This window comes from Oncorhynchus gorbuscha, linkage group LG21, assembly GCF_021184085.1.
Source record: "Oncorhynchus gorbuscha isolate QuinsamMale2020 ecotype Even-year linkage group LG21, OgorEven_v1.0, whole genome shotgun sequence".
NCBI lineage: Eukaryota > Metazoa > Chordata > Actinopteri > Salmoniformes > Salmonidae > Oncorhynchus > Oncorhynchus gorbuscha.
In genome coordinates, this window is record NC_060193.1 from 47,917,348 (window position 1) to 47,989,436 (window position 72,089).

The following is a 72,089-nucleotide window of genomic DNA, read 5'->3' on the forward strand; positions in this document are numbered from 1 at the left end:
TATGACGGCTTTGTGGTACCATGGTGTTTATACTGGCGTACTATTGTTTGTACAGATGAACGTGGTACCTTCAGGCGTTTGTATATTGCTTCCAAGGATGAACCAGACCTGTGGTCTACAATATTTTTTCTGATGTCTTGGCTGATTTCTTTTGATTTTCCCATGATGTCAAAACAAAGAGTCACTGAGTTTGAAGGTAAGCCCTGAAATACATCCACAGGTTCACCTCCAATTGACTCAAATTATGTCAATTAGCCTATCAGAAGCTTCTCAAGCCATGACATCATTTTCTGGAATTTTCCAAGCTGTTTAAAGGCACAGTCAACTGGTGTATGTAAACTTCTGACCCACTGGAAATGTGATACAGTGAATATATGTGAAATAATCTGTCTGTAAACAATTGTTGTAAAAGTTACTTGTGTCACAAAGTAGATGTCCTAACTGACTTGCCAAAACCAGAGTTTGTTAACAAGAAATATGTGGAGTGGTTGAAAAACGAGTTTTAATGAATCCAACCTAAGTGTATGTAAACTTCCGACTTCAACTGTAGCTAGTTAATGTGAAAACATATGACAACATGTAATAGCAACATGTGATAACATGAATCTACACATGTGAAATAAATGTGACAACATGGGGATGCAATATTTCAATGTGATATCATGATGTAATACAGGTGAACACATGGTTTGAACAACTGACCTCAGGTTTCTCTTGTTTTCACATGAAAATTTCAGCTCAACTAAAAACTGCACATTGAACATTCCACATGTGAGGGTTATATATTTTTTTGGGGGGGGATTTTACCCCGTTTTCTCCCCAATTTCGTGGTATCAATTGTTTTTCGTAGCTACTATCTTGTCTCATCGCTACAACTCCGGTACGGGCTCGGGAGAGACAAAGGTTGAAAGTCATGCATCCTCCGATACACAACCCAACCAAGCCGCACTGCTTCTTAACACAGCGCACATCCTAACCCGGAAGCCAGCCGCACCAATGTGTCGGAGGAAATGTCACGGTTTTCATGTGGTGAAGGAGAGTCGGACCAAACTGCAGCGTGTATATTGCGATCCATGTTTAATCACACAACGTAACACAAATCCAAAACACAAACTCTACAAAACAATAAACGTAGTGAAAACCGAAACATCCTTAACTGGTGCAAACTAACACAGACTAAGGACATCAAGACACTCAGGACAATCACCCACAATACAACCAAAGAATATGGCTGCCTAAATATGGTTCCCAATCAGAGACAACGATAAACACCTGCCTCTGATTGAGAACAACTTCAGACAGCCATAGACTCTCCTAGAACACCCCACTAAGCTACACACCACATAGAAAAACCCATGTCACACCCTGGCCTGACCAAATACATGAAGAAAAACACAAAATACTTCGACCAGGGCGTGACAGAATCCCCCCCCCCCTAAGGTGCGGACTCCCGAACGCACCTCAAATCAATAGGGAGGGTCCGGGTGGGCGTCCGTCCATGGTGGCGGCTTCGGCGCGGGACGTGGACCCCACTCAGTCAATGTCTTAGTCCCCTCTCCTTGCGTCCCTAGATAGTCCACACTCGTCGCCAACCATGGCCTAGTATTCCTCACCCAGAACCCCACTAGACTGAGGAGCAGATCGGGACTGAGGTGAAACTCGGGACTGAGGGGAAGCTCGGGACTGAGGGGAAGCTCGGGACTGAGGGGAAGCTCGGGACTGAAAAGAAGCTCAGGAGTGAAAAGAAGCTCAGGACAGAGGGGCTCTGGCGCCTCTGGGCTGAGGGGCTCTGGCGCCTCTGGGCTGAGGGGCTCTGGTGCCCCTGGGCTGAGGGACTCCGGCAGCAGCGCCGGACAGGCGGGAGACTCCGGCAGCGGCGCCAGACAGGCAGGAGACTCCGGCAGCGGCGCCGGACAGGCGGGAGACTCCGGCAACACAGGAGAGGCGAGGCGCACTATAGGCCTGATGCGTGGTGCTGGCACTGGTGGTACTGGGCCGAGGATACGCACAGGAAGCCTGGTGTGGGGAGCTGCTACCGGAGGGCTGGGGTGTGGAGGTGGTACTGGATAGACCGGACCGTGCAGGCGCACTGGAGCTCTTGAGCACCGAGCCTGCCCAACCTTACCTGGTTGAATACTCTCGGTCGCCCTGCCAGTGCGGTGAGGTGGAATAGCCCGTACTGGGCTATGTAGGCGAACCGGAGACACCGAGCGCAAGGCTGGTGCCATGTAAGCCGGCCCAAGGAGACGCACTGGGGACCAGATGCGTAGAGCCGGCTTCATGGCATTTGGCTCGACGCTCAATCTAGCCCGGCCGATACGCGGAGCTGGAATATACCGCACCGGGCTATGCACCCGCACTGGGGACACCGTGCGCACCACTGCATAACACGGTGCCTGCCCGGTCTCTCTAGCCCCCCGGTAAGCACAGGGAGTTTGCGCAGGTCTCCTACCTGGCGTTGCCATACTCCCTGTAAGCCCCCCCCAATACATTTTTGGGGCTGATTCCCGGGCTTCCGTCCGCGCCGTCGTGCTTGCTTCGCCAAACTTATTCTCCTGTAACCTTCCGCGCACTGCTCCATCGAATACCAGGCGTGCTCCGGCACTCTCCCTGGGTCGACCGCCCACCTGTCTATCTCCTCCCAAGAAGTATAGTCCATACTGTACTCCTCTTTGGGCTGCTCCTGTTTCCTCTTCTCCTGCTGCACCTTTGGGCGGCTACACTCCCCTGGTTTAGCCCAGAGTCCTCTCCCGTCAAGGATTTCCTCCCATGTCCAGAAATCCTTAATGCGCAGCTCCTCTTTGGGCTGCTCCTGCCTGTTGACACGCTGCTTGGTCCGTTTACGGTGGGTGATTCTGTCACGGTTTTCATGTGGTGTAGGAGAGTCGGACCAAACTGCAGCGTGTATATTGCGATCCATGTTTAATCACACAACGTAACACGAATCCAAAACACAAACTCTACAAAACAATAAACGTAGGGAAAACCGAAACAGCCTTAACTGGTGCAAACTAACACAGACTAAGGACATCAAGACACTCAGGACAATCACCCACAATACAACCAAAGAATATGGCTGCCTAAATATGGTTCCCAATCAGAGACAACGATAAACACCTGCCTCTGATTGAGAACCACTTCAGACAGCCATAGACTCTCCTAGAACACCCCACTAAGCTACAATCCCACTAAGCTACACACCACATACAAAAACCCATGTCACACCCTGGCCTGACCAAATACATGAAGAAAAACACAAAATACTTCGACCAGGGCGTGACAGGAAACAACGTGCACCTGGCAACCTTGGTTAGCACGCACTGTACCCGGCCCACCACAGGAGTCACGGGTGCGCAATGAGACAAGGATATCCCTACCGGTCAACCCTCCCTAACCCGGACGACGCTAGCAGTACAGCGCCCTTAACCATTGCGCCACCCGGGAGGCCGAGGGTTAGATTTTCACGTGAAACATTTTTTACATGTGAAAGTACAAATTAAATGTGAAACTGTGAAACTGCACATTTCAAATGTGAATCTGCAATTCACATGTGAGGTAAAAACATGTTATTCTCCTTCTAAATGTAATACAGGTGAACACATGGTTTGAACAACTGACTTCAGGTTTCTCTTGTTTTCACGTGAAAATTTCAGCTCAACGTGAAAACTGCACATTTCACGTATGTTTTTGTAAGGGAAGTAGTGAAATGGTATGGGGGGGTTTAAGGTAAGTGGTGTGCTGTTCAGCTAAAATAGCATTAAGACATTTAATCAATATGATGACATTTAACATGATCACTTAGTGCTGACTTTACAATATGACCCCGACTGGGATTTGGGATATACTGATATTTCTCCTGCGCCACAAAGTCTTTAGCATTTTCAAAAGTCCTCTAAAGATTATTGACCTATAATACCTCTCTGCACTTAGCGAAAGCATGCCATCTGCACTGCTATCTTAGTTATCAGTTATTCATCTGACTATTCTCTCCTCATTGATTTCATTTACTTATTTCTATCAGGTTTGAAAGTAAGACCCAGGTGCAGACAATGTCGATGTAACAAAAGTTTATTCAATCGAACATGGGCAGGCAAAGGTACAGGGCGGCAGGCAGGCTCAGGGTCAGGTCAGGCAGAGGTCTGTAATCCAGAGTAGTGGGACAAAGGTACAGGACGGTAGACGGGCTCGGGGTCAGGTCAGGCAGAGGTCAGTAATCCAGAGTAGGTGGACAAAGGTACAGGACGGTAGACGGGCTCGGGGTCAGGTCAGGCAGAGGTCGGTAATCCAGAGTAGTGGGACAAAGTTACAGGACGGTAGACGGGCTCGGGGTCAGGTCAGGCAGAAAGGACGAAACTGGGAAAAATAGACAAGGCAAGAGCAAGGGGAAAACCACTGGTAGGTTTGATGAACAAAACGAACTGGCAACAGACAAACAGAGAACACAGGTATAAATACACAGGGGATAATGGGGAAGATGGGCGACACCTAGAGGTGGGTGGAGACAAGCACAAAGACAACAGATCAGGGTGTGACAATTTCAGCAATTCAAGGGTTCACTCTTAGTTGTCTAATGTTGGTGAGGAATATTATTCTGTTTCAATGTTACTCCTGAATCACTTTGATAAATATAATCATTTTTCTTGAGTGTATGTTTAACAAAGCTGAGATCTACTTTGAAGTTCAAAGTGTAGGAATACAGGTGAAATTAGTTGACACAGGCATGGTGGCATAGCAGGAAGATCGGAATGCCATGAACCAAGAGGTCACGAGTTCAAATCTCAGGACATGTTGAATAACAAAAAAAAAAAACATGCACAACGTAATCATGTGGGTCAAATGTGTAAGTTGAAATCACTGCGACTGCTTGATGCTCTGAGGACATCCTAACAACAAGGCACCATGTGAAATATTATCACGTGTGAAGTGTTCTCATTTCACATTTGAAAGGTTATGTGAAAATAAATTTTACATGTGGAATGAATTTTACATTTGCAAAACTTCATGTGATTTCCCACATGTGAAATCATGTGGTTTTTACATAAGGGTTTTTGACTCATCAATACTTATTGTGAACTTGAAACATATTTCATTCTTTCCCTATAGTATTTATAATGTTCTGTGATTGTGCTATATCTGCTGAAAGACTTAGAAGCGTCGTGGAAGTGTCATAGGCTCTGTGCTGCATTGCTCATCATTCTACAAAGATTATAGGGAAGCAGGGAACAGTAAACAGTCAACTTAATATTGTGTGGAAAAGAGAGGGAACATCAGTGTGAGAATCCATGTCCTTCATGTTCAAGTAAAGCAGAATCTCGGAGATAGAGTTGTGGTTGAACTCAATCCCCGGATGATCACCTATGAAAGGGCAGTATTTAAAAAAAAACTTTTATTGGGAATTTCCCGTTTTTCAGCCCCCAAATGAAAACGAACACATGAAACATGAAACACCTTTCTATGCAATTGTGTAGAACAAACTCTTACTTTTGGCTTTGTGTCATTTGTTTAAATAACTTATTTAATCAATTCAATAGGAATAGAATTAGTTTAGTGTTATTAATCATAATGACCACTGGTAGTTGAAGTTCCTGCTTACCCACCATAAAATAGGCTACCAGGGGCTTGTCCCCTTTGGACTTGTTTGCGTGATAGATCTCAGAAATGACTCACCTGTCAGGGAATGGGTGAGTTACACCAACACACAAGGGGAAGGCAACAATGCTTTTCTCTCTGCTTGGTAGGCGGTAGATTTTTTTATTGCGTCATTATGTTACGCTCTAGACGCCTTCGCGACAGATAAACGCAACCCATTGGCACTACTAAAGGAAAGCCAACCAAAATACGCGCGCTCAGTCTATGCGTTCTAATCAGAATGTGGTGGAGCTATGAGAAGAGAAGTACCATTGGATTGTATTCGTCTGTGCCATAGCTTTTGGAGAGAGACAAGTCAACTAAAGTAACCTTCTAATAATAATCTTATTATAATGCTTCGACTAGTTTTATTTTACGCAAGTGTTATATGGTGATGACCTGATTCCTGTTTGGATTAATCTGGATTGATCGGATATTAGTGGCTATTATTATTGATTTATCATTATTATTGATTTATCATTACTATTTCTATTTCCATTAAACATAATTTTTAACTCCAATTTGCAACATCATAATAGTAGTTCCAAGCGGAATGAGCCTGTTTTGCACCTTTTGAGGATACAAGGAGTCTGGATTCATGTTCAGAAAATGAAGTTTAAGTTTTTTACCGTGGGCTCCATACTACCACCCCTAGCCTACAACTCTGTCGGCAGTTGATATTGCCAATTGAAAACGTGATGCTGTTGCCTATTGTTGTTCACTGATGGTTGAAATATTATAATTGTATCTCCATGTGAAACATTCTCGAATGTGGATCACTGCAAACGATGTATACCGAGGTGGCTAATTTAAACTTCAGCTCTAATGGAAGCATCGAGGATCCACTGAGCTCTCTGGATCAAGAATGGAACGAGCCCCCGGCGAAAAGACTGTCTCGGACCGGACACCATGTGATGTCCGTCTTCCTTGGATCTATTATGGTTTTTGGTTTCATCAATAACCTGGTGGTATTGATCCTGTTTATTAAGTTCAAAACTCTGCGGACTCCTGTGAACATGCTTTTACTGAACATCAGCGTGAGTGACATGCTGGTGTGCCTCTGTGGCACCACGCTCAGCTTCGCATCCAGTCTACAGGCACGCTGGCTGTACGGGAAGCACGGGTGCTTGTGGTACGGCTTCGCCAACTCTTGTTTCGGTGAGCTAAGTAAGCTGTTACGTAACAAAATAGTCACCAAAGTAACTATATGTTTTTTTACAATTACACAATCAAAGCTTCGATGCCTCATCAATGTGTTTAAGGAAATCATGGTGCCAAAGAGTTGATTCACCTTATCAACCTGCTAATAATCAGAATCAGCTGCGTAAGGACGTTTACTCTCCAGGAACAGGGTTGGAGAGTCCTGAACTAGGGATTGTCTGTAGGTAATTTGTATCAGATAATGTTGCCGATGAAAGGTGCAGTGTGGGGTACAGAGATTAAATTATTGGAGCGAAGTGATGGACTTTAACTTTCAGATCTCCTGCGTGCCACAAGACCGTGTTGGCCCACAATTGTTCCTGATGTCACACATACAGCAGAATTGTCTTATGGATAGTGTTTTGTCAGCAGTTACATCAGTTTAATTGTGACTCCAGTCCTCTGACGTGTGAAGTTATTGCTTCTCTTCTCTCACTGCCATGTCAAACCGAGAAAGAGAGGGATTGAGACTTGATTTGCCCCTACAAAAAAAGTCCATTATTTAGAATCCAAATCAAATCAAATGCAATGTATAGGTTGTGCACACATATTTTGCAGACGTTAAGGTGCAGCGAAATGTTTATGTTTCTAGCTCTAACAGTGCAGTAATACCTAACAATACAATACATACACAAAAAATCTAACGAGCAATGTCCATGTCCGGAACATAAATATATATGTATATAATTGTGTGTGTGGACAGTATATGAGTAGAAAAGCAGTGTCCAGCAGTAGTTATATGACGAGCCTGGACTAGAATACAGTATAAATAAATATGATGTGAGACTCACTCACTGTAAATCAAATGGAGATGAAAGTTCAGCAGGAGGAGATGAACACACATTCAAAAGGTGCACTCAGGAGGGGAATTGAGGAGGGAGGGTGGGCTTTGAATATCATTATTGTCATTCAATATCATTGAATATCAAAAAGGACAAATGCATAAGGTTGCCCTGTTGCTTCAAATGCCATTTTGTTACTACTCCTAATTGCCCCAAGAGGTTTTTTTACCACAAAGCATTCCACAAAAGGCGCACACGTGAGGGGAATTGAGAAGTGAGTGCATGCCAGGATTTGAATATCATTATCATTTAATTATCATTGAATATTAAAAAAGGAGAATGCATAACCATGTCCTGTTTCTTAAAATGCCAATTTGTTACGTCTTCTAGCTACCCTGAGATTATATTATTCCATCCAGTGTTCTATAGCCTGCTATGTTGCTCTTTACCACAAAAATGTAGAACAAATTGTCTCAGCAATAAGTCTGCCAAAGCCTCTTTGCAGCTGGAGTCAAGAGTACGGCACTGAGACGACATGTGTGCCCATGCACACTAGGCTATTTCCGGAGACAGATTGTAGCTTTTGTGCCTTGATATCAGGAACTGGTGGCGAAAAGTTTGATTAAACGATTCAGAGACTAAAACGAATAAATCACCATTTAAGGAGAGTTCATTGATATACAATCCCAAAATCAGCGGCTCTTCTTGCAGGCTGTATATCCCTATGTCGGAGCATTGCGAAGTGTAGGTCGGGATTTTTGACCTGGTTACTTGTGCATTGAACAATACAGCAACTTTTCGGTACAACATAAAATCCTCTATGAAGTTTGCTTTTTTTTTTACAACGGGGGGGGGGGGGGGGTCAATAGAAAATAATGTTTGTTTTCCACAATTTGTCGGTGTGGTCAAGGTGAATTCCTTCAATATCGACTCGGAGTATCTCTGCCTTCTAGAATTTCTCTCAGCCCGGCCCATTTGTCTCTGGTTTGAGGGGCAAAACTAGAGCAATTCTCAGTGCTTGTGACATCACATGACCCGAGTGTTTTGAAAACGGGCTGCGGTGTGTTGGCAGAGCAGAGCACTGAGCCCAGAACCTGTTAGGCCATAGCCCTGCCTGGCTGTTGGCTTGCTAGGCTACCCTCTGCAGTTGTTAGGTAGAATACAAGATACGGAGAGTCTTCTGGGCCTTTGTGTGTTTACCAATCAGGTCATGGATTTTATTTCAGTCATATCAACTGTTGGAGTAATTGTGTCACAGGCAAGCTCTTATTTTCTGAGCTGATTATTTAACAAGCAGCTAATGAGCTCACAATTTCAAACAATGGGTTAACTGTTTATGACAACCGTTTATTATAGAACTACAAACTAGAAATGAACAGTTTATAAAATATTTATAAACCATTATAAATAACCCCAGGTGGGGAGGGTAGGCAACAACACATCCGCCACCCTGACTCTCAACATGGGGGCCCCTCGGGAGTTCATGCTTAGTCCCCTCCTGTACTCTCTGTTCACCCAAGACTGTGTGGCCACGCACAACTCCAACACCATTATTTGCAGTCAACACGATAGTGGTAGGCCTGATCACCCTGACGACAATGAGCCAGCCTATAGGGAGGAGGTCAGAGACCTGGCAGTGTGGTGCCGAGACCTGGCAGTGTGGTGCCAAGACTACAACCTCTCCCTCAACGTCAGCAAGACAAGGGAGCTGATTGTGGACTACAGGACTACAGGAATGGAGGGGAGAGTACACCCCCATTCACATCAACAGGGCTGTAGTGGAGTGCTTCATGTTCCTTGGTGTCCACATCACAAAGGACCTATCATGGTCCAAACACACCAACACAATCGTGAAGACCGTGAAGACGGTACGACAATGCCTCTGAAAAGATTTAGCATGGGTCTTCAGATCCTCAAAAGGTTCTACAGCTGCACCATTGAGAGCATCTTGACTGACTGAATCACTGCTTGGTATGGCAACTGTAACTGTGTTACAGAGGGTACATCACTGGGGCAGAGCTCCCTGCCATCCAGGTCCTCTATACCAGGTGGTGTCAAAGACTCCAGCCACCCATGTCATAGACTGGTTTCTCTGCTACCGCAAGGCAAGCGGTACTGGAGCGAAAAAAATGCTCAAAAGGCTCCTGAACAGCTTCTACCCCCAAGCCATAAGACAGTTAATCATATGGCTACCCAGACTATCTGCATTGACCCCCTTTTTCTTGCACTGGCTCTATGCACACATACCACACTGACATTCCAACACATGCATACACACACACACACACACACACACACACACACACACACACACACACACACACACACACACACACACACACACACACACACACACACACACACACACACACACACACACACACACACACACACACACACACACACACACACACACACACACACACACACACACACATGCATATTGATGCCTTGCACACACACTCACACATAGGCACACATTCACACTCGTTACATATGCTGCTGCTACTCTGTTTATTATCTATCCTGATTGCCTAGTCCCTTTTACCCCAACCTACATGTACATACTGTATTACCTCAGTCGCCTCAACTACCTTGTACCCCTGCACATTGACTCAGCACTCCTTGTATATAGCCTCGTTATTGTTATTTTATTGTGTGCAAATGTCATACGTTTCAACCCTCCAATGTTAGGAAAGGGCTGATAAGTAAGCATTTCACGGTAAAGTCTGCACTCGTAGAAAAACGGGTTCCAAAAAGGTTATTTGGCTGTCCCCATAGGAGAACTCTTTCTGGTTCCAGGTAGAACTCTCGTGGGTTCATGTAGAACCCTTTACACAGAAAAAGTGTGCAAAGGGTTCTACGTGGATCACAAAAAGGGTTCTACCTGGGACCAAAAAGGGTTCTTCAAAGGGCTCTCATACAAAGAACCAGTTTAGGGATAGCACCTTTTTCCTAAGAGTGTACAGCTGTTGTATTGGGTGCATGTGACAGATCAAATGTGATTTTGATTTGAATATGAGTATTTGAGAGGGTTTACACTACTGCAATATGGATTATACCAATGCTTCCCTCTATTGGAGCATAGTAGTGTTGATGTCAAACTGTTATGTTCATTTCAAAGGGTGCAGTACATGGTGTTCCAGAATCCAGAAACTCCAAACCATATTCTTTTTACACCCTGGCCTTTTAGTGGACAAAATGTACCCAATAGAGGTGTGGGTAGGTTTTCCAGAACAGCAGCCCATTCCACAATGACACAGTGAAGATGACAGACATTTTTCTCACCTACAAGTCCCTATACTCCTCCCCTGGTTAAAAATGTCCATCCAGCCTCCTCTCCGCTGGTTGTCACTATTGGTCCACCAAGGTGACCTCAACCTTTGAGATGGAGTCTGCAGGATGGCGTGTGAACTGTGAATGGCCACTGAAATACCAAGACATTTCTCCCTCTGTGAGTCACACCCCCCCGAGCACAAAGTCAGCCCCACCCACTCTCTCCATCCATTCCCTGTTTCTCAGTAGTGCTCAGGGCTTAGCTTAACTCCACCGCAGGTGGTGGGTGGTGGGATACCATAGAGATAAACTTACTAGAACCGGCATCCCCATTGAAGTCAATGTGCCATGATGGGTGGACCAGCGACCACAAAGTAAAGCAGGAAGAGTAACTATATTTCTATGTGCCATACTGTGCGCAGTTGAAACCCTCTGCAGAAGACGTGTACACAAATTGCACTGCAGTGGTCAGTAATATGCTGTTAGTTACGAGATCGATATAGATGTAGGAACTTTACTCTGAGCAAAGTGGACGCACCTTGCATAATCATATAATATAATGTTAAATCATTTAGACTTTTTGCCCCTACTACTGTTGAATAATTAACAGATGACCTGGGCCTCTGAAGCATCTTGGGTAGTTAAATTAAGAGAGGTTACCATGCAAAGTCACTTGGCAGATGGCGACGTAATAGGCTACAGCTGTTGAGTGGGGTCCTCATTCCGAGCCTCCCGGCCATCCGCTAACCAATCAGTCCCGAAAGTGGAGGTCTGAAGCAAAAACAGCTCCCGAACGTCTACGCTTCTCCAAAAATAGACTACAACCACAAACTTTTAGGTCTACTCTCCAAAAAACAGCCTCCAAACAGAAGGGATCCACACACCTCTGCACAACCATAAACATTTATCTTTATCTGGAATGGATCTTTTGTCCTGTGTTCAAGCGTGGCAGGGCCCAAATCTCTGTTTTCGACTGTAATCTGGAGGGGCGCTGATAGATATGATTAAAAATAGCTTTTAGGTTAGAACATGCTGTCCTGTGCTGTGAGGAGGACCTGGAATGTAGGAAGAACGCTCACAGAAATGAACTAACATGGGATGGAGATGGTGGGAGATTGGAAGATGAGATTACACATGTCATCATGGTTCAAAGCATGGTGTAATGGCTGCTTTAGATTTAAACCCAAAGTGACTGTATGTACAGTACATAGAATGACATACAAATGTAGAAGGCAGTATGGACTCTATGAAAAATGACTCTTTGGATCAACCCCCAAAAATGTTACAAGGAAATGAGTTAGGTTTCCTCAATTGAAAAAAAGTATATTTGTTGAAACCAAATATATGATTCAATGCCAACTGTTATATTTGATTATTTAAAAAACCTATATTTCAAGTTGCAACCTATTTCTTTCAAAACTCAACTTGGTTAAACCTAATAAATAACATAAATACTAACTAATATACAACACAATTTTACCAAGTCGATTTTTCACTTTGGAATTAACTATCGGATTGACTTCAATTGGGTTCCAAACAATTAAATCTATTTCCCGGTAGTCAAGATACTGTATTAAGTTGGTTCCATAACTCAAAACACTTTCTTTAAATAAGACTTATTTTAAGCAAATTGTGACCATTTCTTTAGTATCACAGTACATACACAGTTATCAGTTAAGGTTTAGTGCTGGCAGTAAACATATAATCATGAAAAACAAAATACAGAACACATTACCTGGAATGGAATTCACTCGCACGGGTGGCCAAAAATAACCAATTGAAAGACACGCCCCACAATAGGCCACACCCCCAATTATTATGTTAGGCTAACCGCCTCTACATTGCACCCACCGCTATGCAATGCAAATATCCATGAAGTGTTGAAAGCAATAAAAAAAATAACATCAATCTGTCAAATTTGGCTAGAGCTGGCCGCCCAGCCAAATTGAGCAATCGGGGAAGAAGGGCCTTGGTCAGGTAGGTGACCAAGAACCAGATGGTCACTCTGACAGAGCTCTAGAGTTCCTCTGTGGAGATGGGAGAACCTGAAGGACAACCATCTCTGCAGCACTCCACCAATCAGGCCTTTATGGTTGAGTGACCAGACTTTTTACAAAAGGCACCTAAAGACTCTCAGACCATATGAAACAACATTCTCTGAGCTGATGAAACCAAGAGTGAACTCTTTGGCCTGATGTCTGAGCGTCACGTCTGGAAGAAACCTGGCACCATCCCTACGGTGAAGCATGTTGGTGGCAGCATCATGCTGTGGGGATGATTTTCAGTGCAGGGACTGGGAGACGAGTCAGGATCGAGGCAAAGATAAATGGAGCAAAGTACAGAGAGATCCTTGATGAAAACCTGCTCCAGAGCACTCATGACCTCAGACTGGGGCGAAGGTTCACCTTCCAACAGGACAACGACCCTAAGCACACAGCTCTGAATGTCCTTGAGTGGCCCGGCCAGAGCCCGGACTTGAACCCGATCAAACATCTTTGGAGAGACCTGAAAATAGCTGTGCAGCAACGCTCCCCATCAAACCTGACAGAGCTTGAGGATCTGAGGATCTCCAGAGAGGAATGGGAGAAACTCCCCAAATACAGGTGTGCCAAGCTTGTAGCATCATACCCAAGAAGACTCGAGGCTGTAATCACTGCCAAAGGTTGGCCTAGTAACTGAAAGGTTGCTAGGTCGAATCACGAGCTGACAAAGGTAAAAATCTGTCTTTCTGCCCCTGAACAAGGCAGTTAACCCACTGTTCCTAGGGAATTCACTCGCACGGGTGGCCAAAAATTGTAAATAAGATTTTGTTCTTAACTGACTTGCCTAGTTAAATAAAAAAAATGTTAAAAAATAAGGTACTGTGTAAAGGGTCTGAATATTTATGTAGATGTGATATTTCAGTTTAATTTTTAAAAATACATTTGCCATTATGGGGTATTGTGTGTAGATTGATGAGGGAAAAACAACTATTTAATACATTTTAGAAGAAGACGTAAAGGGGTCTGAATACTTTCCGAAGGCACTTTGTGACTCCATACATCTAATTGAATTATATATTAACAATGTATGTAATGCCCACTGATATATGTATCACATACATTCTGTGTGAATTACTGGATGCATACTATAGCTTGGTAAGTTATCGGTATTGGTTCACTGTTTATTGTGGATCTATTTATAGAAAATAGTCATATTGAGATAGTTACATTCTGATACATGTGAGAAAATATAATTACTCTGTAAGGGCGACCCAGAGGTTGATGAGATACCAAATAAAACAACGAAAGGGCAAATTAATCGATGAAAACCTTGGGAAATTCATCATGTATCATTTGGCACAGAGGTTTCTCAAGAGGGGAAATGTTGCTTTATATACAATCAGGGACTCCTATGAGATTTCTAGATGGAATTCAATATTGAATATTGGCATATGAGAGACCTGGGCATGATAAACGGACCATGGTCTGAGTCTGACTGTCTCTCTAGTCTCTTGGTGGAGGGAAGAGGGTTAAAGGACATGGATGAACTCGGCCGCTTCCTCATCTGCACTGACAGGTCGGCTCCCCTAGGGGTCAACCAGAGGGAAGAGCCAATCACTGGCCTTGCTGCTGTAGCGTCTTTTCCGCCCTCCGGTCCTCGAAGGAGGGAGTGTGATTGTGTGCCTTGCACTGATTGAGTCAAAGAAATGTAACTGGGGAGCGGAGCCGAGTAGATTGAATATCCAATCTGTAATGACAGGCATGCAGCATGTGCCCACTGTTGCGAGCTACAGAGCTTAGCCAAGGCTGTTTCTGAATTTCACACCCCGTTTTCTCACCGCTCGATAAATTAGTGAACGTATGTTGAAAGATTACCAGTCGGGGCTCAGAGGTCCGTATTAAAACATCAGCCCCAGCGTCTTCCTACAGCAGCATTTTCATTTGCAGCGGCATTTATATAATAATAATAATAATATATTGTATTTGTGCCTTTCAAGATACCTAGGGACACTTACAGAGTAAAACATAAAATAGCCAAAATAAACATGACAAGACTTAGAGCCAAATGCATTACAACAAAGGCGCATGGTACTCCAAAAATAGCAAGATAATTAATACATGGGGGGGAAACAGCAACAACAGCAATAACAAAGTCAAGCTCATGAAGGCAGTTGAAATCGAGAGGCTACTTGAATGACCCCTGTAATACGATAGGTAGAAAAAATATATAAAAAGAGCTAGATGGTTTAAAACGCTATAGGCTGAATGCTAGTCTGAAATGGTTGTTTTTGAAGATTTGGATGGAGTCGGAATCGGGGAGTTCAGAGGTGAGAGAGTTCCAGAGAGGGAAGGCACGATCCCCCATGGAGTGTAGTCTGGTTAAGGGGGGGGGGGGGGGGGGGGTGACCCGTAAGCCTGAGTCAGAGGATGGAAGGCTGCGGATGGGGGTGTAGATGTGTAGCATGTCAGAGAGACAGGAGGGAGCCAAGCCAAGCGAGGATTTGTAAGGTGCACATTTTGAGCTTTCATCACATTCCAAGTGGGTCAGAAGTTTACATATACTCAATTAGTATCTGGTAGCATTGCCTTTAAATTGTTAAACTTGGGTCAAACATTTCAAGTAGCCTTCCACAAGCTTCCCACAATAGGTTGGGTGAATTTTGGCCCATTCCTCCTGACAGAGCTGGTGTAACTGAGTCAGGTTTATAGGCCTCCTTGCTCGCACACGCTTTTTCAGTTCTGCCCACAAATTTTCTATGGGATTGAGGTCAGGGCTTTGTGATGGCCACTCCAATACCTTGACTTTGTTGTCCTTAAGCCATTTTGCCATTTGGAAGTGTGCTTGGGGTCATTGTGTCATGTCTGCCCCCCGGTGCTCGAGGGCGCAAGGCTGCCCTGCATCACGCACTCCTATCATCCATTACGCACACCTGCCTTCCCTCGTCACACACATCAGCGATATTGGACTCACCTGGACTCACTCATCACCTGTTATTACCTCTCCTATATTTGTCAGTTCCCCAGCTCTGTTCCCCGCTTCTGCGTTGAGTGTTTTTGTTTGTGTTACTCGTTTGCTGACGCTGTTCCTGTCTCATTCCATGTCCGTTCTACATTAAATGTTTGACTCCCCGTACCTGCTTCGCCTCTCTAGCGTCATGTGACACATTGTCCATTTGGAAGACCCATTTGCGACCAAGCTTTCACTACCTGACTGTTGTCTTGAGATGTTGCTTCAATACATCCACATAATGTTCCTTGCTCATCATGCCATCTATTTTGTGAAGTGTCAGTTTTGGAGCAGTTCCTTGCTGAGCGGCCCTTCAGGTTATGTTGATATAGGACTTGTTTTACTGTGGATATAGATATCTTTGTGCCTTTTTCCTCCAGAATCTTCACAAGGTCCGTTGCTGTTGTTCTTGGATTGATTTGAACTTTTCGCACCAAAGTACATTCATCTCTAGGAGACTGAACGCGTCTCCTTCCTGAGCGGTATGACGGCTTCGTGGTACCATGGTGTTTATACTTGCATACTATTGTTTGTACAGATGAACGTGGAACCTTCAGGCATTTGGAAATTGCTCCCAAGGATGAACCAGACTCTTGGAGGTCTACAATTGTTTTCCGAGGTGTTGGCTGATTTCTTTTGATTTTCCCATGATGACAAGCAAAGAGGCACTGAGTTTGAAGGTAGGCCTTGAAATATATCCAAAGGTACACCTCCAATTGATTCAAATTATGTCAATTAGCCTATCAGAAGCTTCTAAAGCCATGGAATATTCCAAGTTGTTTAAAGGCACAGTCAACTTAGTGTATGTAAAGTTCTGACCCACTGGAATTGTGATCAGTGAATATAAGTGAAATAATATGTCTGTAAACAATTGTTGGAAAAATGACTTGCATCATGCACAGAGTAGATGTCCATGACTCCAACATAAGTGTATGTAAACTTCCGACTTCAACTGTAGTTAATGAATACTGGCTTCCCAGTTACCGCTCCAAAAACAAATGATAGAACCTAGATGAACTGTGTGGTTAAATCCTCCACAATATACAAGCAAAATGTATATTTCTATTCAATGATTTCAACTTTAAGACCTATACATTGACATAACATTACCATTATAATGTCCAATTGTCCAACACAATTATCAATTTTTCAAAATATATGACCATAAACCACACCATAGAAAAAATATTTAAAATATGATTCTATCACCTATAACTATATTTAAATCTTTTTTTCTATTACCTAGAAATATAATTAACTATTTTTTTCTATTACCTAGAATTATAAATAACTTTTTTTTCTTCTGTTACCTAGAATTATGATTGGCTATTTTTTTTCTATTAACATATAATAAATTCCATGAATATTAGTTGTTGCGCCTGGGGGTTGTGTGTGAAGAGCCTGAAGACAGAGAGAGTTAATTAAGATGGGTGGGCATGCTACTGCTTGTAGAGCTTAGTCAGTTTGGGCTGAATACTCTCCTCTTGGCTGGACAGGGTAACCGTGACAGGGGGTTTTGTTAATCATCTGTGTGTCTTCATTATACAGGGGGCTGGAGGATCATAGGGGGTTCCTGTTTGGGCTCTGTAAATAGTTGCCATTAGCATAAACAGGTTAAGTAACTGATGGAGAAAGCAAATGTTCACAGCGGGCAGAGCATCTGTGACATTTTCCATTGTGTGATTCACTGTAGAAAAAGCACTGGAGCATCTGAGTTGCCTTTTTACAGGTGTGTGGAAATAATTTGATTATATCATAGAAGAAAAGAAAGATCCACACACTGCTATAACCAGTATCACTTCAGTTGATCCATTGTGTGATTCGCTGGAATCGGTTCTGGGTAGGATGGAATACAGAACACAGTATACCACTAGCTACTGTGACAGATAATGGACCGATGTAATTGATGGCAGTGATAGGAGGATCAGTAGGGAATAAGAGGGATTTTGACACTTTAGTTGCTCAACTTTGGGATTAGATTAAGCCATCTGTACATGTTGCTAATACCCTGCAGGCATTTTGCATAGTGTCTTATTCCAAATGCATAATATGAACCACTTGATCAGCTGTCAATGAAATCATATCTGATAACGCAGTAATTACAGTGAAACATATGGAGTGATGCAGTGACTCATTTACAGCAAATGCATCATTTCAACACAGCACCTCATACCCCTATACACACATACCGCGGTCACACTCACACACACACACACGCAATTAACTTGCCATGATGGTGAGAAATATTATATGAAAGGAAAATGTATTTTCTCATCTATTTTCTCATTTCGTTGATATGTGATGTGAAAACAAGCCCTGTCAGGGGCCTTTACTGTAGACGCCCTGAGAGTCTCTCTCTCCCACTTGTGTGTGTCCACGTGCACTTTTTTGTCTGTGGGTGTGTGCATGGACCTGCATGCGTGTCTTCACTTCCCATAATAGACTTGTCAAGGAAGAGCGGTGGCTGGAGACCGGCTTTCTTTGTGGGAAAGATCACCTTGACTATTGATGCTATATGGTGTCTGGAGTGGCTCCTTGTATTACTCCCCCTATCTATTTGTTTCCAAGATTGAGATGTCCCTGTCTGTCCTGGGTTATGCATCAGGAACCTGTCCCTGGGCTAGACAGGAAGAGAAGGTCTTTCAGCAGGAACAAGCTCACTGAGCTGGGATACTACAAAAGACCTGATGATAACATCTTGTCTCACACACACACACACACACACACACACACACACACACACACACACACACACACACACACACACACACACACACACACACACACACACACACACACACACACACACACACACACACACACACACACACACACACACACACACACACACACACAAATCAAAAACACCCTGGGTGGCCTAGCTCTCGCTCTTCAATGAAATGACGTTAAACCAACGTGGAGTAGATGTTGAATGCGCCCAGTGGGAAAGAATTAGGTCCACATGAGATCCCTTAATTTAGGATGAGTGCTTGTTGGATCGATCTCTATGGGAGATCCCCCTTTCTGAGATGAAGCGATTTTTTAAAATGGACTTACCCGGTTCTCCCCTTGAGCACAGAAAACAGAAAGTGATCTGTAATTAAAGGTAGAAGAAAGAAAAGGCTGATTAAGTCTCTACCATTTCAGTCATTGGGAATTGCTATTTGCACAGTCATGTGAAATAGTCTTGAAGCATGTACTTGTAGCTTCAATATCCCTCGCACTTCACTAAGCTTGTTTCTGTGGTCTAATTCTTTCAGAGAATATGGATTCCCAAACTACAGTGCAGATAGACTACATACAGTGCATTCCGAAATTATTCAGACCTCTTGACTTTTTCCACATTGTGTTACGTTACAACCTTATTTTAAAATTGGATGGGTCACTCAAGGACATTCAAAGACTTGTCCTGAAGCCACTCCTACGTTGTCTTGGTGCTCAGTCTGAGGTCCTGAGCGCTCTGGAGCAGATTTTCATCAAGGATCTCTCTGTACTTTTCTCAGTGAATCTTTTCCTCAACCCTGACTAGTTCTCAGTCCTTGCCGCTGAAAAACAGCCGCACAGCATGATGCTGCCACCACTATGCTTCAACGTAAGGATGGTGCCAGGTTTCCTCCAGACGTGACGCTTGGCATTTAGGCCAAAGCTTTCAATCTTGGTTTCATCAGACCAGAGAATCTTGTTTCTCATGGTCTGAGAGTCTTCAGATGCCTTTAGGCAAACTCCAAGCAGGCTGTCATGTGCCTTTTACTGAGGAGTGGCTTCTGTCTGGACACTCTACCATAAAGTCCTGATTGGTAGAGTGCTGCAGAGATGGTTGCCCCTCTGGAAGGTTCTCCCATCTCGACAGAGAAACTCTGGAGCTCTGTCAGAGTGACAGAGCTCTGACAGTGACAGAGCTCTGACAGAGGGGTATTGTGTGTAGATTGAGGGAAAAACAACACACACACACATACACACTATACATACACATGGATTTAGTACTGTAGATTTGTGGTAGTGGTAGAGGAGGGGCCTGAGGGCACAGGGTGTGTTGTGAAATCTGTGAATGTATTGTAATGTTTTAAAATGGTATAAACTGCCTTAATTTAGCTGGAACCCAGGAAGAGTAGCAGCAGCTAATGGGGATCCATAATGAATACAAATACAAATACATACAGTACAAGCATCATATGATATTCCCCTTGAAGTGATAAGATATGTTTGGGGTTTTTAAGTGGCTAAATTAAAGTATTATCCGGTAAATCTTGCTATCTAGAACCTAAAACGGTCCTTCTGCTGTCCCCATAGGATAATCCTTTTTGATTCCAGGTAGAACCCTTTTGGGTTCCGTGTAAAAACCCTTTCCAAAGAGAGTTCTACACGGAACCCAAAAGAGTTCTACCTGGAACCAAAAAGGGTTCTACCTGGAACCAAAAAGGGTTATCCTATGGGGACAGCCAAAGAACCCGTTTGGAAACCTTTTATCTAAGAGTGTAGAAATCCGCTATAGAGGACCATATGCGTATGATTACTGGACTTATCACTCCTAGCTGATCACATACTACAGTGCACAACTTCTCACAGATCCCACTGGACTTAAGACTACTGAAGGCAGTTTGCTTTCAAAATGTAACTGAAACCTACAGTACTGTTTTCATATTTGCAGGGGCTGCAATATTCCTCTTCAATGCTGTAATGCACACAGTGATGTGTTCATGGAGCTACTTAAAATAGCCGTATAAAATAAGGAATTTCATATGTTCGCCCTTCAAAAGTGATCATTTACTTGGGTATTAAGGCTCAGTTTAGAAAAGCCAAACGGAACGCATGCAGTTGGTCTGTTTTAAGGGTAGCCTGCCAGTGCACCATAATCTGTCTCAGTGACTGTCTCGCAATAACCCATGGGTAATCACGGTCTACCACCATCCCTCTTGTTCTCTCTCTCGGTCTGTCTCTCTCTCGCTCTCTCTCTCGGTCTGTCTCTCTTTCTCTCCCTCCCTCCTCTCCCTACCTCCCTCTCTTTCTCTATCCATCTCTCAGGAATTGTGTCGCTAATCTCGCTGGCCTTCCTCTCCTATGACCGCTACAGCACCTTAACCGTGTACAACAAGCAAGCCCCGGACTACCGTAAGCCTCTGCTGGCCGTGGCGGGCTCCTGGCTCTACTCCCTGTTCTGGACAGTGCCCCCCCTGCTGGGCTGGAGTAGTTATGGCCTAGAGGGGGCCGGGACCAGCTGCTCGGTCACCTGGACATCCCAGACGCCCCAGTCTCACTCCTACATCATCTGCCTGTTCATCTTCTGTCTGGGGCTGCCTGTGCTGGTCATGGTCTACTGCTACGGGAGGCTGCTCTACGCTGTCAAACAGGTGGGCTGTCCCACCTGTCCACATGGGTTCAAATGAAAAATGGCTTGAAATCAAACACGCCGTGCCATGTTTAGCCTTCACATATTCTGTTTATTCGCTACTCTTCACGCAAACACTTCTTATTCTAAAAACTGTAATCATCTACCTGTGAAGAAGTGATCTGTAGAAGTGGTGTTTACAGTGCCTAAAACCAACATGGACGGCTACGTTTGCCAGTGCGCGTGTGTTTTCGTCAATATAACATCAATAGAAGTGAGTCTTGAACAGAGGAGATAGGAACCAGAGGAGATCAGCATGTTGGGTCAGGGTCTGAACCTGCTGATAAACCACTGATAATCAGAAAGAGTTGCAGCGTTAAAACGGTCAGTTATTGGGTAGAATGCTGAAGCCCTGCGTAGTGATATCTCGCTCTCTCAGTCAGCGTTATCTGGTGTGCCCCCCCCCCTCGTGTTTATAAGGGTAATAAGTAATAAGGTGTTTGACATACATACTGTATATATAGAGACGTAATATGCACTCAGTACTTCTCCTTCATATGGACTTCCTGTAGAAAGATGCCCTGTCTTAAGTGGCCTGTAGACTGAGATGCTTGGAAAGGAAGTTGGTGGTTACGGATTGGTAGGATTGAGAGTAGAGAGTAGGAGAGAGTGTGCGCAAAGAGAGACACTGAACACTACTTTTACATGATTAAGACTGTGTTCATTGGACAGATGGTGTTTTTTTAGTGGTTTTTTTAAACACTTGGTTCCCTTTCCTCCACTGCAATTAAGACTAATATCCTAGAAAGAAAACATCTTGTTACTAGATAATTAGGCAGTTGTTTTTTTTCTCAGCTGGGATGAATCTTAAGGCTACAGGTGTTTCAGAACACTCCGATCAGACAGGTCTGGCCTGGTAATGAGATTGTAAGTGTTTCGACTTGCGTGGCCCTATTGGAATACTTTTTGAAAAGCACTCTGCCTTCCTGGAAGATTAAGCAATAACTGATCTGACATGACAGGATAAGTAAAAGGTAGTGAACTGGAAACCCTACTTTACTCAACCTGTCCTGTCTTAAAGTCAATTAGGGAAGGAAGGGAAAGTCTTCATTATTAAAACAATTGAAACAGTGATTAGCCTATCACAAGGAAGGATGTTTTTTTTTTAAGTATTGGTGATAAGTATGACACCGATTAGCCTATGTTAAGGAGGGAAAGGAGGCATTTTTTATATATATAAAATACAAATGTAAACATTGATTAGCCTAAGCAGTGACGGAACGAAATGACATTTCTCTTAAGTATTGTGACAATACCTTGTATGTCCTTCTACATCCTCCTATGTGATTGGCCTCTCAGGACATGCATTTATGCACAACTTTATGTATGATCATTTCCTCCCAGGTGGGGCGGATCCGTAAGTCGGCAGCGCGGCGGAGAGAGTTCCACATCCTGTTCATGGTGATCACCACGGTGGTGTGTTACCTGCTGTGCTGGATGCCCTACGGCGTGATCGCCATGATGGCCACCTTTGGACACCCGGGCCTCATCACCCCCATCGTGACCGTGGTGCCCTCCATCATGGCTAAGAGTAGCACCGTCATCAACCCCCTCATCTATATACTCATGAACAAACAGGTGAGCAGAACCTAAACCAAAAATGTGTCCTCTACTCACCTCACCTCCTTCGTTACGTTGATGTGAAAGACGTGACCAGATGAAAGCCAGCCCAATGACGAGCTTCCAACATGATTTCTTACACTGGTCAAGTGTTTTTAATCAAAGGGAGGAGACGAGCAGGTAATACATTTTTAAGCAATTGAGATACAGCCCTTGCCACTTGAATTGTGGGATATGTAGTTAAACAGCTAGTTAGACAAGGGTCAAATCACAAGGCAAGTACAATATCTTTATTCACAACAGTTTAAGTAGAAAACAATGGAAAAGAAATACAAATTTTATACAAACTAACAAATTATGTTCAGTACAAACTGATTCTGGCTATAGAAAATTATCTGTAAAAACAACATGATTTTTGTTTAAAGATCCCAAAAGGTGTGAATATTATAGTGTTTACCCTCAACAGTAGATCAGCAAACACTTCTCAAAAAATAAATCATTCAAAAGAAAAATGACATTTCTATTGCATTCCATTGCCAATATAAACAAACAAGTGAGTCATCGTAAGGACATTCTGTCCATTTATATTATTCCAAGCTGAGGCCTCTGCTTTGCTTTTGTAGTGGTTATCTCCTAGAAGACGTAGTGTTAACTAACAGTAAACTTCACACAGGGAACATTTGGCACGTTATCAAGTCTATATCACCGTTGCCAAAAGCCTTAGACCGCTGCGCTCCCGAGTGGCGCAGCGGTCTAAGGCACTGCATCTCAGTGCAAGAGGCGTCACTACAGTCCCATAGAGCGGCGCACACCAGGCTTGGCCAGGGTAGGCCATCATTGTAAATAAGAATCTGTTCTTAACCGACTTGCCTAGTTAAATAAAGGTTTTTTTTTAAAAAAAAAATTAAAATAAATGTGCCTCAAACTATTCATAGCTACATTCATTGCATTACACTTGACCAGACTTCTACAGGCAAACAAACCACATTTACATTATATTTACAGTGTGGCTGTAGAATCATATCAAGGCCAGGAAAAGTAACTGCTATCAGTTTTACCATCTGGTCGTTGAGGTACAGTAACTTTAAATAGCGTACGTACAGAGGACAGGAGAACACTGATAAGAAAGTTTCAGTTCCTTACTCACATACGCACAGATCAGTGGTTAGGTTGACTGGTTCATGCAACAACAACAGAAAAGTGAAAAGTGGTTGTTTTCCCTCATAGACCTACATACACTACTATCCCTGAATTTCTCAAATGAGGTCTGCAATATTTTTTTTTTACCAAAAGGAACACAACATGCTTTTTGAACTGCTTAAATTCAAACCTACCCTCACAAGTAAACCCTTTACACTGCATGTTTTCAATTCTCTATTTCAATGTTTCTAAACATGACAATGCACCTCATTCGTTGAATCAGAAAAACATGCCTCTGACCGATGTTCAATATTTGAATCTATAGATCACTTTTCCACATTCATACCCAGACCTCTCTCATGTACAACATTGTGTCACAAGAACAATACCTTAAAAAAGATGACCCATCTCTCCAGTAGGAATACATCCCTGAAGGACTACTTCATTACACAATACAACAACATGATATCCACATTCCCTAAACGCCCCCCCCCTCCTCCTTTCAACAATTGACACTTTCCATTGTGACAAAGGCAGTTCTCGAGCACGCTCGCTTAGCCTCTACAGCCTAATATTGATTAGTAGTGGCAACACTCTCCTCCTCTTCACTTTCATCCTGATTTTCCAGACAGCAGTCCAGGTCAAAGGTCTAAAGCCAGATCATGGCCCACGGACGACAGTGCTGACTCAACTTAGCCTCTTCAGTCGCTTGATTAGTATCGGCACTCTCGGTCTCTTGATGGCCATAGGTCGTCAAAGGTCAGGGATCATGGCCCACAGTTGACCGCGCTGAACCCCGACAGCGTGACCTTGCCCTTGGTTTTGAGGTCGTGCTGGGAGGCGCTGTTCATCCTCTGGACCAGTAGCTTCTCAAAGAGCAAGGGGTGGTACGCCCCAAGGGTGCAGGCTGGGTCGTAGTGGTGCTCATAGTAGTGGCACAGGTCTGTCTGACGCAGAGAAGGGATGTACTCATAGACATGGACCTCCTCGCACAGCGACATCATCAGGACAATGCCTGTAATCAAAACAAAAAGGGCAAAGATGAATTCATTACAGCTCATACTGCAATCTAACGCAGGTTGAAGTATCAAAACAAACTCTGAACCAATTCTGAACCAAATATATTAATTTGGGGACAGGTCGAAAAGCATTAAACATTTATGGCAATTTAGCTAGCTAGCTTGTTGTTGCTAGCTAATTTGTCCTGGGATATAAACATTGAGTTGTTATTTTACCTGAAATGCACAAGGTCCTATACTCCACCAATTAATCCACACATAAAACAGTCAACCAAATCGTTTCTAGTCATCTCTCCTTCTTCCAGGCTTTTTCTTCTTTGGACTATATGGCAATTGGCATCTAACTTTCATAATAACTAACCTTCATAATAAGGTGTATTACCACAGCCGACCAACCGATCTCAGTTCATCTTTCAATCACCCACGTGGGTATAACCAATGAGGAGATGGCACGTGGGTATATGCTTCTAAAAGCCAATGAGGAGATGGGAGAGGCAGGACTTGCATCGCGTTCGGCGTCACAAATATAAGCAACTTCTATTTTAGTGCCTGCCAACGCAGATGCTCGTTAGCACACGCAAGCACTATGGGTGCAACGATTGAATAACGTGTAACTTTATTTTGCAACGCACACTCCCCCCTATCATACAACCCCCCCCCCCATCTCACACACACTCTCTCTTTCCCTTCCTTGCAGTTCTACAGGTGTTTCCTGATCCTGTTCCACTGCAAGCGGCCCAGTTCTGAGAACGGCGTCTCCTCCATGCCCTCCAAGACCACCGTCATCCAGCTCAACCGCCGGGGCCACAGTAACAACGTAGCCGTCACGCCCCAGCTCTCCACCGGCGCCAACCACCATAACCACAACCACACGGTGGAGTGCAGCACTAACAACCGTGAAGTCACCACCCCCGTCTCCGAACAGACCAGCCCAGACCCCAACCAAGAGATCACCTCCTGTGGACAGCCGCGTACCCCCCGAAGCCCCTCTCAACCCACCTCCCTTTTCCCCCACGTGACAAACGCTATCCAGTGATCCACTGTGTTATATGATAGTGTCACCACCGAGAACTCTAGAGGATACGGTGTTATCCCTGGCATTTGTCATGTGGTGTCACCCAAAAACTCCCCATAGTGATTTGTCATCATGAGAACACCTCAACAACAGACTACCCATAAAATGACCCATAAATGATCCATAAATGATCCATAAATGATCCATAAATGACGTTATGTCACCAGAGAACTCTTCTAAACACACAGTCAGTGATCTAATCCACAACGTTACCCAGACAGAGAACTATCAATATCTTCTACGAACAAAGTGATCTATTCCACATCATCACCCCAGAAACTACACTGTGCTCTATTATCTTATAGAACAGGGGACCCCAGCTGGCGGCCTGCGGGTGGATCTATTTGGCCCCCCAAGTTCATGGCAAATAGAAATAATAATATATATATTTTTTTGTGTTTTATTTTTGTCGTTGGATATGAGACTGTAAGAACATGAAATCAGCGCCAATTGATTTTAAGTTTTGAAATCTGTTTTGGAAATGATTCTGCTTTAGTAAACGTTATATCCGTTTGGGCTTCTTGCTGTCAATTGGCAGTAATTATGTTCTGGTCCCCCGGCGATCCGCGCATCGGCCCGCAGCTGAATCTAGTTGATGATCCATGTTATAGAAGGTGTGTCAACCGCCCCAACCCAGCTAGATGGTCAACTGTTACTTTGTCACTCAGTAAAGGTGTAGATATAAATTCATGTCAAGTCTTGCCGTGAGAAAACGCAAAAGTGTGGTGTTGTTTACTTAAAAACAAAGCGTGTATTTTTCCTCAACTTCCGTTATCATATTGTTACACGTGTTACGTCGATAGACACCAGAGTTGTATTAAGACTGCAGTGGCTTTAGTGTTGTCGTTGCCGTTACAGTACAAAAAAAGTATTTAGTCATAACTGTTACAGTGTGCTGTCATAACCGTGGCCATTTCCAATGACGTGCAATAACAGACAGTCCATCTATTCATTTGTTCTAAAGCAGCTATGAAGCCTATGTGAATGATGCCGGTGAAGCTGAATGCTTTGTACCTCATCCGTGACATCGAATCACCTCGGGCCTCATTTATTTGCTCAGTTTTTATTCTACATTTCAGCACACCATCAGTTCTTGAAACAAATAGGAAGAACAATCACAGTGTTTATACACATGTCGAAGGGTGTAAATCACACACAATCATGATCATTCCTACATCACACTAAGTTGCTAAATCAATCTATATCACTATATATTAAATCGCTATATAGCTGTGGATTCCAACTATCATATGTGCGTAAGAACATTTTTTATAAATGATGCACCTGGGTGATCTGTGTAAAAATGGCTAGTAATTACAACCCGAAACTGGTATTAAACGTATGGCAACAATGTGAAGGGATTTTCCATTTCACTGCAGGGTGGGGAGGGTAATAAACCGGAAACAGTTGGAGAACTGTAACAAACAGAAAGTGTTCATGTTTGCAACACTTGTCTTGCACTCTTGAAGCCATCATCCCATTGGGCAAAAGAGATCATGGCAATGTTCAATTGTCAGTTGACTGAAATGTTGATTACAGTTATGACAATGTGGAAACAGTGTTGATCCAACCAATATTTGCATGTCGGGATGACAGCCAGGGGTTGTACGAAAGCCACAACCTGTTAAAGTTACCATCTTTCTGTGTCTGTAGTGTTGAGTCATGCAGTATCTGGCTTTGCATGTTGACATGTTCCTCAATCTACAAGTCTAAAGCTCCCAGCAGGCAGTCAAACAGCCTGGCGCCCCATTGGTCTGCCGCATAGTGGCTGGCTGTAGCCATCATACGGCACTTGCTTGTCTTTATCAAGATGACAAACTGAACAGCACTGCCTCTCACTGCCTAATAAACTGTAACCCAAAAACAGTTAAATAAAATGGACTGCAACCCAAATGAAATCCTTCTGTGAGTCATGGTCTCGCCTCACTGAGTCCTGCTGCTGGCAGTGAGTGTGTGTTCTCTTTCTGTGTGTGTGTGTGGTGGTAGCGCAGTAACGTGCTTAGGACGACACAGCCCCCTCAAGCCCTCCTGCTGGGATTCCAGGAATTGCCACGGGGTCTATGTCGTAAGAGAACAAAACAAGAGGGGGAAAATCAACACAGGAATGAATGTTGTTCTTTCTGGACTCTCCTCTGTGCTTTTGGTCCATGTGTGAGAGGTAATATTTACGCAGGTTTAGAATGGTATAGATGCCTTTTGTTTTTTGCCTTGCCATAATCTTACCCCTAATATTCACATCATTTCTCATGTCTCACCGCTCTGCCCTTCCAAAACACCAACACGGGACACAATATGGGAAAGGGGGATTCCTGGTCAGTACAACTGATTGCCTTCAACTGAAATGTGTCTTTCACATTTAACCCAACCCCTCTGAATCTGAGAGGTGCGGGGGGCTGCTTTACATTGACATCTACGTCATCGGCGCCCGGGGAACAGTGGAGTAACTGCCTTGCTCAAGGGCAGAATGACAGATTTGTACCTTGTCAGCTCTGGGATTTGATCCAGCAACCTTTCGGTTACTGGCCCAACGCTCCTACCCACCAGGCTACATTGAAAATTAGTAATTGTTTTTAGAAAATCAATGATTGACATCCTGGATTGCCAATTGATATTGAGCACCTATGCCCTCTTGACTGTGTAACCTTGTAAATAGATGTTGAGGTTGAACACACGCGGAATAACAATTAAGCTCTTTGTTATAATTTTACCTTTGAGAAATTGCAGATCTCACTCACTAAAGCAAAAAAAACAAACATGCATCCTTCTGGCTGCCATTTACTTAAAGCCTGCTCGTCTCCTTGAACCAAGGATACCACCATATGTGTTCTGAACTAGGCCTGCAGTATGTGCTGCACCTCAATAGTTAATAAAGTTTTATGAATTCGATGCACGTTGGCCGAAGCGTGTTCCCGTCATAGGGAACAGGGTACCATTTCAGGCACAGCGGTCAAACCGATAAATGGATGGGTGGGTTGCCCGGGTGGATGATCAGAGGCGCTTTCCCACCTATGAACCCAGAGGACGGGGGGTTAGGCTGGATGTTCTCCTGGGTGTTCCCCTGGATCACGTCCCACAGCTGCCAGATGAACTTGGGGTGGAGGATGTAGAACGGTTGTGTGGGGTGGAGCCGCCGGCGCTCTTCATACGGGGTGAACAGGTCATAGTCTGGGTTCCTGTACCACTGAAGAGAAGAGGAGAGGACACTTCAGTCAGCACCAAGCATCTTTATTAACGCTGTCTGAAATAGAACGCTGCTACTCCGGGTCAATCATGACAGCATCTGCCGAGTGTCAGACTCACTGCTGCCGCCGCAGTGTTGACACGGTGTCTTTGTTCAAAATCAAACTACTCCGGGAGCACAGCAAGCCTGCTACGGATCAGTCTACCTGCTAATGTATTTCAAGAGCACCTAAAATGAGTATTAGTACTGTGCTTTTATTTGACTAAGGGAAAGAATGCATGTTAAAATGCTACAGCTATTGTGCCAATATTGTGATGCAGGTTTGCTTGAATTCATCACCACCATAATGACTGACTCACAACATCCCCACAGGAATCCCAACGCCCCAAGCTAAAATGTTGTACAAATTCATGGTCTTGTCATACACCACTGCTTACACAAGAGTCAGTTAAATCCATGATTCAGGGGACAAAGTCAGGATATTTCCCTTGAAAATATGACGAGAGACCAACCTTTTAAAGTCAAGGTTTGTTACACCAAATACTCGTTCCCCCGCACCCATAGCAGGTGTAATGGAGGTATTGATGAATGACTTCAGCAGATATTCTTAAATTAACTTTCTATTCTGGAAGGTCATTTCATTTTGCATTCCCTACAGTACAAGGGCACTAAATAGGGAATATGGTGCCAGAATTTGACAGAAGAAATCTGCTCAATAAATGTGGGGATGCTTTGACCGCAGAGTGAAAACATCAGCCTTTGTCCTGACACCCGGTAACATTAAGCTGCTAGGTGACAGATACCGTGTTAACTCTCTGGTTCTTCAAACAGTCGAGATAACATGAGGCAAAATTGAGTAAATTATGCCTTTTAAGCATCAGATAAAGAACAGCCATTTGTTTTAAATGTATTCTGGGCCTGGAGCAAATTTCTTGGTAAGAGTCCCAATGAATGTGTTCAACCATCCGTACAAATTGGGTGCATGTAGTACAGTAGGCTATACAAACACACACATGCTCTACTGCGAGCGCACAAACACACACACGCATGCATGTGCACACACAAACAAAAGCACACAAATACAAACAATGGCTTTCATTTTCAAAGTGGATGCCATTAGAATACCTTGATTAACATGCAGCCCTTGATCATTGGCCTTATGAATGTGTGTGTGTGTGTGTGTGTGTGTGTGTGTGTGTGTGTGTGTGTGTGTGTGTGTGTGTGTGTGTGTGTGTGTGTGTGTGTGTGTGTGTGTGTGTGTGTGTGTGTGTGTGTGTGTGTCCAATCTGTATTTTAATGAATTCCATGCCAATGTGTGTGGCAGTCAGCAGAGGTCATGTAAAACACATTATTACATTGTTCTCCATATAGCGTGCCTTCGGAAAAAAACAACTTTTTTCACATTTTGTTACGTTATAGCTTTATTCTAAAATGGATTAAATAAATCATTTTCCTCGGCAATCTACACACAATACCCCACAATGACAAGGTGAAAACAGTTTTTTATAAATTCTAGCAAATGTATTCAACTTTAAAAACAGAAATACCTTATTTACATAAGTATTCAGACCCTTTGCTATGAGACTTATGATGTTTCTATAACGTGATTGGAGTCCGCCTGAGGTAAATTCAATTGATTTGACATGATTTGTTAAGGCACACACCTGTCTCTATAAGGTCCCGTTGGTTGGTTAACTGACTGTTAGTTGCACTGGAGAAAAGACTCTGCTAGAATGTTAGCATGACCGCTACCAGGATCTCAGGAAGGGGCCTGTCTGAGCTACATACCAGAAACCTGAATCTAAACACACAGACACTTTCTGAATTATTCAGTAAAAACCTTAAGATGACTTTTATAAAATATGAGGCATTTTATTGTCCATTTAGAATGGAAATGAGTGCTTATCGTCTCTCTCACAAGACACACCACCAGAGGGGCTGGAATCAGTGGGTCGGCTACAGTGCTCCTGGAACAATTGTAGGGTGTTAAGTGCTTTGCTTAAGGCCACAACGGCGATGTTTGCTTACTCACTCTGCACCAGACTTTCCCTAAGATGAACCAGGAGATGATTAAGAAGTCATTAATGACACGCACACTACAGCGCGTGACTGACAGTGAGAGAGAAAGAGCAGAGAGACCTACCCTGGGCAGGTCCACGGAGTACGGCGCAGGATCCCAGGCCACCAGTGTCATACCCTTATACAAAGAGCTGGTGGTGAAGCGATGCCTGGGCCGGGCAAGTATCTGCAGGGAGACAAATGACTGATTGCTGTACTGCTCTCCAGCACCCCAGGCTAAATGTAATGAGGCAAGCAATACGAGTACATCTCACCTAGAGTCCACATGTACAGATCCCATACGCCAACTTGCCCTCTCCCAAATGATAGGTGTATCATCAATGATTGACTAGATAAGTGTGGTAGTGCTGGGATAGACTGTCTTAGTGATCTGACTAGCGGTTTCACTCGGCTCTAGATCAACTCAAATCATTTTCACAAGGCAGCGTGTCAGTGATTCCACTGTCAATCAATAGGTGGTCCCGAGTAGCAAAGAAAAATCACAGGAGGAGAAGCTTGCCACCTACCTGAGAGTTGATGATGCGGATGGTGGTCTTGTTGCCCACGTCATTCTCATAGCCCTCTGTAGGAGCAGCGTTGAAGCGAAGCACAGCCTCATGGGAATCTGAGTACAGGGTATGGACATAAGCTGTATGCATCACCCATGAAACAAGCACCATGAAAACGGCATGGTTTTATCTACAAGCATAAGTAATGTTGTTAGTGAATGTCTCGCTCGGGTGCAGTGGTATTTAAAGCTTTTCAGTGGGGACCACATTTTTGTCAGCCAGAATTTCTCGGGACTCCCCCAAGAATTTCACATTTCGATTTTTACATAAACAAATAACCTTCATTTCATTGCATTTTCATGTCTTATTAAAATGAAAAGAAATGAAATTGTATTTGTACAATTATCTCCTCAAAAACATTTGTCTCATTCAATAGTCTGTACTCTAATTTGTTTTATTTTATATGAATATATATAAAACACAGTACCAGTCAATAGTTTACACACACCTACTCATTCCAGGGGTTCTTTATTGTTACTATTTTCTACATTGTAGAATAATAGTGAAGACATCAAAACTATGAAATAACACATATGGAAACATGTAGTAACCAAAATAGTGTTAAACAAATCTAAATATATTTTATATTTCAGATTCTTAAAAGTAGCCATCCTTTGCTTTGATGACGGCTATGCACTCTCTTGGCAACTGTCCCGGGCAGATGGCAGACAGCGTGTTTGGCGTCGTGTGGGCGAGCGGTTTGCTGTCAACGTTGTGAACAGAGTACCCCATGGTGGAGGTGGGGTTATGGTATGGACGACGAACACAATTGCATTTTATCTATGGCAATTTTGAATGCACAGAAATACCGTGATGAGATCCTGAGGCCCATTGACGTGCCATTCATCCGCCGCCATACCCTCATGTTTCAGCATGATAATGCACGGTCCCGTGTCGAAAGGATCTGTACACAATTCCTGGAAGCTGAAAATGTCCCAGTTCTTCCATGGCCTGCATACTCACCAGACAGGTCCCTCAATGAGCATGTTTGGGATGCTCTGGACCAACTTGTACGACAGCGTGTTCCAGCCAATATCCAGCACAGCCATTGAAGAGGTGTGGGACAACATCCCACAGGCCACAATCAACAGCCTGATCAACTCTATGAGAAGGAGATGTGTTGTGCTGCATGAGGCAAATGGTGGTCACACCAGATACTAACTTGTTTTCTGATCCACACCCCTACATTCTTTTTTTTCCCAGGCATCTCTGATCAACAGATGAATATCTGTATTCCAAGTCATGTGAAATCCATAGATTAGGGCCTCATGAATTGATTTCAATTAACCGACTTCCTTATATGAACTGTAACTCAGTAAAACCTTTGAAATTGTGCATGTTTCGTTTATATTGTCTTTCAGTGTATATCTCGTCCAGGTAAACCATAATATTATGCTTATCATGACACTTATGAATCACTAACTTAACTCCAACACTAGAGAGCAGCAAACCCTTTTCTTTGGAGGTCTTATCTTACCGGCTGAAGTCTCATTTATAAAAAGGTGCCTGCATTACTGTCATGGCTCTTCCTCCTCATTTCAAGGACACGCAGGCTACTCATCACATCAAATGAACAAATCCATGAGGAGTGACAAGCCAATTTGATGGTATCAACACGAAAGGCTACTGAATGAATGCAAAGTAGAGTGGTCTAAAGATCCCGCAGAGTAAGTCAGCGTTCCCATTCACGCGCACTGAATGCCGGAGCGATTTCTATAGGCGTGAGGAACTTCCCAGCATCAGAGCTCTTCTGCACTGTAAGGGTAGAGGCCAGTTCAATTCTAAGGGTAAATCAAACCTACCAAAGCAATACACTTATGCAGTGATGAAGACTAGTCTGACAACCAGCCAATTAGTTGTAATAACTTGTATACCTGTAGAATCAGTCTGATTAGTAGTACTAACTTGTTCTTACTTAGGATTTTGAAGCGTGTGTGTAATATCGCAGTGAAGTAATAAGCATTTCACGGTAAAGTCTACACTTGTTTTCTTCGGCGCATGTGACAAATAAAGTTTGATTTGAAGTACAGAAAGTGTCTGTCTGTCCAGACATGTTCTTCCTTTGTCATAAATATTTTTTAAGGAAGTAGTTAAAGGGAGCCTCAGTTCCTGATAAGCTAGGTTAGTCTCAATGGAGCTAGAGTCAGGAGAGAGGGGGGGGGGGTGGCAAAGGGCCCCAACCCAACAACACTCCAAATGATGCCTTATCACTCTCTCTCTCTCACACACACACACACACACACACACACACACACACACACACACACACACACACACACACACACACACACACACACACACACACACACACACACACACACACACACACACACACACACACACACACACACACACACACGGAAGTTCTGTGTTCAGGTCGGGGCACGACACCACAAAGAACAGACTTAGTTCCTGCCCAGCAACAGAGAATCTGTTTATCTTAGACATATCAGGAAATGACTTTGCCCAGTTGGAAGGTATAAATATGTGATTGTGTGACTTGCATGTTGTTATGCAGTTGCAACATCCTGCTGGGTGTAATAAACTTAGTTTGAGCTTTACTTTCGTCGGGATTTGTACCATAACTTGGCAGCAGTGTCTTTATTTACATGGAGCTAACAGTTACGTTATAAATACTGCCGGTGTTTGGAAAAATGTGTAGCACCTGTCCTACAGCACTCACCAATTTCTCTCCCTAGGGAAGAGTTGAGGATAGCCCCGGCCGAGGTGACCACCGCACACGACTTGAACTTTGACCCTTGGCCCCAAAGCTGCTCCAGAGGTCGTGGGGGCACTAGCCTGTCCCAGGCCAGCCCAGAGAAGGGTTGCTCTGTCCCATCCAGTGTCCTCAACCTGGCCTGCTCCTTCAGTTCACAGAGTACCTCCCTCCCGCTCTGCCTACCCTTGCGCCGCCCCCTGTAGGCCACGTGATGCCTGTTGAGATTCAGGTAGTCCCTCATGGACTTCTGCAGGTGTGGAGCGAGCATCCCCGCTGAGGCAATGCCCCTTCGCAGCTGCTGGACCACTACCTTGGACTGGGATAAATAGTAGCCGTCTCTGCCCCGCTGCTCAGCCCTGGACATGCTCCCTTTCCTCCTCCTCCTTCTCAGTCTCTCCCTGCTTATCTTCTCTTCCCTTTCCTGATACACCCTCTCCTCCTGGTCGCTCACCTTTTTCCAGACCACCAAGTCACCATTCTGGCTCAGCTCCAGGGCCTCCTTTTTTCCCTGTTGGCTGTGGCTGGGATCCTGGTTGGTGGGTGAAGATGAGGATGTCACCTCAAGAGGAGAAGCCCTGATGCCCGATGGACTACCCTGGATGGAGGCCAGACGGCGGGTCTCGGTGTGGGTGAGCGAGGAGGGCGAGCGGAGATCCACATCCCGGGGGTCCAGGAAGTGGGAGAGCAGGGCCAGGAAGATGAGGAGCCAGGCCAGCATCACCACCAGAACCAGCTGCCTCCACTGCCTCATGGTTGGGGTCATGGTGGAGGACCTGGGAGTCATGGTGGGTGCAGCTGGGGTCCGGTCCCGTCAGCGACCCCTAGAAGCCGACCTGGCAGTGCTCAGGATGAGGCCTAAAGAGGTCAAACTTTATTAGAATAGCACATTTGCATAAAATAAAGTGGATGATCAACTTCAGTAGTACCGCACCAATTCATACAATACAATGTATCCATAAGTGTAAGCACTATAATAACTTAACCCATAAGGTCTAAGGACCCAGATTTCTACTAAGCTATATGGAATTATTTTAAGGTCATACTAAGGAACATTTAGCTATCTGATTTAGAATCCCTGTAAAAATATATATAAATAAAATGTATTTGATGAAACGTTGAATTTGCCCTTAACGCTATTAGCCCATAGACATGCATTAAATAACATATTCATACATGGCAAAACAGATAGTGAAAAAAGAACATCAAAAGGAAGTTAGGGCCCCTGAGTGGCGCAGCGGTCTAAGGCACTGCATCTCAGTGCAAGAGGTGTCACTACAGCCCTGGTTCAAATCCAGGCTGTAACACATCCAGCTGTGATTGGGAGTCCCATAGGGTGGCTCACAATTGGCCCAGCTTCGTCTGGGTTTGGCCATCATTGTAAATAAGTAAATCATTAAAGAAAGGTTCAATAAAAAATGTTTTGAAGTGTCTGTCCTATATCTTACTTAAAAAATATATATTTTTTAAATGTACCCATATTTAGCCCACTTTTTTTTGGCACTAAAGTACTTCCAAATAAAAAATGTTTGAACTGGTACCGGGCTACCTACAGACGAGTTTTGTGAGGCTTGTGGGTGTAGTGTGTTCGGACACTACAGACGTTTTCAAGAGAAGAGATGTCTCCTGGTCTGACAAACACTGTGGAGGCAGTGGATTGAGATGCAGCCCATGCAACAACAACAACAAAAACTACAGACATCTCTAGCTGAAATAGACAGATTGTGATAGTGATTTTTGTGTTATGCTAATTCGATTTCCACAGAGTCGTGGACAGAGAGATAAGAAACAGTACAAAAACCTCCCTTGTTGAAAATGTTTCCTTCCTGCCCTTCTTTCTCCGCTTTGAAGATCGAACGGAACTGGATTGTCTTTTACTTTTGAGACATGAAAGCCTTCCTCTCTCTCGGATGTATCCTGCCCTTGTCAGAACTTTCTATTTAAAATAGAAGGTGCTGATTCCTGCTTTACCAAGCAATAGGGAACATTTGAATAATAATCCACTCCGTCCTTCCATCTATCCTCGTATTCACTCTTTGATCCTGTGGAGGTTGACTGTAGTTTTGACAGCATTGTGGCCCTGAGTTGGTTGGGTTAGGTCATGTCTGTTTACATTCTCTATGGGCAGGGTCAGAGGAGGAGTTGGGGAGCTGTGCTGTAACTCTCCCACGTACCACAGTGAACACAAAGCAGAGAGAGAGAGAGAGTGAGAGAGAGAGTGAGAGAGAGAGTGTGAGAGAGAGAGAGAGAGTGAGAGAGAGTGAGAGAGAGAGAGAGAGCGAGAGAGCGAGAGAGAGAGAGAGAGAGAGAGCGAGAGAGAGAGAGCGAGAGAGCGAGAGAGAGAGCGAGAGAGCGAGAGAGAGAGCGAGAGAGCGAGCGAGAGAGCGAGAGAGAGCGAGAGAGAGAGAGAGAGAGAGAGAGAGAGCGAGAGAGAGAGAGCGACACAGACAGACAGACAGACAGACAGACAGACAGACAGACAGACAGACAGACAGACAGACAGACAGACAGACAGACAGACAGACAGACAGACAGACAGACAGACAGACAGACAGACAGACAGACAGACAGACAGACAGACAGACAGACAGACAGACAGACAGACAGACAGACAGACAGACAGACAGACAGACAGACAGACAGACAGACAGACAGACAGACAGTGTTTTTCACACAGTAGAAAATGCTTAATCATCATCATCCACAGTGGGACCGGTTTGTGAAGTGAAACCTGAGATAACGTGACGTGCATCGTTTAAGGTTATTTATGAGCAAAAACATAATTGGTGTGCCATTTTTTCCACAGAAAATATTGGTATATGTTCTTCTCCATTCACCACTGTGCCACGTTCGTTTGCAGCTGCAGCCAATTCTTACCACCCTGTCAACTAGTTTTCCCAATGGGGGGGAACATATTGGATGACCAAATGAACAAGAACAGTGGCAGTCATTATAGTAGCAGGTAAATGTAAACACAGGCTGTGGCACACAAATGCAGAATGCTAATCGTAGCTCTCACAACAGCACTCGCTAATTGTTGACGGTTCTCCAATTTGTAGTGGAATTGGCCCCTGGAGCCTTTTAAGACTAAATAGAGAGCCTTGATGTTTTCGAACAGCAGCGGTAGAGACTGAGCCATCACAGCTAAGTATTAAGCTATGAAAGATAGACAGACACAGAGAGTCAGAGTGTGAGAGAGAAAGAGAGAGTAGAAAGGGAGAGAGGAGAAAGAGAAAACGAGGAGAAAGAGGAGAGAGAAAGAGCGAGAGAGAAGGAGAAAAAATAGAGATACGGGTCTAAGTTAAGAGTAGATGTGAGTTCAAACATGTAGACTAGGTTAAGTATTGCCAGAACCTAGTGTCGTAATTATGGGGGTTTGACGAGTCAGAGGGCTGATTCCCCCTCAGAGCAAGAGCTTGCGCAGGGCAGGGCCCGGCAGGGAACCACCAAGCCCCAGCCTCTCTCTCAGGACTTTACCCACATCTTCAAAGGGTCTTCCCATCACCACCGGTGAGCCAATGCAGTGGAGCTAGTGTGAATGACACGGAAGGTTAAACTGAAATAATCTGCCTTGGGGCACAGAAAGGAAAAGGGAAACACTACTGAAAGGGAGGAAATAAAGGTAATGAATTGAAATTCCACTGGGTAACCCACTGGCAGTATTCTGAAGAGAGATGTGGGCCTCTTTTCTTTGTTCAGTTCAATACTGCTTAAGCTAGGTTACTTAAGATAGCCCTCCATTTCAAAAGCAGGATTTGAGTGGAATTAGTATGGCATGGAAGAAAAAAAAACACATTGGGCTTCCCAAACCTTGTTTTTTTTAAAGCAAAAAAACACCATGAATGAACTGACATCTCCACTGGCACTGACTATATATCCCCCACAACAAAACATTGTGGGAAGCTGGCTGGCCTAAACTGGTCCCTGCACCAATAACCCCCCCCCCCCCCCCCCCAATAAGGACACAGAGGTCACACGTCCGTCTCCAATCAGAAAGAGACAATCTTGCCCCAGAAGGAACACAATTGGTCCTCTGCTTTCTCTCCAACCAGATAGTCACAAATTGAAACGCGGAGAGCACGAGCGTCACTTGCCTGCCTAAACGCAGTGCTGTAGCAACACACCCTGAACACAGTGCTGCAACAACAATAACACAATGCTCCATCAAGCACACATTAGCTAAGTCAACACCAAGATCCTCTCCCCACAGATACACATACACCCATAACCTCTCCCCACAGATACACATACACCCAGAACCTCTCCCCACAGATACACATACACCCAGAACCTCACCACATAAAAACAATCCATCTAGATCCTAACGGTAATGTCAAGGTGTAGGCGAAAACAGAAACAGCATGGCTGAGATAGACAAGGGAAGCCAAACAACAGCTGTGGATGTTTCCTCTGTGCCTCTGAGATGACTGAGATGATTCATAAAACAAAATCTGAGAGAGGGGGAGATAGAAAGATGAAAAATATAGAGATAGGGCCTGGTTCCTGCCTTATATCCAATCATAGACATAGCAGGTATTATATTTCATAGTAGAAAATATAGACATCTTCAGCTCCAGTCTGGTTGGGAACCGAAGTGACCGCTGGCCCTCTTCACACACCAGCTGGTCTCACAATGGGCCACAGCCGGGGTTTGGCACATGGCCCCTGGCCTCTCCGGCAATGCCCACGCACACACAACCAGTAATGCAAACACACACTTGCGCAAACCTACACTCACACAAACTCACACTGGCACACAGTGAGAAACACACACACTCTCTCTCTCAAACACACACACACACACACACACACACACACACACACACACACACACACACACACACACACACACACACACACACACACACACACACACACACACACACACACACCCTGTAGAAGTCATTCCAGAGAGCCAGCAGCAGGAGGAGGTCTCTCCGTGGAGAGATGATATCCCCCCTGTCCTGTTTCTGCTGACAAAATGCCTTCCTCCATCTTCAATGACACGCCTCGCTAAGCTCCATCTATTCTGTTATCCTCTTCTCTCATGTGGTGATGGCCTGTTTAGAAAGCACTCCTGCATGGCCATTGTCATGGCACATAATGCATTCTGTATATGCAGAATTATAAACTGGTTGTGTCGAGCCCTGAGTGCTGATTAGCTGACAGACATGGTATATCAGACCGTATACACACGGGTATGACAAAACATTTCATTCTACTGCTCTAATTTAGTTGGTAACCATTTTATAATAACAATAAGGCACCTTGGGGGTTTGTGATATATGGCCAATATACCATGGCTAAGGGCTGTATCCAGGCACTCCGCGTTGCGTCATGCTTAAGAACAACCTTTAGCTGTGGTATATTGGCCATATGCCGAACCTCCTCAGGCCTTATTGTTATTATCTACTCAAAAGCTATTAATGTGGGAGGAAGGTAAATGTAGCTTTGCCTCCTGGCTAAACCACCATTGAGGGAGGCTCTCTCATTTTTTAAAATTTTTATTTAAGCTAGTTGAGAACAAGTTCTCATTTGCAACTGCGACCTGGCCAAGACAAAGCATAGCAGTTCGACACATACAACAACACAGAGTTACACGCGGAATGAACAAAACATACCATACTAATGGTATAGAACATACCAAACTAATAACCATGGCAGGAGGGGAATTCACAGTACACGTCACGTTATGTCCCCAGGCTAATCTACTCTACTGCCTCTCATCTCACGTCACATGTAGAAGAGAGAGACTCACATGACTGGAATAGAAAAATGTCAAGCGGTTCTTTTCAAGCAAATGGGAAAATGGAGAGGTGTTTTGTGTTGGCTTGCGATTCACTTATCGGTCCGTGTTTCTCCCTCGATAACACTACGACAGTGGAGACAGCAAACGCATTGTTCGTCACTGCAGCATGATAATAATTGTACTTAGTTACAAAGTACCTTTGATCATAATCCTCTCCACTTCCTGATTTCCGCAGATATCACACAATGCACGGACAGAAAATATACACGATAACATCTGTGCTCAGGAAGGACACAGCAAAGTTCTGTGTTTGATTGGACACTAAAGAAAAGTGAGTCACACATATATGGGCTCCTAGGGGATGTGTGGTGATCAGGTCTACCTCCTGTGACCCAGTCTTCATGCTATCTTATCCCAAAATGGATGTCAGCCTCAGGACTCTCATTGGCTCCAGAGCAAAAACCACCTCGTCCTGAGACAGAGAGGCTGGCTGACTCAGCTCCAGTGTGTGGTTGTAGTGGCAACGTATTAAAATTCACAAACATCCTGAGGGCCTCCTACATCTCCCTACGGATTCAAAATAAAAGTCTGGGGTCGACTGTGGGAATAGAAATGATCCCAGAGTGAATGAAAGAAAATGCCTTATTACTCTTCCATCTTGTCATTCTTTGAGGCGAGTCAGTGATCCTATCCCAAAAGCAAAATTGTGACAAAGGCATTATGTCTCTTCTTGTGTGGACCAGTTTAATCTAGCCTACAAACTCACCAAGCAGTTTCGTTTCCAGTTTTGCATTAAAAGAGAGCAGCAAGACATCAGCTCTCTCTACTCTAGTGGCTTTAGGGAGAGAAACCCTGTTAAGTGTAGCCTAAGCCTTGTAACTGAGTCTGGTGTGACTGAATGAAATTATATCTCATAACAACTACTGTAGCAGGCCTGCAAGCTGGCACCAGAAGTGACTCACACAGCAGGGGCCAGGGGGTTCAAGCTATTTTTTAAATAGTACATCAGATATAGGGGCAATTCCTCGGTAACAGAATGACGCTAAGACTCTAAAAGTACGACAAACAAAAAACATTGATTGCCAAGTTATACAAAAAACATAACTCAATGCACTACCTACTTGTGGCTCCCGAATGGTGCAGCGGTCTAAGCCACTGCATGAGGTGTCACTGCAGTCCCTGGTTCGAATCCAGGCTGTATCACATCCAGACGTGATTGGAAGTCCCATAGGGCAGCACACAATTGGCCCAGCATCGGTCGGGCTAAGCCGTCATTGTAAATAAGAATTTGTTCTTAACTGACTTGCCTAGTTAAATAAAGTTTTTTTTTAAAGCAGTGAGTATTATATTTATTGCGATCTAAAGTTTTTGGAGTTTGCACTTACTCGGGTGGTAAACTAGCCCTAAAAAATGGCTACGATATTAGTGCACATAAAGATGCAGGACAATTCATCTATATTGAACAAAAAACTCAATCAGAAAAAACTGGAGCCTTATTTTAACAATCAAAAATAACAATAGCCTAATTATTCACCCAAAATGCATCATAATCACTGGATTAGGTTGCACATTCAAATCACAACATGAAAATATGAAGAAATACCATCTTGAATAGCATCCCAGGATTCTCTTACACTGAATGAAGCACTGAATTACTTTAGAAGTTGATAGAAAAAAATATATATATATATTATTGTGTGACGCAGCAATTGTTTTTGGGGTGAGACCAAATCATGGACTGTGCAACCAACTGAATATCCTAGTGTCACCAGTGCCAGCAGGGGAAATATTACTCTGGAGCCATCTGTAATCTGTTACTTCCCAACCCTGGCTACTGTACAGTACTTTCCTTTACTGTACTGTCCTTGATTGGTTTAGATTTGGACTGGCCACATTTTCAACTACATTTCAACATCCATGGACGTCCATTGTCGGGCAGTGTTCCGTGGGTGAAGGGGCTGGTTACAGTAAATGAAAAGAGAGGGGGCTCATAGGGAGGTGCCAGTAATAGCTGAGAGAGGTGACATTAACTGGAGAGAGGGAGAGAGAGAAGAGAGACAGGGAGAGAGAGAGGGAGGGGTGGCCAGACTGTTTTCACACTCTTGGTTTGACCACCACGTGACAGAAGGAGAATGTAAACAGTTATGAGCTGAATATATGCCAGTAGCAGGGAGGACAGTAGCAGGTGACCCAACTGTGGTTTGTGACTACTATAAATACCCATTGCAGGCCATTCAGTTTCAAGACATTCTGTTAGGGGCGGCAGGGTAGCCTAGTGGTTAGAGCGTTGGGACTAGTAACCGGAAGGTTGCAAGTTCAAACCCCCCAAACCCTCCACTGTTCCTAGGCTGTCATTGAAAATAAGAATTTGTTCTTAACTGACTTGCCTAGGTAAATAAAAGTAAGAGGTTTTTTTTGTAATTCTGTCAGTTACTGATTTGGTAACAGAACAACGTGTTTGAATCACTTAATAAATCATAAACCAAATTGATATCAGTAAAACACTACAGCTAATTTGTAGGTCTACCTCTACTTGTTAATTCCGTGAGCTTTCATTCTCCTCTGTCCTCATTAGGGAAAGAAATGGTAAAATATCTTAAAGATATGTGGGTTTTTGGTAACAGAATGACAAGACACTAGGCAATATTTCTTAAACTTATAATAATAATTCCAAAATAATTCCTATAAATGTTGATATTAGTTGGCAGGGACCTTTACTTCAACATTATTGTTATTGTGTTTTGATGCATTTCTAATACTTTCTGCTAGATGTTTTCTAAGACCCCTTTTCCATCTGTTTGACTAGAACCATTTTTTTTAGATATGCCTTAATTTCTCAAAATACAGCCTCTAGGAACCTCACATTTTAGTGCTCATGGGGCTTTTTACATGGAAATGCCATCTGGAACAAACCATGGAGCTTTCAAACAGCCCCAGAAATGAATTAATGCTGTATCTTTCAGCATTACGCAGGAAGTTTGTCTTTCAACATGTCTGTGAAGGTGTTTATTTAACTATCTAAACTGGATGGTTTGAGCCCTGACTGCTGATTGGCTGAATGCTGATTGGCTGTTCTTATGCAAGCCCTTAGCCGTGGTTTATTGGCAATGTGGTGCCTAAGCCTTATTGCTTAGGCACCACATTGCGAGACAAGGTGTTCTTTACCTGCATGTCAAGTTCTCGCCAAATCCCAAAATTGCCACTACTGCGATACGCACTTGCGTAGATCTGAGACAATAGGAAAATAATAAGTAGTTTATAATGTCTGAAACGTAAAACAATAGTCAAATTATGAAAAGATGAGTCAAAATAGTCCAATGTGTGTATGATTCTTTGTGCTGTATGATGTAGCCAAGTTGTGACTTTTGAGAGACATTACTGATTAAAATGTATTACTTTCTAAGTCTGTACCCAAACAATTTGAGCTTCTACTTCTAAAAATTCACCTTTCCAGAAACAAGTCTCTCACTGTTGCCGCTTGCTACAGACCTCCCTCTGCCCCCAGCTGTGCCCTCGATACTATATGTGAACTGATTGCCCCCCATCTATCTTCTGAGCTCGTGCTACTAGGTGACCTAAACTGGGACATGCTTAACACCCCGGCCATCCTACAAACTAAGCTTGATGCCCGCAATCTCACACAAATTATAGATGAACCTACCAGATACAACCCCAAATCAGTAAACACGGGCACCCTCATAGATGTCATCCTAACTAATTCGCCCTCCAAATACACCTCTGCTGTTTTCAATCAAGATCTCAGCGATCACTGCCTCATTGCCTGCATCCGTAATGGGTGTGAGACCAAACGACCACCCCTCATCACTGTCAAACGCTTCCTGAAACACTTCTGCGAGCAGACCTTTCTAATCGACCTGGCTGGGGTATCCTGGAATGACATTGACCTCATCCCGTCAGTAGATGATGCCTGGCTATTCTTTAAAAGTGCCTTCCTCAACATCTTAAATAAGCATGCCCCTCTCAAAAAAAATTGAACTAGGAATAGATATAGTCCTTGGTTCACGCCAGACCTAACTGCCCTTGACCAGCACAAAAACATCCTGTGGCGTTCTGCATTAGCATCGAATAGCCCCCCGTGATATGCAACTTTTCAGGGAAGTTAGGAACCAATATACACAGGCAGTTAGAAAAGCTAAGGCAAGCTTTTTCAAACAGAAATTTGATTCCTGTAGTACTAACTCTGGACACTGTAAAGTCCATGGAGAATACGAGCACCTCCTCCCAGCTGCCCACTGCTCTGAGGCTAGGAAACATTGTCACCACTGATAAATCCACTATAATTGAGAATTTCAATAAGCATTTCTCTACAGCTGGCCATGCTTTCCACATGGCTACCCCTACCCCGGTCAACTGCCCGGCACCCTCCACAGCAACCCACCAAAGCCCCCACCATTTCTCCTTCACCCAAATTCAGATAGCTTCTCCGCTATGCAATCTGGTTTCAGAGCTGGTCCTGGGTGCACCTCAGCCACGCTCAAGGTTCTAAACAACATCATAACCGCCATCGATAAGAGACATTACTGTGCAGCCGTATTCATCGACCTGGCCAAGGCTTTCGACACAGTCAATCACAACATTCTTATTGGCAGACTCGACAGCCTTGGTTTTTCAAATGATTGCCTCGCCTGGTTTACCAACTACTTCTCTGATAGAGTTCTGTGTCAAATCGGACGGCCTGCTCTCTGGACCTCTAACAGTTTCTATGGGTGTGCCACAGGGTTCAATTCTCGGGCCGAGTCTCTTTTCATTATACATCAATGATGTTGCTCTTGCTGCTGGTGATTCTCTGATCCACCCCTACGCAGACGACACCATTCTGTATACTTCTGGTCCCTCCTTGGACACTGTGTTAACTAACCTCCAGACGAGCTTCAATGCCATACAACTCTCCTTCCGTGGCCTCCAACTGCTTTTAAACGCAAGTAAAACTAAATGCATGCTCTTCAATCGATCGCTGCCCGCACCTGCTCGCCCGTCCAGCATCACTACTCTGGACGGCTCTGACTTAGAATACATGAACAACTACAAATACCTGGGTGTCTGGTTAGACTGTAAACTCTCCTTCCAGACTCACATTAAGCATCTCAAATCCAAAATTAAATCTAGAATCGGCTTCCTATATCGCAACAAAGCATCCTTCACTCATGCTGCCAAACATACCCTCGTAAAACTGACCCTCCTACCGATCCTCGACTTCGGTGATGTCATCTATAAAATAGCCTCCAACACTCTACTCAACAAACTGGATGCAGTCTATCACAGTGCCATCCGTTTTGTCACCAAAGCCCCATACACTACCCACCATTGCGACCTGCACGCTCTCGTTGGTTGGCCCTCGCTTCATACTCGGCGCCAAACCCACTGGCTATAGGTTATCTACAAGTCTCTGCTAGGTAAAGCCCCGCCTTATCTCAGCTCACTGGTCACCATAGCAGCACCCACTCGTAGCACGTACTCCAGCAGGTATATCTCACTGGTCACCCCCAAAGCCAATTCCTCCTTTGGTCGTCTTTCCTTCCAGTTCTCTGCTGCCCATGACTGGAACGAATTGCAAAAATCTCTGAAGCTGGAGACTCACATCTCCCTCACTAGCTTTAAGCACCAGCTGTCAGAGCAGTTTACAGATCACTGCACCTGTACTTAGCCTATCTGTAAACAGCCCATCTACCTACCTCATCCCCATACTCGTATTTATTCATTTATTTTTGCTCCTTTGCACCCCAGTATCTCTACCTGCACATTCATCTTCTGCCGATCTACCATTCCAGTGTTTAATTGCTATATTGTAATTATTCGTCACCATGGCCTATTTATTTCCTTAACTTACCTCATTTGCACTCACTGTATATATACTTTTTGTTTTCTTTTGTTCTACTGTATTATTGACTGTATGTTTTGTTTATTCCATGTGTAACTCTGTGTTGTTGTGTCGAATTGCTACGCTTTATCTTGGCCAGGTCGAAGTTGTAAATGAGAACTTGTTGTCAACTAGCCTACCTGGTTAAATAAAGGTGAAATAAATAAAAAATAAATTAAATACAAGCCTTCACATGGCAGCTCGTGTTGATCCTCTCAACACTCAATAGGTGTGCTGTGGGATCAGTTCACTGCAGGAATTATGACTGTGTACTGTTACAAAATATTGATACATATTCCAATTAGACAACAATATAATATCACTGGCGTTTGCATTTCGATGGGAACCCATATTTTTGTGGTAGATGAAATAGGCACACATTACGTTTTGCCAATGTTGTTATGATGTGAGCAACTTTGTAATTCACGCTATATTTCGGATGGAAGCCAGGGACATTCTGCATGCCCCCTTTTCCATGGCACAGGTCGAAACCCTTTGTGATCTCTATGTAAGCGTCCCTCTCATCAAATCCCTCTGTTTGAAATACCCTTGGCATCATTGATTGCTCTGTCTGATACAAAGATGATAAAATGCCTTACCTGAGCTAGTCAAACCCTATTCATTCCGGCGAACATCGACATCTCTTCAGGCTTAGATCTGAAATGCAAAGTCGAAACGGAATGCATGCTGTCGCGCCATCTTCAAAGAAAGAGGCAAGTTGCAATCGAATGCTGCTCGACAACACACTATAGGATGTGTAATGTGGCGTTGTGGTTCTTTCAATTGAGGTATAAAAGAACCGTCCTTTCTCGATCTTTTTTTGTGGGGGGGGGGCTAGGGTGGGCGGGGCATAAGTGAATGATGTGGAACTGAACTGCAAATTAAGGAAACAAAGTTGCTATTTTACTTCTGTGTAGACTATATTTACACCATGCCTAGCCGATCTAATCTTGCAGACAGATCAGAATAATAGTCTAAAGCTTCCACATCAAATATAGCTCTACACAATACAGCCTAACTGTCAGCTGATCTTCTCATGTTCAATTGCCTTGCATAGCCTCAGCTCTATGGAAAAGGAACACAAAGTAGCGCAGATGCACGAAATGAGATACTAAAAAGAAACAACCCAGGATTTCTACAATACTGCAGTGCATAAATGTAGGCTACTAAAAAAATACAAATCCCCCTGGGTTTTATACTGCCTCTATTAGCGGTGCTTGCTGAAATCAAGAACGACTAACCTACTAAAATTAAAACAAAATGACTTCTTATTAATCGCCTTATGCTGGAACTTGTAGTGACAACCGTAAAAGCTACCAACTTTAAAACGTGCAGGCTGACTGTCTTCTGGTTTCTTGAAAAAATATGTTGATACTGTTATACTTTTCATACTACAATCATATTGGAATTAATCCCGATGCATTTCAAGGACCAGAAACTTGAATAAAAAAATATCAGGTTTTCGTCTGTATAAGCTACAAACACCAAACCAACTTTAAAACGTGCAGACTGACTCAGAGTAGATTGCTTGTCAAAAGAGATTTGATACTGTTTATTATTTTTAACTATAGCCATTTAAAATGTGCATTAAGGCTCCATAAACTCCAATGGGTCATTCCTGGATTCGCCACTGCTCTAGAATTGTTTAAAAGCGTCTGCTAAATGGCATATATTATTATATTATTATTAAAATACAAACATGGAACCAATGTTAAAATGTGGAAGCCGACTTTTGCTTGTCAGAAGATTGTTGATCATATTTATACTTTTTAACTAAAAGCATATCACATTTGCATACAAGATCCATGGGCTATTATAGTAGATTTGAGCATTTGCCACTGCACTTTACCATTTTGCACCATTTTACCTACAAACACCAAACCAAATTTGAAATGTGCATACTTTCTCATCGTAGATTGCTTCAGTACAGTAATTTGCTCCAATTTGTACTTTTAAAACCATGAAGCTTTCTGTACCCACATTTATTTCAATAGTGTAACGCAGACTCAAACATTCTAAATTGAAATCACTGGTGCAGAACATTTTGTGATTTTTAAAACACATTCTGTGGCTTTTGATGCTATAGTACTCACTCTAGCCTGCCTACTATACTAACCCACTGTGATACTCCACACCTACAAACCACCCCAACAATAGCTCACTAAACTAACCCATAGCCTAGCCTATGACAACCTTTTTACTATCATTACTGTCGTTACTACTACCTACTACTGCGTTAGTACTCCCTACTACTACACAGGAGGTTGGCGGCACCTTAATTGGGGAGGACGGGCTTGTGGTAACGGCTGGAGTGGAATGGTATCAAATACATTAAACACGTGGTTTCTATGGTTTCCATGTGTTTGATGCCATACCATTCGCTCCGATCCAGACATTATTATGGGCCGTTCTCCCCTCAGCAACCTCCACTTTACTACTACTATTTTACAAATGATTCAAGAGTAGCAAGCGTAGCACATGGGGATGGGTGAAACTTACTCCGCAGACCTAAGTGTCCGGCTTGCGTCGCCTCATTAGCTACGGTAGCTTCTGAGGTGTTGCGACCGGCTAAGACGCTTGAGGGAGGAACGGTCACGTATGCTAGCAAGGCAGAGGTCCCCAGTTCGCGCCCGGTACGGGCCGAATCGGGAGGAAGTGGTACTCGCTTAGCAAGCAGTGTGCCGTCCTTTACACAAGCACACACGTTCTTTTGGAAATATATACTGAACAAAAATATAAGCTCAACATGCAACAATTTCAATGATTTTACTGAATTAAAGTTCATATCAGGAAATTAGTCAATTGAAATAAATACATTAGGCCCTAATCTATGGATTTCACATGACTGGGCAGGGGCTCAGCCATAGGCCGACCCACTTGGGAGTCAGGTCCACCCACTGGTGAGCCAGGCCCAGCCAATCAGAATATGCTTTATTACAGACATAAATACTCCTCAGTTTCATCAGCTGTCCTGGTGGCTTGTCTCAGACGATCCCGTAGGCAAAGAAGCCGTATGAGAGGTCCCGGGTTGGCATGGTTACATGTGGTCTATGGTTGTGATGCTGGTTGGACGGACTGCCAAATTTTCTAAAACGACGTTGGAGGCGGCTTATGGTAGAGAAAGGAACATTCAATTCTCTGGCAACAGCTCTGATGGACATTGCTGCAGTCAGCATGCAATTTGCACACTCTCTCAAAACTTGAGACATCTGTGGCATTGTGTTCTGTGACAAAACTGCTAATTTTAGAGTGGCCTTTTATTTTCCCCAGCACAAGGTGCACCTGTGTAATTATCATGCTGTTTAATCAGCTTCTTGATATGCCACACCTGTCAGGTGGATGGATTATCTTGGCAAAGAAGAAATGCTCACTAACAGGGATGTAAACAACATTTGAGCAAAAATGGCTTTTTGTGCATATGGAACATTTCTGGAATCTTTGATTTCAGCTCATGAAACATGCGACCAAAACTTTACATGTTGCATTTATATATTGGTTCAGTATATTTTTCTAGTTGCCTTTGCCAAAACACACCATCCTGCTGCCGATAATCTGCAACTGAATTCAAAGGCTGTTACAACCCTCCCAAAACAGCCTCCTATCAAGGGCTTGGCAGTGGAGTAGGAAGATGAAAACCAGTTCTAACCAGTGGACTGTGAATCTGAGTCTCTTACTCAAATTCCTTCCTCTCTCCCCAGCCCTGTGGGTCATGGGTTCGTAAGAAGCTGCTGAGCCCTGTATGAAAATGAGACGAGGAGAAGGCTTTGTGGGATAGGGATGGTGTTATATGCTTTCTTTCCCGTCAGTCAAAATACCAGCACTGACAACCCTTGGTTGATGGTTCTGGATCAGCATGTGAACAGGTGTTATATACTCTTTTTTTCACACTGCATGCTGTATGGTTCGATTCAGAAGAATATGATCTAATATCTGCCAGACTTCCTAACAATGTTGTGGGATGACATAACTAGCTGTTGCTGCCTTGGGGGAGCTAGGGGACATTTCATGTGCTAGTACAGTCCCCAGACAGAACCCCAATGGTTTGTTTAGTTCAAACCCCTATGTGCCAAATCAAATTGTATTTGTCACTTGCGCCGAAGACAACAGATGAAATGGTATGTGCCGTGAAATGCTTATATAGAGTTAAGAGTTAAGAAATAGAGTTAAGAAAATATTTATAAACTAAAGTAAAAAAATGTAAATAAACTAAAGTAAAAAATAGTATAGAAAGTAACACGATAAAATTTCATAACAATAATGAGGTTATATACATGGGGTACCAGTACGGAGTCAATGTGCGGGGCACAGGTTAGTCGAGGTAATTTATACATGTAGGTAGGGGTGAGGTGACTATGCATAGATAATAAACAGTGAGTAGCAGCAGTGTAAAAACAAAGGGGTGTGAATGTAAATAGTCCTGGTGGCCATTTGATTAACTGTTCAGCAGTCTTATGGCTTGGAGGTAGAAGCTGTTTAAGGAGCCTTTTGGTCCTAGACTTGGCGCTCCGTTACCACTTGCTGTGCGGTAGCAGAGAGAACAGTCTATAACTTGGGTGATTGGAGTCTTTGACAATTTTTGGGCCTTCCACACGGGCCCAGTGCCAGCGAGAACTACGTTGTTTCCACGACAACTTTGGTAATGAGTGGGTGTGGGTGTGTGTGTCCATTGGCCTAATGTGCTGGTTTCCTTGCCTGGAATTTGAATGAGATTGCTGTAGAGTAATTAGCTAAAATCTTACCCTCAAGGCTGGGTGCTAGGCACTCTGCTGCTCTTCTCCTCTGAAATATCACATTTGGTTTCATCCGCTAAGAAGCCGTTACTATAACCCTTATGGAAAAAACCACATGAAGTTCACACTTTTTCATGTGATCTTACCTGAAGTTGAAGTGACAACGTGTAAAGCAACGTGATAACACGAAACTACACGTGAAAACATGGCCGCTTGGGTAGTGTTCCAAAAACACGTTTTCTTATAATATACTGTAACAGATGCCATTTTACACATGGGTGGCCCCAGGAATCAAACCCACTCTACCAACGCTCCACAACACTCTACCGAGTCATACAAGACCAAATTAAGTTTATTGTGAAATCATGTGATTTTCCACATGTGAAATCATGTGGTTTTTCTGTAAGGAGAGTGTCCTTTTCAAAGACTGCATACAGGAATGGAATCTTAATTAGATCATGTTTTCAATGTTGAACAGTGACACAGCATTCGTTGGTAGCACACGATTGCATTTCTGAGTGCGCGCGTGCATGAATGGCGGGGGCCATTACATATCCTGTATTAGATAAGTGGCATCACGTTTTTTCAACGCTTGTGTGCATGAAAGAAATAACATCAAAACAACATGGCGTCTACGTGTTTAGCCCCAGCGGGAACATCAACGTGCATTCCTTTTTAGAGATGTGTGTTCGTGACGCTATTATTGTTTGGACTGTCCAGATATACTGTATATCGCATGCTTAGTACAGTATATCCTCTTTCCCCTTCCGAACAAGCCTCATGACGCGATAGTAGCGTGATTGTTTTTGGCAGACTTAAAAAGTGTCTCATAAATATGAGAGGAGTTGGAGAAGGATGCATTTATATTGAATGAAGCTTGAGGAGAATAACATGTAGGCCTACAGTTCCAGATGACTCTGCGTGATATGGAGTCCCACTTCCACAGTGATCATTAAATAGGTATGGAGGTGGTATTTTGTTGTGCAACAATGATATAAATGAAAACCTTCATGTATTGGTATCATGGAGATATGAATGTGTCTTAGTTGAATTACATTTTTCTAGCCTAGGCATCACACAGCAGCCATCTAATGCATCCGTAGGCTCAAATAAACAGAATAGCCACAGCATCACCGTGAGGTAGGCCGTTGTGGTTGGTGTTCCAGCAGGCAGTCAAGGATATTACATTTTCTGCCAAGGTGATTTCATTTTTTTGCAAAGTGGGGAATACATATGCACTTAAAGTTCAGAGAAGAATATTTACAAAACTAAAACGAGACATTTCCTAAATAAAATATTGTTGCTTCCAAGTCTTGAAGTATGTATGGCTGATGTGGTGTAAAGTACTTAAGTAAAAATACTTTTAAGGGGTATCTATACTTTACTTTACTATTTGTATTTTTGACAACTTTTAATTTTACTCAACTACATTCCTAAAGAAAATTATTTACTTTTTACTCCTTACATTTTCCCTGACACCCAAAAGTACTTGTTACATTGCTTAGCAGGTGTCACGTTCTGACCTTAGTTCCTTTGTTTGTCTTTCGTTTTAGTATGGTCAGGGCGTGAGTTGGGTGGGTTGTCTATGTTAGTTTGTCTATGAATTTCTATTTCTGTGTTTGGCCTGGAATGGTTCTCAATCAGAGGCAGCTGTCAATTGTTGTCCCTGATTGAGAACCATATTTAGGTAGCCTGTTTTCCATTGTGTTTTGTGGGTGGTTGTTTTCAGTCTTTGTGTGTTTACACCAGACAGAACTGTTCCTGTTGTTTTGTTATTCAGTGTTCAGTTTTCATTAAATAAGATGAACACTTACCACGCTGTGCTTTGGTCCTCACCTTCTTCCCACGACACCCGTTACAGCAGGACAGGAAAATTGTCTAATTCACACACTTATCAAGAGAAAATCCCCGGTCATCACTACTACCTCTGATCTGGCAGACTCAATAAACACAAATGCTTCATTTGTGAATTTTGTCTGAGTGTTGAACTGTGCCCCTGGCTATCCATAAATTTAAAAAACAAGAACATTGTGATGTCTGGTTTGCTTAAAATAAAATATTTATACTTTTACTTTTGATACTTGAGTACATTTAAAACCAAATACTTTTAGACTTTTACTCATGTAGTATTTTACTGGGTGACTAACTTTTACTTGAGTAATTTTCTTTTAAGGTATCTTTTACTTTTACTCAAGTATGAAAATTGGGTACTTTTTCCACTACTGAATGGTTGTTAAATAGTAGTAGTAGTGGTAGTGGTAGTGACAGCAGTAGTAATGGTAGTAGTAGTAATGATAGTAGTAGTAATGGCAGCAGTAGTAATGGTAGTAGTAGTAATGGTAGTAGAAGTAATGGCAGCAGTAGTAACGGTAGTAGTAGTAATGGCAGCAGTAGTAATGGTAGTAGTAGTAATGGCAGCAGTAGTAATGGTAGTAGTAGTAATGGCAGCAGTAGTAATGGTAGTAGTAGTAATGGCAGCAATAGTAATGGTAGTAGTAGTAATGGCAGCAGTAATAATGGTAGTAGTAGTAATGGCAGCAGTAATAATGGTAGTAGTAGTAATGACAGCAGTAATAATGGTAGTAGTAGTAATGGCAGCAGTAGTAATGGTAGTAGTAGTAATGGCAGCAGTAATAATGGTAGTAGTAGTAATGGCAGCAGTAGTAATGGTAGTAGTAGTAGTAATGGCAGCAGTAATAATGGTAGTAGTAGTAATGGTAGTAGTAGTAATGGCAGCAGTAATAATGGTAGTAGTAGTAATGGTAGTAGTAGTAATGGCAGCAGTAATAATGGTAGTAGTAGTAATGTCAGCAGTAATAATGGTAGTAGTAGTAGTAATGGCAGCAGTAGTAACGGTAGTAGTAGTAATGGCAGCAGTAGTAATGGTAGTAGTAGTAATGGCAGCAGTAGTAATGGTAGTAGTAGTAATGGCAGCAGTAGTAACGGTAGTAATTGGGATGTCAAAGGATATGGGTTAGTTAAAGTGAGTTATTTTGTGGTTTGTAAGTGTGGGGCTATTATAGTAGGATATAGTGGTCTAGTATTGTGGGCTAGATTATTTTTGTAGGATATAGTGGGCTAGTGTAACAACGTTCGTCTGTTGTAAGAAGAGAGTCAGACCGAAATGCAGCGTGTAGGTTACTCATGACTTTAATGAATGAAAGCGGTACATGAAATAACTGAAATACGAAAACAACAAACGAAACGTGAAACTAATTACAGCCTATCTGGTGACTACAACACAGAGACAGGAACAAACACCCACAAAATACAAAGTGAAAGTCAGGCTGTCTAAATACGGTTCTCAATCAGAGACAACGACAAGCACCTGACTCTGATTGAGAATCGCCTCAGGCAGCCAAGCCTAACTAGACACACCCCTAATCAGCCGCAATCCCAAATAATACAAACCCTAATACGAATACAACATATAAACCCATGTCACACCCTGGCCTGCCCAAACATATAACAAAAACACAAAATGCAATGACCAAGGCGTGACAGAACCCCCCCCCCTAAGGTGCGGACTCCCGGACGCACCTCAAGAGCATAGGGAGGGTCCGGGTGGTGGGCGTCTGTCCATGGTGGCGGTTCTGGCTCGGGACGTGGACCCCACTCCATTAATGTCCTAGTTCCTCCCCTTCGCGTCCTGGGATCATCCACCTTCTCCGCCGACCATGGCCTAATAGTCCTCACCCAGATCCCCACATAACTGAGGGGCAGCTCGGGACAGAGGGGCAGCTCGGGACAGAGGGGCATCTCAGGACAGAGGGGCATCTCGGGACAGAGGGGCAGCCCGGGACAGAGGGGCAGCCCGGGACTGAGGGGCAGCCCGGGACCGAAGCAGCCCGGGACTGAGGGGAAGCTCGGTACTGAGAGGAAGCCCAGTACTGAGAGGAAGCCCAGTACTGAGAGGAAGCTCAGGCAGGTAGTAGGCTCCGGTAAATCCTGGCTGGCTGGTGGAACTGGATGATTCAGGTTGTCTGGCCGATCTAGAAGATCATGGCTGACTGGCACTTCTGGCGGATCTTGGCAGACTGGCACTTCTGGCGGATCCTGGCAGACTGGCGACGCTGGGCAGGCTGGCGGCGCTGGGCAGACTGGCGGTGCTGGGCAGACTGGGAGCACTGGGCAGACTGGGAGCACTAGCGGAGCTGGGCAGACTGGCGGCGCTGGCGGCGCCGGGCAGACTGGGAGCACTGGCCGCGCTGGGCAGACTGGGAGCACTGGCCGCGCTGGGCCGACTGGGAGCACTGGCCGCGCTGGGCAGACTGGGAGCACTGGGCAGACTGGGAGCACTGGCGGCGCTGGGCAGACTGGGAGCACTGGCCGCGCTGGGCCGACTGGGAGCACTGGCGGCGCTGGGCAGACTGGAGTCTCCGACAGCACAGGAGAGGAGAAAGGCTCTGGCTGTGCTAAACAGGCGGGAGACTCCGACAGCGCAGGAGAGGAGAAAAGCGCTGGCTGCGCTGAACAGGCGAGGCGCACTGGAGGCCTGGTGCGTGGTGCTGGAACTGGTGGTCCTGGATCTAGGACACGCACAGGAAGCCTGGTGCGGGGAGCTGCTACCGGAGGACTGGTGTGTGGAGGTGGCACAGGATGGGCTAGACCGTGAAGGCGTACTGGAGATCTTGAGAGCAGTGTAGGCACAGGACGTGCAAGGCTAGGGATGTGCACAGGAGGCCTGGTGCGTGAGGCTGGCACCAACTTCACCAGCCGACTAACACACACCTCAGGTTGAGTATAGAGCGCTAACTCAGGTGCTATCAAATCCCGACACGATCCGTCGGACGAATATTATATCTATAGCACCAAGCTAGCAACTCCCTCATTACTCTCCACTCCACTTTCCCCATTAACTCCTTCACAGTCTCTGCTTCGCTCACCTCTAACACTGGCTCTGGTTCTGGTCTCCTCCTTGGCTCCTCACGATGAACAAGGAGAGTTGGCTCAGGTCTATCTCCTGACTCAGCCATACTCTCCCTAAGCCCCCCCCCAATAATTTTTTGGGGTGACTTTCGGTTTTCGCTCTGCGCCGCCGTGCTTTCCTTTTCGACTCAATTCGTCTATAGCCCTCTTCGCATTGCTGTAGGGAATCCCAGGCGGGCTCCTGCACTCTCTCCGGGTCGGCCGCCCACCTGTCGATTTCTTCCCACGTCGTATAATCCATGCCTCTACCGTCCATAACGTCCTCCTTTCGCTCCTGAAACTGTCGCTGTCGTAGCCAGTTTACACACTGCTTGGTCCATTTTTGGTGGGTGTTTCTGTAATGACGTTTGTCTGTTGTAAGAAGAGAGTCAGACCGAAATGCAGCGTGTAGGTTACTCATGACTTTAATGAATGAAAGCGGTACATGAAATAACTGAAATACGAAAACAACAAACAAAACGTGAAACTAATTACAGCCTATCTGGTGACTACAACACAGAGACAGGAACAAACACCCACAAAATACAAAGCGAAAGTCAGGCTGTCTAAATACGGTTCTCAATCAGAGACAACGACAAGCACCTGACTCTGATTGAGAATCGCCTCAGGCAGCCAAGCCTAACTAGACACACCCCTAATCAGCCGCAATCCCAAATAATACAAACCCCAATACGAATACAACATATAAACCCATGTCACACCCTGGCCTACCCAAACATATAACAAAAACACAAAATGCAATGACCAAGGCGTGACAGCTAGTATAGTAGGATAGATTATTATAGTATGATATAGTGGGCTAGTATAGTAGGCTAGAGTATTATGGTAGGATATAGTGAGCTAGTACAGTAGGCTAGATTATTATAGTAGGATATAGTGGTCTAGTATAGTAGGCTAGATTATTTTTGTAGGATATAGTGGGCTAGTATAGTAGGCTAGATTATTATAGTAGGATATAGTGGGCTAGTATAGTAGGCTAGAGTATTATGGTAGGATATAGTGAGCTAGTATAGTAGGCTAGATTATTATAGTAGGATATAGTGGTCTAGTATAGTAGACTAGATTATTTTTGTAGGATATAGTGGGCTAGTATAGTAGGCTAGATTATGTCCTTGTGCTATGACCTTAGTGCGGCTTTTGATACCATCGATCACCACATTCTTTTGGAGAGATTGGAAACCCAAATTGATCTACACGGACCAGTTCTGGCCTGGTTTAGAGCATATCTGTCAGAAAGATATCAGTTTGTCTCTGTGGATTGTTTGTCCTCTGACAAATCAACTGTAAATTTTGGTGTTCCTCAAGGTTATGTTTTAGCACCACTATTGTTTTCACTATATATTTTACCTCTTGGTGATGTCATTCGAAAACATAATGTTAACTTTCACAGCTATGCAGATGACACACAGCTGTACATTTCAATGAAACATGGTGAAGCCCCAAAATTGCTCTCCCTGGAAGCCTGTGTTTCAGACATAAGGAAGTGGATGGCTGCAAATGTTCTACTTTTAAACTTGGACAAAACAGAGATGCTTGTTCTAGGTCTCAAGAATCAAAGAGATCTTCTGTTGAATCTGACAATTAATCTTGATAGTTGTACAGTCGTCTCAAATAAAACTGTGAAGGACCTCTGCGTTACTCTGGACCCTGATCTCTATTTTGACAAACATATCAAGACTGTTTCAAGGACAGCTTTTTTCCATCTACGTAACATTGCAAAAATCTGAAGCTTTCTGTCCAAAAATGATGCAGAAAAATGTATCCATGTTTTTGTCACATAGCAATGACACCAGTCCTGCTCCATTTAATAACACAATCTAGACATGGTTTGTGTAACGGCGTTCATCTGTTGAAAGAGAGTCGGACCAAAATGAGGCGTGGTGGTTATTCATGTTCTTTAATGAAAAATGAATGATACCTGAAATAACTTAATATACATAATAACAAACGAAACGAGAAAACCTATACAGCCTATCTTGTGAAAACAAACACAAAGACAGGAACAATCACCCACAAACACACAGTGAAACCCAGGCTACCTAAATATGGTTCCCGATCAGAGACAACGAGAATCACCTGACTCTGATTGAGAACCGCCTCAGGCAGCCATAGACTATGCTAGACAACCCTACTCAACCACAATCCCAATACCTACTAAACCCCAATACAAAAACACACCAAAATTAACCCATGTCACACCCTGGCCTGACCAAATAAAGAAAGAAAACACAAAATACTAAGACCAAGGCGTGACAGAACCCCCCCCCCCCCCCAAGGTGCGGACTCCCGGCCACACACCTAAACCCATAGGGGAGGGTCTGGGTGGGCGTCTGTCCACAGTGGCGGCTCCGGCCTGGGACGTGGACCCCACTTCAACCAAGTCTTAGTCCCCCTGTACCGCGTCCTTTGATTGGCGACCCTCGCTGCTGACCTAGGCCTAATAACCCTCACCAAGGACCCCGCTGGACTGAGGGGCAGCTCGGGACTGAGGTGGAAGCTCGGGACTGAGGGGAAGCTCGGGACTGAGGGGAAGCTCGGGACTGAGGGGAAGCTCGGGACTGAGGGGAAGCTCAGCACTGAGAGGAAGCTCAGCACTGAGAGGAAGCTCAGGCAGGTAGTTGGCTCCGGCAGATCCTGGCTGGCTGGCGGGTCTGGAAGACTCTGGTTGACTGGCAGATCTGGAAGAGTCTGGTTGACTGGCAGATCTGGAAGAGTCTGGTTGACTGGCATATCTGGAAGAGTCTGGCTGACTGGCATATCTGGAAGAGTCTGGCTGACTGGCAGATCTGGAAGTTCATGGCTGATTGGCGGATCCTGGCTGACTGGCGGATCCTGGCTGACTGGCAGATCTAGCTGCTCTGGCTGCTCCATGCAGAATGGCAGCTCTGTGCAGACTGGCAGCTCTGGCTGCTCCATGCAAACTGGCAGCTCTGGATGCTCCATGCAGACTGACAGCTCAGGCTGCTCCATGTAGACTAGCAGCTCTATGCAGACTGGCAGCTCTGGCTGCTCCCTGCAGGCTGGCAGCTCAGGCTGCTCCATGCAGGCTGGCAGCTCAGGCTGCTCCATGCAGGCTGGCAGCTCTGGCTGCGCTGAACAGGCAGGAGACTTCAGCAGCGCTGTAGAGGAGGAAGGCTCTGGCAGCGCTGAACATGCGGGAGACTCCGGCAGCGCAGGAGAGGAGGAAAGCTCTGGCTGCGCTAAACAGACGGGAGACTCCGGCAGCACAGGAGAGGAGGAAAGCGCTGGCTGCGCTGAACAGGCGGGAGGCTCCGACAGCACTGGAGAGGAGAAAGGCTCTGGCTGCGCTGAACAAGCGAGGCGCACTGAAGGCCTGGTGCGTGGTGCTGGAACTGGTGGTACTGGACCGAGGACACGCACAGGAAGCCTGGTGCGGGGAGCTGCCACCGGAGGACTGGTGTGTAGAGGTGGCACTGGATAGACCGGACCGTGCAGGCGCACTGGAGCTCTTGAGCACCGAGCCTGCCCAACCTTGCCTGGCTCGATGCCCACTCTAGCCCGGCCAATACGAAGAGCTGGTATGTACCGCACCGGGCTATGCACCCGCACTGGAGACACCGTGCGCTCCATAGCATAACACAGTGCCTGCCCGGTCTCTTTAGCCCCCCGGTAAGCACAGGAAGTTTGCGCAGGTCTCCTACCTGGCGTAGCCATACTCCCTGTGAGCCCCCCCCCCCCCCCCCCAATACATTTTTGGGGCTGACTCTCAGGCTTCCATCCGCGTCGCCGTGCTGCCTCTTCATACCAGCGCCTCTCCGCTTTTGCTGCCTCCAGTTCTTCTTTGGGGCGTCGATATTCACCAGGCTGTGCCCAGGGTCCTTTTCCATCCAATATCTCCTCCCAAGTCCAGAAGTCCTGTGATCGCTGCTCCTCACGATAAACAGGGGGAGTTGGCTCAGGTCTGAACCCTGACTCTGCCACACTCCCTGAGCCCCCCCCCCCCAATACATTTTTGGGGCTGACTTTCGGGCTTCCTTGCCAACCGTGTTCCCTCGTATCGTCAGCTCCTCTCTCCAGCTGCCTCTGCTCTCCTAAGTGCCTCCACCTGTTCCCATGGGAGGCGATCTCTTCCAGCCAGTATCTCCTCCCAAGTGTAACAAGCATTGCCATCCAAAACGTCTTCCCATGTCCATTTCTCCTTTCGCTGCTTCTGCTGTCGCTGCCTGTTGACACGCCGCTTGGTACGGGGGTGGTGGGTGATTCTGTAACGGCGTTCGTCTGTTGAAAGAGAGTCGGACCAAAATGCGGCGTGGTGGTTATTCATGTTCTTTAATGAAAAATGAATGATACATGAAATAACTTAATATACAAAACAACAAACGAAACGAGAAAACCTATACAGCCTATCTTGTGACAACAAACACAAAGACAGGAACAATCACCCACAAACACACAGTGAAACCCAGGCTACCTAAATATGGTTCCCGATCAGAGACAACGAGAATCACCTGACTCTGATTGAGAACCGCCTCAGGCAGCCATAGACTATGCTAGACAACCCTACTCAACCACAATCCCAATACCTACTAAACCCCAATACAAAAACACACCAAAATAAACCCATGTCACACCCTGGCCTGACCAAATAAAGAAAGAAAACACAAAATACTAAGACCAAGGCGTGACAGTTTGGAGGTTGCTGATCACATTACCAGTTTCACAGCTCCAGGCAAGAACAATATGTTGAACAGGTATGGAGGATGCTGGTCACATAACCAGTTTCACAGCTCCAGGCAAGAACACACTCTAGGCCAGGTATGGAAATTGCATTACCTAGGAAATACAGATGCAAGGATAAAGACTCTATGGTGTGAAATAATTCCTCTTGCATCCTCATGTGAATCAGTTGAATGAGAAATGCCTCATTACAATATGTCTCATCCAAATTTCAGAGCACGGCATTTCAATGAGGGATTTGAAAGGATGAGGGAGCTTTGTCGAGGTAAGAGAGAAAAAATACGCTATTCACTTTGGAACTAAGCACAGTCTGCACGCTTATGTTTGCCAAGCAGCTTGCAGGCGAGGAGAGAGCAGCCGCCCAGTTCACAAAATATAGAACTTGGAAATGAGATGAGATGACTGGCGCCGAGTCAGACAGTTCATGTCAGGATCACTTTGACACACGTTGCGCTCCAGATACAAGATGGCGCTGTACTGTATGGCTGCCGTCTTGAGAGCTCCGACCCAACTTAGCTCCTTTATTATTGCCATGTGTCAAGGCTCAGACAAACTAAACAGCTTCAATCCGCTGGCCATAAGACTGTTAAATGGGTAACAACTACTGCTCTCCCTCAGATGATCTACACTGACTCTATGCCCATCCGCAGATCTCTACCCAGTCAGACAACCTACGCTGCTGCTAAAATCATTACTCCGTTCATTCTATTTATTACTCCATTACACTGCTGCTCTATTGATTATTGATTGCATTTACCATCAGCATGTATCTATTTATCCTGCTATTGGTCACAATTGTTTATCTTTACCAGTATAAATGACCACTTGTATTTATTGAGTGTACAAAACATGAGGAACACCTGCTCTTTCCCTGACAGACTGACCAGGTGAATCCGGGTGAAAGCTATGATCCCTTACTGGCGTCACTTTTATTTATTTTTAACGCTACTGCTACTGTTGTTTATTATCTATGCATAGTCACTTTACCCCTACATACATATTACCTCAATTACTTCAACTAACCTGTACCCCCGCACATTGAGTGAGTCGGTACCGGTACTCCCTCTTAATAGCCTCGTTATTTTAATGTGTAACCTGTTTATTTTAGTTTAGTAAATATTTTATGAACTCTTATTTTTCTTAAAACGGCATTCTTGGTTAAGAGGTTGTAAGGCCGCATTTCGAGGTAAGGTCTACTACATCTGTTGTGTCCAGCGCATACAATTGGATTTGATTTGTTAAATCCACTTCAATCCATGTAGATGAAGGGAAAGAGACGGGTTAAATAATGATTTTTAAGCATTGAGACAATTGAGACATGGATTGTGTATGTGTTTTTAATGTTTGATATAACTGTATATCCCTGCTACCAGACACTTTTCTGCCCTGTTTACATGTACAGTAGCAGTCAAAGGTTTGGACACACCTACTCATTCAAGGGTTTCTCTTTATTTGTACTATTTTCTACGTTGTAGAATAATAACGAAGACATCAAAACTATGAAATAACACATGTTGAATCATGTAGTAACCAAAAAAAGGATGCGCCCCTTTTTTTTCAATATTCACCTATAATGACTTACCCAAATCTAACTGCCTGTAGCTCAAGCCCTGAAGCAAGGACATGCATATTCTTAGTTGTATTCATAGTTTTGATGTCTTCGTTATTATTCTACAATGTAGAAAATAGTACAAATAAAGAGAAACCCTTGAACGAGTAGGTGTGTCCAAACGTTTGACTGGTACTGTTAATATAAAATGATATTCATATTGGTAGATTCTTTGCTTTCTACTGGATGCCATTCATGAAGATTTTCGATTGTGTTTTTATTAGGGCCGTCAGAGTTAGTCAGTCAATCAATCAATCAACTCGAGTTAACTTTTTATCATTTGAGTGCACTTTTTTTCTCCCTAATAAATTGCCTTGTCTGGAAGCACTCAAAATACACTGAAAACATCAACATGCATAATCTGTACGGCTTAACACAATAATGCGCTGTCAAAACAGGTTGACATTGAGATTAAGGAAAGTGTGCTTTATCAAGCCACCAGATTTTGCTTACCGTTACTTTGGACAGAATCAAGACTTCAATAAAAGCCTGGAGAAATGTAACCACTATCAAATTATAGACAGAGCTATGGAGTTAAGATCTAACCATCCATAAGCATGTGTTAAGGCTATGCAGTGTTTGTTTAAATTGACTTGTTTAGAAACATTGGAGTAAAAATAAGATTACATTTTGAGTTCTGATGGGCTACAACAGTTGAACTAAGCTCACGAGGCATTGATATGAGTCAAGGGGTACATATCATTACATTATCATTCTTAAAATGGATGTGGAAACTGCAGATTGTCCCTTTTAAATTACAGCTCAATTTGAGCAAATTCGGGATTTGTGATTAATCATGATTAATCTCAGCAAATCCTGCGATTAACTCGATTACATTTTGAAGCGTTGACAGCACTAGTTTTTACTATTGTGCGTGAAATGATCACACTTTTCCCATCGTGTATCATTCAGTTCTGAAAAATCTGTACACCCTTCATCATGATTCTGAAGGATGGTCATCAAATGTATAAGCCTTCTGTTGTGCTGGTGGGCCGAATCCAGAGCCCATTCCTCACTCAGGAGGGTGTACCATGCCAATGTGTCATGTAGTAAGCTGTCATCATCCCTCATCTACCCCCTGCAACAATTTTCATATTTTCATGTAGCTCTGCTCTCTGTAGCACTCTCCCTCTCTCTTTCATTTTATTTAAGCTGTTCTCTCTCTCTCTCTCTCTCTCTCTCTCTCTCTCTCTCTCTCTCTCTCTCTCTCTCTCTCTCTCTCTCTCTCTCTCTCTCATGCACCATCAGCCAGGAATGTGAGGAACAGAACACAAAATCTCCCATCTTCGAATAACCTTGCAGCGGCTCAGTCCGAGCCATCCTTCCATCTCCTCTTTGCTGTGGGAGGCAGAAAATTACACCCTTCAGCTCTCCAGCCTACTCTGCCAATTACCTGTGACCCGTATTCATCCGTCCCTCCAGGGCGCCCAGCCGTCCTCCTCCAAATGGGTCGGAACTGAGTTTAGCATGGTGCCCAGTACTCTCCAGCTGTCTCTCACTCGCAAACAAGGGCTGCGGAAGAGAAGTTTCTCTCTCCGTCGCAGTCTGAAAGCTCTCTGGGCCCATTAGTTTAGTGGGTGGGAGCTGTGTGCTACTTTTGTGTTTGTGTGTGTGTGTGTCAGTGTCAGTGTGTGTGTGTGTGTGTGTGTGTGTGTGTGTGTGTGTGTGTGTGTGTGTGTGTGTGTGTGTGTGTGTGTGTGTGTGTGTGTGTGTGTGTGTGTGCGTGCAAGCCTACTTCTGCACTACTCCCGATTTATTTTAAACCCTGCTATTATGATAATACCTTCTCATCCCCCGCTGTCTCTCAGAGAGCCCTTGTAAGTGACATAAAAAAAGCTCCTGTGAATAAAAGGGAGAGTATTGTTTCTTTATGCATGTGTCAAATAAAAGAAACCTGCAGGATGGGCAACTGATCATTGGTCCAATGATGAGATCATGTTGACAACCAAGACTAAAGGGTTTTGTTTCATCGGGTGGAAACATTTTAAGCAAGAGTAAGTAGTTAGACAACAGCAGTCTCCTTCTCTCTCAAAACACACACACTCTCCACCCACTCTAATGTGGCATTTCATTCAGTCAAACAAATTCTCTGCTCAGTCTGCTGACTGAGGTGGGACTTCTGCTGCCGCCCCTGTGTGCTGCAACTCAGAAATATACATGAGTAGAAAGTAGTCTCACTGTACATTTCTGAAATGGAATTGCATTGTTTAGGTGAAGCAATTATGCAGTCACCCGTGCACGAGCGTGTGCACATACATTATATACAAATATTTGTTATGCAAAAAACGCACTGCAGAGAACACCGGAAGAAAAAGGATCACATTGAATTATTGTAATGTTTTTTTACATGTCAATTAATTCCATAAGGGATGGGTTGCCAACTGGCAATTTGTCATTCATTCAGTCATTCGTTGACATTCATTGTCATTCATTCATTCAAAAATGTAATTCATACACAGTGCTGTCTGTCTTGCATTGCTGCTGACACACAAACATCACAGCAAGTCATGGTTTACTTACTAGGAAACACTCAAATTGATGAAATCCCCTTTGCTAACAGAGGACAAAGATGTCAAACAGAACGACTCCGTCCCTCAAACACGTAACCCTGTCTTCCCAACACACACATGATGACGACAAAGTCTAATCCTTTGTCGTTCGCCTCCGCAGCAAAAGATTTACAAACTGGAGATCAACAAAGAAAATTGGCTGGGGATTGTTTTCCTTCCTGTTTTAATATGATGTTTATTCCACCATACGAGCTGTACAGTGCAGTACGCACAGATATGCAGGGACAGATTGCAGTTAGTCCCTGTCCCTGCGACAAGACAGGAAGTGACAGCTGGCGGGATTGTGAAAGAGGAGAGGAGGTTCAGTAGGAATGAACTGAGTCAGGCTGTTTGACTGAACGAGCATCTGGAATGAACAGGAAGCATTCAATTTCCAGTAAGGAGCCGAAAAGTAAACTAGGCTACCCTGAGACGTTAACTCAGTCAAAATCCCTCTGGGTGCATTAATCCTCACAAAATGGACTATGGCCTTATTACTATATCTCAATGGGTTTGTTGGCCTACAGTGGATGGGCACAGCAAAGCAGAAGGAAGTTCTACTTTACAAGAACTTCCTGTGTGCTCTGATAGTCACCTGTATTCTGCCATAGATAAGAGCTATACAGAGTCTGAATGTACAGAGCAGGAAGGGTTTAGGGCACAGGTAAATACAGTTGAAGTCGGAGGTTTGCATACACTTAGGTTGGAGTCATTAAAACTCTTTTTTCAACCACTCCACACATTTCTTGTTAACAAACTATGGTTTTGGCAAGTCGGGTTAGGACATCTACTTTGTGCATGACACAAGTCATTTTTTCCAACAGTTGTTTACAGACAGATTATTTCACATATCATTCACTGTATCACAATTCCAGTGGGTCAGAGGTGTACATACACTAAGTTGACTGTGCCTTTAAACAGCTTGGAAAATTCCAGAAAATGATGTCATGGCTTTAGGAGCTTCTGATAGTCTAATTTACATAATTTAAGTCAATTGGATGTGTACCTGTGGATGTATTTCAAGGCCTACCTTCAAACTCAGTGCCTCTTTGCTTGACATCATGGGGAAATCAAAAGAAATCAGCCAAGACCCCAGAAAAATGATTGTGGACCTCCACAACACTGGTTCATCCTTGGGAGCAGTTTCGAAACGCCTGAAGGTACCACGTTCATCTGTACAAACACCATTGGACCACGCAGCCCTCGTACCGCTCAGGAAGGAGACGCGTTCTGTCTCCTAGAGATGAACGTATTTTGGTGTGAAAAGGGCTAATTAATCCCAGAACAACAGCAAAGGACCTTGTGAAGATGCTGGAGGAAACAGGTACAAAAGTATCTATATCCACAGTAAAATGAGTCAAGGTATTGGTGTGGCCATCACACAGCCCTGACCTCAATCCTATAGAACATTTGTGGGCAGAGCTGAAAAAGCGTGTGCGAGCATGGAGACCTACAAACTTGACTCAGTTACACCAGCTCTGTCAGGAGGAATGGGCCAAAATTCCCCCAACTTATTGCGGGAAGCTTGTGGAAGGCTACCAAAAACGTTTGACCCAAGTTAAACAATTTAAAGGCAATGCTACCAAATACTAATTGAGTGTATGTAAACTTCTGACCCACTGGGAATGTGATGAGAGAAATGAAAGCTACTATTATTCTGACATTTCACATTCTTAAAATAAAGTGGTGATCCCAACTGACATAAGACAGGGAATTTCTACTAGGATTAAATGTCAAGAATTGTGAAAACTATGTACTTGGTAAGGTGTATGTAAACTTCAGATTTCAACTGTATGTAGTCTTAGATATCCCAGAACATTGTGAGCTAGGCAATGGCCAGAACATTGGAATATTGAGGCAGGCAACATGTCTGTCTCTAGAGAGACTAGTAAATATGTGTAAAAGGAGTGACCGGATGCTCCAATGGAGACACAGTAGGAACTGATTTCCTGCCAAACACCTGCAATCTTGTTTGAAGGGCAGGGATATTCATTACTCAATATTGAACCAACGTCTTATCTGTAGGAGAACAGACTAGCCTGGAAAGCTTATATAGAGAAACAACCTGTTTGTGTCTACACATCCTTCTGTTTGTACTTCAGAGCGGAGATGATGGGAGAATGTAAGTAGATTGATTACAGTCTGACTCTTGTTCATAATATTTGTGAGAGATGGAAGACAAAACTTACATCAAAAAGCTTTCAAGCTGAATACCCAGGCAGGAAGAGACAACTGGCACAAAGCAAAAAGATCCAGATGACATGTTTTGTGTTTACTCTGGGTAGATGCATTACAGTGTGGTTTGTGTGATTCCACATATTTTCCTGTGATTCCTTTGCCTGTCCAGGGGGTGAAGGTCAACATGAGAATACTAGATCTGATTGGATGGCTTTGATGTGACCTCCAGGAAGTAGAGTGGGTTCCCCAGAATCTCAGGCAGAGCGAGGGGTTGAGGGAGGAGAGGGGAAGTGGATAAATGAAAGGGTTTGGTGATAGACTGTAGAGTACTCTGCATGTAACCCTGTCTGTGTTGTAGATTGATATCAGTTTGGATTCTATGAACAAAAGGAAGTTAGGGGAATTATTATTATTCCTATACAGTGTTGGTGTGTACAACATGTAGTTGTAGTTTTACTAGTAATTGAAGTACATTTTACAGTATGTTGGTGGCAGTTGAACTAAATTCTAATCTTGGTAGTGTTTTAGTAGTTGATTACTTTGTTGCCATATAGCGGTATAGCTAATTAATGGAACGACACACAACTTTTGTTTTGTAAAAACTTTATAAAAAAATGATTAAGTTATATATTTTTTTAAATTATTAAGTTATATTTGTAAAAATGATTAAGTTATATATTTTTTAAAATTATTAAGTTATATTTTAAAAAATGATTAAGTGATATTATAAAAAAAATTATATTTCAAAAAATGATTAAGAATTTCCTTTCTTTTCTGCAGCAGACCCATTTGAAATATAGTTTTTGTGTTTAATAGTCTAAATAACACATTCTGACTGCAAGAGTGATCTGTTTTCTTGCAATTTGTAGACAAGGAAGTTTCAGATTTAGATATAATCATTTTTCACAAAGTAGTTTGGATGTGGTGATCTACTTTTTCAAAGTAACTTTAGTTAAATAAACTATATTTTTCTTAAGGGTAGCTTTAGTGTAGTTTAACTTCTTCCAGTGTGAAGTCATTGGTAGCTTGGTAAACTATGTTATCAGAGTCGGTTCCTAAACACTGTTCCTAGGCTAGAACCTACTAACGGCTTATTATCGGAAACTGAAAACAGGCTCCTCCTTCTCCTCCTAGCGCACTAGTGATGTGAGGAAATGGTGATTGTGTAATAACACAGGGCTGAGGGCCTTCTCAGAGTATGCAAGTGGCCAAGAAGCCCCGCTGTGTCTTCCAACTGGCTTGTGTCAGAGCGCCAGACGGACTGATAGTAGCTGCCAACCTCAAATGAATGCAATATATCGACCGTCAGTGGCCGAGATTATAAATGGCTTCTATTGATTTACAGTCTGAGACAGAGATCACGTCTGTGTGTCTCTGTCGTTTTGAGAGACAGGAAGAGAGTGAGAGATGCTTCATCTGTGTCTCTGTATTGGAACGGGAGAAATGGAGAAAAATACTTCTAATGCCTCTCTCAATATTGGGAGGGGGTAGAAGGCGAGAGAGAGAGACAGTATCGAGTGGCACATAGATCCCGCGACAAACACTTTCTCTCTCTGCCAGCCAGGCCTCAGCGGGGGTGTTTGGCACTGAAGGTCAGATACCATGCCAGTATAGCTTCAGAAAGAAGAGTAGCCACTCAGAACCACAGAAAAAACAAACACTCGTTTCTCCCTCAAAATGATAATTTTCATTAGTTTCACAGCAAAGTAATGAAGATATTGTGATTTAATATCTCTGCTCTGTTGAGCTAACAGATTGAGTTGAGATAAGCTGGTGGATGTACATGAAATAACACTGAAGTGTGACATAGGACAGTCAAAAACACACTCTCCAGAATAGATTACCATCTTAGATATTGAGAAATATGTATCTAACCGAATGGACTTCATGTTCAAGTGGACCATCTCCCAGCACCACAACCATAACCAGGAAAGACAGTAGTAGCCTATCCACCAAAGTTGGGGTCAATTCCATTCCCTGTCAGGTGGAACATGGAACCCTTCAAATAGAGAAAAATCAAATTCCAACTGAATTAACTTCAGATTGATAGAGTTGACATTCACTCTGTTGTTCACTTCAAACACACATGGGGAAATGAAACATCCTATATATAACTGCTTATTATCGGAAACTGACATATATATATATATATATTTGAAGTCTGAAGTTTACATACACCTTAGCCAAATAGATTTTTCACAATTCCTGACATTTAATCCTAGTACAAATTCCCTGTCTTAGATCAGTTAGGACCACTACTTTTTTTTAAGAATGTGAAATGTCAGAATAATAGCAGAGAGAATTATTTATTTCAGCTTTAATTTCTTTCATCACATTCCCAGTGGGTCAGAAGTTTACATACACTCAATTAGTATTTGGTAGCATTGCCTTTAAATTGTTTACATTCGGTCAAATTTTTGGGGTAGCCTTCCACAAGCTTCCCACAATAAGTTGGGTGAATTTTGGCTCATTCCTCCTGACAGAGCTGGTGTAACGGAGTCAAGTTTATAGGCCTCCTTGCTCGCACACGCTTTTTCAGTTCTGTCCACACATTTTCTATAGGATTGAGGTCAGGGCTTTGTGATGGCCACTCCAATACCTTGACTTTATTGTCCTTAAGCCATTTTGCCACAACTTAGGAAGTATGCTTGGGGTCATTGTCCATTTGGAAGACCCATTTGCGACCAAGCTTAAACTTCCTGACTGATGTCTTGAGATGTTGCTTCAATACATCCAAATAATTGTCCTCCCTCATGATGCCGTCTATTTTGTGAAGTGCACCAGTCCCTCCTGCAGCAAAGCACCCCACAACATGATGCTGCCACCCCCGTGCTTTACGGTTGGGATGGTGTTCTTCGACTTGCAAGCCTTCCCCTTTTTCCTCCAAACATAACGGTGTTCATTATGACCAAACAGTTCTATTTTTGTTTCATCAGACCAGAGGACATTTCTCAAAAAGGTACGATCTTTGTCCCCATGTGCAGTTGCAAACCGCAGTCTGGCTTTTTTTTATGACGGTTTAGGAGCAGTGGCTTCTTCCTTGCTGAGCAGCCTTTCAGGGTATGTCGATATAGAACTCGTTTTACTATGGATATAGATACTGTGCTTTTGTACCTGTTTCCTCCAGCATCTTCACAAGGTCCTTTGCTGTTGTTCTGGGATTGATTTGCACTTTTCACACCAAAGTATGTTCATCTCCAGGAGACAGAATGTATGTCCTTCCTGAGCGGTATGAAGGCTGCATGTTCCCATGGTGTTTATACTTGCTTACTATTGTTTGTACAGATGAACATGGTACCTTCAGGCATTTGGAAATTGCTCCCTAGGATGAACCAGACCAGATTTCTTTTGATTTCCCCATGATGTCAGGCAAAGACGCACTGAGTTTGAAGGTAGGCCATGAAATACATCCACAGGTACACCTCCAATTCACTCAAAATATGTCAATTAGTCTATCAGAAGCTTCTAAAGCCATGATATTATTTTCTGGAATTTTCCAAGCTGTTTAATGGCACAGTCAACTTAGTGTATGTAAACTTCTGACCCACTGGAATTGTGATACAGTGAATTATATGTGAAATAATCTATCTGTAATCAATTGTTGGAAAAATGACAAAGTAGATGTCCTTACCGACATGCCAAAACTATAGTTTGTTAAAAAGCAATTTGTGGAGTGATTGAAAAACTAGTTTAATGACTCCAACCTAAGTGTATGTAAACTTCCGACTTCAACTGTATATATTTATAAATAATCCAATTAATGAAGAGATGACAGCTGGTGTAATTACACATGGTCATGAAAGGCCACAAAACTGCCAGACGAACAAGGATGAGACATAATCAGAGTGCACTGTACATTTTCATTGCGTTCATTTAGCACTCTAAGCCACAGTCCATTAAAGATGTGAACAACAGCACCGAGAGCGAAACGAGCATCTGAAGGAAACGGCTTCGAAGTACTGTAGCAAGTGGGAGAAAACAATTATAGGGCTGAGAATAGAATCAAATCAAGTCCCGAATTCAATCTCCACAACACAAACCTCAAGGTGCCTTTCACGCTGGCAATACAATATATTGTGTTCCTATATGAGATACACTCTTAGGGTCCACTCTCCTGTTACACATACTGTAGTATTAGGACACGGCTTCAGCAGTTTGGAACTGTAGCGTCCTTGAACATTCTATATAATGGAAAGCATCCATTCTCTGCTACCTCACTCCTCACGTCTGCCCCCCCCCCCAATTCAATGGACTGTTCCTTTCAATTCCCTCGCTCTCTCCACCACGGCAAACTAAATCTCTCCATTTCCTCTGCAAATTGAGCATTGACCACTTAAAGAGGTGCGAATGATGTACCTATTTTCTCCACGCACCGCATGTAGATGTCAGACAGGCTCATTCGTTCCATCCCACTCTTCTCCTCTGAGTCTATCTATAGGACTTTGAAGGACGTGGAAGAATCGTGCCATCAAGGTAGTGGAAGGGTTAAACGGAGGAAGATTGTCTTCTAGGGTGGTGCTTGGTAATTGAGTGTGAGAGAGATGGAGGTGTTTATGGTGGGACTGGGACAGGTTAATAATAAAAGATCAGCCTGGCTGGATGGAACGAGAAGCCTGCAGCGAAAGAGAGAGAGAGAGAGAGAAACAAGTTGTGGAAAGGAATGAGAGGAAGAATCTTGCTATGTTGTTAACCCTTTCACTTCATGTTGGTTTCTCAGGCTACTCTGTGTGGTGGGATACAGATGATATTTCTATGCTTCAATAATCAATGCTAGACAATTGTAGAGCCAAACACATAATATGCAAATATATGGTGTTATCCTGAGTGCAAAATCTTTAGCATGTTTATTGTGACAATACTTCGATTTGGAAGCTGCATGTTTGTAATATGTCTGAAACTTTGGCAAGCTGAGTTGCTGATTAAACCAGTGAACTGTTACAGGGTAGACCCCAGAGAGGCTCGATAGGGTCGGGACTAGGAGCTCTGTGTCATGCAGGTGAAAGAGGACCCAAAAGCGACTTGGCGAAAACAGAGTCTTTAATCCAGTAAAGTAAATACAAACAAAAAACACAACTTTCACTCGAAATGACGAGGACAAACTGGAGACTCGATCTTGAACAGCAGGTGAACAGCAGGTTGCCTCGGGAAGGCACTTGAACCAGACAGACTCAGACACCTGCTCACCACGCA

General features: G+C 43.8%; 2 protein-coding genes across 3 annotated transcripts; one reads left to right on the plus strand and one right to left on the minus strand.

Moving 5' to 3' along the window:
• The first annotated feature begins 5,837 nt into the window (after positions 1-5,837).
• On the plus strand, positions 5,838-27,948 carry LOC124007871 (pinopsin-like). Its single transcript, XM_046318667.1, has 4 exons — positions 5,838-6,786; positions 20,898-21,223; positions 22,606-22,839; positions 25,678-27,948. The coding sequence occupies exons 1-4, from the start codon at positions 6,417-6,419 to the stop codon at positions 26,014-26,016; spliced, it is 1,269 nt and encodes a 422-aa protein (XP_046174623.1). The 5' UTR covers positions 5,838-6,416; the 3' UTR covers positions 26,017-27,948.
• LOC124007870 (beta-galactoside alpha-2,6-sialyltransferase 2-like) lies at positions 23,097-47,022 on the minus strand. Of its 2 annotated transcripts, none has more exons than XM_046318664.1 (6): positions 46,806-47,022; positions 34,547-35,437; positions 31,822-31,919; positions 31,380-31,481; positions 29,062-29,236; positions 23,097-24,976 (listed from the first exon to the last, which is right to left on the minus strand). In XM_046318664.1, the coding sequence occupies exons 2-6, from the start codon at positions 35,364-35,366 to the stop codon at positions 24,729-24,731; spliced, it is 1,443 nt and encodes a 480-aa protein (XP_046174620.1). In that variant the 5' UTR covers positions 35,367-35,437; positions 46,806-47,022; the 3' UTR covers positions 23,097-24,728. The 2 variants fall into 2 exon arrangements, with proteins under 2 accessions (XP_046174620.1, XP_046174621.1); XM_046318665.1 differs by having other exon boundaries at positions 34,547-35,451.
• Between the last annotated feature and the right edge of the window lie 25,067 nt (positions 47,023-72,089).

Coding starts and splice junctions, on each gene's coding strand:
- LOC124007870 (XM_046318664.1), bottom strand. CDS start 35,366: ATGACTCCCAGGTCCTCCACCATGACCCCAACCATGAGGCAGTGGAGG. Junction 31,920..34,546: donor TTCCCTAGGGAGAGAAATTG/GTGAGTGCTGTA, acceptor CCCTGTACTCAG/ATTCCCATGAGGCTGTGCTT. Junction 24,977..29,061: donor CCCGTCCTCTGGGTTCATAG/GTGGGAAAGCGC, acceptor TTTTGATTACAG/GCATTGTCCTGATGATGTCG.
- LOC124007871 (XM_046318667.1), top strand. CDS start 6,417: ATGTATACCGAGGTGGCTAATTTAAACTTCAGCTCTAATGGAAGCATC. Junction 6,787..20,897: donor CTTCGCCAACTCTTGTTTCG/GTGAGCTAAGTA, acceptor TCCATCTCTCAG/GAATTGTGTCGCTAATCTCG. Junction 22,840..25,677: donor ATATACTCATGAACAAACAG/GTGAGCAGAACC, acceptor CCTTCCTTGCAG/TTCTACAGGTGTTTCCTGAT.